Source organism: Podarcis bocagei (assembly GCF_964188305.1).
Source record: "Podarcis bocagei genome assembly, chromosome: 11".
Classification (NCBI taxonomy): Eukaryota; Metazoa; Chordata; class Lepidosauria; order Squamata; family Lacertidae; genus Podarcis; species Podarcis bocagei.
The window spans coordinates 51,175,892-51,247,980 of NC_138136.1; the positions used below are offsets into that span (position 1 = coordinate 51,175,892).

The 72,089-nt window shown below is 44.2% G+C and overlaps 1 protein-coding gene across 1 annotated transcript; it reads right to left on the minus strand.

Annotated features, from left to right (window-relative positions):
- Nucleotides 1-379: 379 nt before the first annotated feature.
- On the minus strand, nucleotides 380-41,021 carry ST8SIA3 (ST8 alpha-N-acetyl-neuraminide alpha-2,8-sialyltransferase 3). Its single transcript, XM_081213095.1, has 5 exons — nucleotides 40,903-41,021; nucleotides 27,615-27,795; nucleotides 24,013-24,135; nucleotides 4,787-5,344; nucleotides 380-2,622 (listed from the first exon to the last, which is right to left on the minus strand). The coding sequence occupies exons 1-5, from the start codon at nucleotides 40,961-40,963 to the stop codon at nucleotides 2,340-2,342; spliced, it is 1,206 nt and encodes a 401-aa protein (XP_081069221.1). The 5' UTR covers nucleotides 40,964-41,021; the 3' UTR covers nucleotides 380-2,339.
- Between the last annotated feature and the right edge of the window lie 31,068 nt (nucleotides 41,022-72,089).

Sequence of the window (72,089 nt, forward strand, 5' to 3'; positions counted from 1 at the left end):
CTGAAATCACTATTTATTTATTTCCTTTTGAAAAAGCAAGTTCTGCAGGATTATGGTATACGTTGCAAGTTTTATTGTTTCTGACACTTAAATTTTGGAAAGTGGAAGGACTTGAAAGATGGTCCATCCCATTCCACCCCCCAGAAGACCCATGCTTGATTAATCATACATATTTTAGTTGACTACTCTGATCAATCTATTGCTTTAAATCTGCAAAAATCTTCAGATGGGCAAAATAATTTTGAAGCAAAATCATCGTTTTTGCTGTTGTTGTATGTTTGTCTCTTTTAAAAGAGGAATTATCTCCTGCATGAGAACAAAGGAGGGGGTGCGTGTGCCTGTTTTATGACGGTACTTTTAATGCTTGTGTTAAAGTTTGTTTTAAAAACAGAAAAAAACCACCCTTGCTGCTTGACTAAACTGGGAGAGTTTTTTAAAAGGTAATTTAAAACTGTTTAATAAATGAGTCTAGCTAAGGAATTTTCAACACTGCAAAATCCGGGGAGTAATGTCTTCGCAAAGAGGCAGTCAAAGAGAGTTGAAACTTCTCCAGGTGCCAGTTTTGACATAACTACCAACTGTAAACAACAGAAAGTTAAGTAACTGATTCGACCCTAAGGGACAATGCCAAAAATGTATAGTTAGGGAAGACCCTCAAACTCCCAACAATACACCCACACCCACACACACCCACACACCCACACCCACACCATGATGTAGCTTGGGGTTTAAACTCCTGGAAAGCAGTGCATTATAGCAACAGTGAAGTTTAGAAGTGAAGTAGATTTCTAGAGGGAAATAAAAATCCAACATTCCCAGCCCTGGTGTGAAAACAATGGCATTCCTCTATTAGTCATGTCAGAACAAATACTTGGGCGATATTAGACAAGGAGAGATGGAGACCTTAGTCTGGAACTCTCATGAATCCTCTCAATTTACAGCAGGGATGGGGACACTCTGGGACACGAGGTGAGGTGTTGCCACTGCCCTCCCCCCCCCCCCCCGTGAAGACCAGGACGGGACATGGCAGGGCACCATGTTGACAGCAACAGAGCTTTCTCATCCCTGATCCAAGAACTTCAAACTCATCAGAAACTATGGCTCAAACTTGTCTGTAGCTTTTCTCACTAGTCTCAACACAGCCTAGCATTTTAGCATTGCGTTCGTGGTCTGTTCAAAACTGTAGAGCAGTTACGGACAATATCTTCAGCCTCAGGGGCCAGACTGTCCCAGACTGAGTTCTTTGATGAACGAACTCCTATGGAGTCATGCCTGTGCTCTTTGGCTGGGGAGAGGCTGCGACCTCCTTGGTTGGTTGGTTGGTTGGTTCGGTAGCCCCCTTGGTTGAATAAATTGGCCTAGGACAGGATGTGGCAATTCTTGCTTTCACATATGCCCTTTGAGATATGACTGGGAGCTACAGAAGTTTCTGTATTGCCACAGAGACTTCTGGTGGCATACTCTTTCTTTACAAAGGGCATTTGCTAAATCTCTCTCACTTGAGAAGCACACTGTGAAGGGAGAAGTGTTTCGTTTAACACTGGGAGTGGCACAGGTCAAGTCAGAGACTGCCTGGCCCTCTCCAGAGCTGCTCTACTTAGCCATAGTGGTTGGGACAAGCTTGAGTGGGAGGGAAATAGGAGTCCACAAAAGACTGTGACAAGGGTCAAATGCATCCCTTGGGTATCCAAAGGCCCATCTCTGCATGCCTGCAAGGAAAGTATATTTCACTCCCTATTGGGCTTGTTATGCTAACGAAAGATCTTTGGAATAATGCAATGGCCACTTACAGTGATATATTCCCATTGACCTTAAAGGAGTTAATACTGGTGCAAATGGTCATTCGGTCAGAACATTCAGGAGCGGTCCTCAAACTGTTTTTCAGCTACTAAGAGGAGTTGTGCAAGTTAGCCAAGAAAACAAGCCAAGAATCTTAATAAGCAAACACAGGTGTTTTAACATTCAACGTTTTGAGACATTTTGCGGAATGTGAAAAATACATGACTATGAAAATACTTTAAAGAGAACCATCTTGGCAGCATAACCAGCAATGCAAAACTTTCTGCTGTAAACAGCTTTGACTTTCCTACTGCACAAATAGAATAAATCCTTCTGCATTGCTAAATATGCTAAAGACACCCTCCAATGCTTGAAAAGATGGCAATCAAAGGGTGCTTTCAGAGCATCTCTGAATCAAAGGAAATCCCTGCCCATAAATTCTTTTTTTTCTTCTCCACTTAGAATTCTGTTTTGAAAAAAACGGTGAATTCATTTTGGGCACTTTTTTTTTTTTACTTAAAAAACAACGACAATCATTTGGCACTTCAAGTGTTAAATCCTTAGGCACACTGGGACAAAGTCAGCTTTGCTAGACCTTCGCCGTGAATTCGAAAGAGTTGCTGGAATTCGGCAGGGAGCTGGTGGGACTCTTGCCACTTGGTCGTAAACTTTGTTCCTTTTTTATCATAGTAATGGTACGGAAGGTCTTCCCGGTTGTTTGGATTAAATCCAAAAGGCCAGAACCCGTATAGGTGGATTTCGTCACAAATTGCAGATGCCAGCGTGTACATGAGAATACCTGTACTGAGCCGTTTAGGTGCCAAGTGCTTGTTTTTCCAGTACCTGCGAAATAAAAAGAAAACATGACATGGGAAACGGATTTTATATATATATATATATATATTGAATGGAAATGTTCTGGAAATGCATAATAATGTCATTTTGAAATCCCTTTTAGGGCAACACCTTTACTGGGCCAACCACGACATCGAAAAACAATGTGTAAGCTTTTGTGCAGGCATAGGCAAACTCGGCCCTCCAGATGTTTTGGGACTACAACTCCCATCACTCCGACCACTGGCCCTGTTAGCTAGGGATGATGGGAGTTGTAGTCCCAAAACATCTGGAGGGCCGAGTTTGCCTAAGCCTGCTTTTGTGAGTGCTCTAGTGATGAATCTCATCTCTGAAAAGACGAAAAGATTAGCTGTTCTTGACTGTTCTCATCTTTTCAGAGACGAGGAGTCAGCTGCTGCTGTACTTCTTGTTCCTAACAGGCACTTGGTGCAACGTGATATCTATGGCACAAGAAAAACAGGGGAAAGAGCACCTTAAATGAACAAAATCTCCTCCCCTCCAAAGGGGAGAGACTCAGCTGATACCTGGGGCAAAGGAAATCTTTATTATAGCTCCATGTGTCTCAGAGCCCAAGGATTGCTCCTTCAGGAGCTCAAACTCTGCCCATACATTTGCATCTGAACTGCACAAAACGTAAGAGAGTGTTTGAAAAGAAGTTCACAGAAAGATGACGTGTGTGCCAGTACTAAATGGAAACCTTGGCCAACCAAGGCCGTCATGTACTGATAGCTCTTGTCTTCTGTGCTTCTTTTCAAAGATTACTGGTAAGCTTAAGGGCCTTCCTTCACCTTTTGGGATAACCCTGATATGTGCACAGCAACTTAAAGTGCATTACCCAGTGCTGGCTACTTTAATATGTTCCATATTAAAACCGTGGCCAGATGCAGACTTCATGGCTTGAATATAAGCCACACGACTGCTCTGTTTCCCACTTAGCCTGATGGATCTCGACAATATAAGAGCTTGTTCAGTATTCTGTGATATTTTGGTTGGCCCAATTAAGGGGCTGCCCCAAGAGGGACTATTTCTCATGGGCCAACGTGGCTATCTAGACTTCTGTTTTGACTGATAATGATAGGATCTGGATGCCTTGGAGTGTGGCAGCTTTCCTATGTTTCCCCAATGATCATTCCCTGATACTGTAAATAATGGTCAAGTCTTAGCTTCTGGGGGAGCTCAGCGTACATGGCTAAGCTTCCCTCTAGATCTGGGATGGGGTGCCTGTGGTCTGATAGAGGTTGCTGGATTCCAACACCCGTCAGCTCCAGCCAGCGTAGCTAATGGACAGGGATGATGGAAGTTGTAGTTCAGCAACATCTAAAGATCTGTAGGTTCCTCTCTGCCCCAGCTGCACCTTGGCTATTCCTGATCCTAAGTCTGGTTGTCTTTCCCCCCATCTTGTTTAGATATGTTTTTTAGCTCCTGGTGGCAATTTCTATTTACTCTACACTTCTCTACTCACACCACCACAAGTTCCCGAGAGTTTGTGGACCTTGTTCATTTACCCAGCAACCTAAACCGGCAAAGACCTTACAATCTTATCTTAATAAGAATTTGATTAGCTACAACGGTTCACAAATGTTGAGTGCGAATGAGCAAACGTACGGCTTCCAGGAGCAAAGATGGCAGCTGCCGCACTCCTTCCCTGCCCCTACCACAGGGGTTAAGTCATGGTTTGTCTTAGTGCTACACCCGAACCTGGGCTCATGGTTTGTCAAACTCGAGGCAAACCATTATCTGTAACCAAGGTTTGTTCTTGGGTTTACCACTCATGGTTTGTTGGGGGGGGATAAGCTACAAGCCAGGGTTTGCACATAGCAATAAGCCAAACCATGGCTTAGCTTGGGGTAGCAGCAAGACCAGAGGATCAAAGTGCCCTTGATCTGCTCTCCAGCAACCTGCATGTTGGCTTGTGCTACTGTAAGTAATGGCTTGGCTTAGCATTATGTAGTTACTGGGCCACTGTATCATGATTTCTTCTTTGTTATTTTTTTTTTTTTTGCTAAAGAAAAGTAGGCTACAAATTTAATGAACACATTTATAAACAACCCACTGCCTTTCTTTAAAATCCCTCGATTCTTGACTGCTGCTCCTTAACTGTGCTGCAAACCACAACGAAAGCAAACAACATAAAGGAGTGAGTTAAATGCACCTGTTGAGATGTTGCATGATATTTCCTGGCCAAGCCAGCTGGACTTTTAGCTGCCCACGATGCTCGATAAAGAAGTCAACCAGTGTTCTTGTAATAGTTGCTGAAGTATGGAAGAAAAAGGCTGGGATCCAGAGAATGGCGCCGTCAAGCTTCTTCAGGCTTAGGAAAAAGTTATTTCGATCTTGAATGGTCAACAGGTTGTTGTAGTACTTCTCCAGAATGCTGGGGTTGAAGGTGGTGAGATTGGTTTTCCTCCCGACATCCTTCTGGAATGCCTCAGTCGGGGCAAAATTGCAACGGAAAACAAAATCATATTTATCTATTTCTTGCCCGCACTGACTTCCCACAAGGATGCCGCTATTTCCGACGACAGCACAAATATTGTAGTGCTTGTTCTGAATAGGAGAGACATCTGGAAGCAGCAAGCGGAAGCTGTTGCTAATGGAGAAGACATATTTGTGGCTGGAGTAATCGTAATGCATCAGCTGCCCAATCCGAACCATATTCTTCGTCAAGGAGAAGTTTTTGATCACGTCAACATGCTGAAGAATTTCTCGCCTAGAACAATAAAAGAACATGCATTTCAGGAACATGATGGTTCTTCCTTCTTATGTTGAATTGTTATCTTTGCCTTGAGGAAACAGGAAGGAAGGGGCTAATTTCACAATTATGTAATTGAAGGAGCACCTTCCTCCATTCCAGCCAACCTGTTTTTTTGAACTGCTTGTGGTGCCCATGGAGAATATGGCACCTTTCACCAAAAGAAGCAGGGCCTTCTCAGTGGTGACACCCTGGCTATGGAATTCCCTCCCTGTAAAGATCAGATTATCTCCACACTATATTTATTCAGGAGGCAGCTTCCAACCTATTTGTTTCAGCAGACTTTGGGAGCATAACAGGGGTGATACTACTGAGGATTATTCCATTTTGCTTCGTAGTCTGCTTTTGTTTTTAATACTATATTTTAATTTTAACCTGTCATTTGAAGAAGGGCAGGGAATAATACTAATATTTACAACAGGGATGCAGAGCTATTGGCCATCCAGAAGTTGCTAAGACTGCAACTCCCATGATCCTTGGCCATTTTCTATGCTGGGGTTGATGGGAGTTGAAGTCCAACAGTACTAGGAAGACCAAAGGTCGTCGCTCCTGATTTACCAAGAACAGAGTACATTTGGGCTTGGTTCAGACAATACTCTCCATTATTATAGCTGCTCACCCCACAGGCTTCTGTACATGCTTATAAAATCTAATGCACACATGCCCAAATTGCACAGTCAATATCAGCGCCCCCCCCATCTGAAAATCGCATAATCTGGGCCTACATTAACTTACCTTCCCTATGACTATCAGGCAGTAAGTAGTGTAATGGCAGATTCATGAATACAGGCTCCCTTCATGATAGACAGAGGCATGTCTCCTCACAGCCACCCTCCCCTCTACGATTATAGAACCTTCTTGATTACACAACACTTATATAATAATTATAATTAGGGATGCATTGCAGTAATCAATGCAGATCTCCATGTGTTTCCTTTCAGCTAGATCTACTATTTTCTGTGCACATGCATGGGCAAATGATTTGGACTACTCCAATAGCTTCTTTCAGAGTGATTAAAGTTGCGTTCTCCTTGAATTCCCATTGCACGTAACAGAACCGCTTCAAGGGTTTCTCTCTCCCCTTAAAATCAAGTGGTCTAAACGTTTTGTGAAATAAAAGGCATTCATTTCACTCATTTATTTGTATTAGCGGGGTAATTAAAATAATAATAATATTCACCTACTGAGAATTTGTTCTGTGGCATGAAATTAATCCTGAGTCAGAAAGGGAATAAAAGGGTAGGTCTTTGCTGCTTTTGCTTTTATTTGTTTATTAAATTTCTATACTGCCTTTCATCCGAGGATCACAGGGCTGTTTACAATATGAGAACACAAAAACACATAACCCACTAACAAACAAAAAAATACCCTACCACAGTTTAAAAGACAGGGGAATGTTTTTGCCTGGCACCTAAAGGAGTCAGACAAGTCTCCCTGGAGAAAGCATTCCACAAAGAGAACCTCTCATGGAGGAGGCACATGAAACAGGGCTTCAGAGTATGATCACATTTTGGATGGGTAGTCACAGCTACCCTAAAATCTTGGACTCCCATGAACTCTTAACTCGTGATTTACGAAATCGTAAATGAACTTGTATCTGCGGGACTGCCTCTCCTGGTATGCCCCGCAGAGGGCCTTAAGGTACATGAATAATCATAGTTTAGAGGTCCCGGGCCCTAAGGAAGTCAGATTATCCTCCACCAGGGCCAGGGCCTTCTCAGTGATGGCTCCGACCTGGTGGAATGCTCTGTCTCATGAGACCAAAGCCCTGCAGGATTTAACTTCCTTCTACAGGGCCTGTAAGACAGAGCTATTCTGCCTGGCTTTCAATTATTTGAACTTAGCCTGATCTTTTATCCCCCTTCCTTCCCCCTCTCCCCTTTTTTATGAAGATTGCCCGCTCTGGGATCCCACAGCTAATTCTCCCCTGGCCTCCTTGCTGGCCCAAATAGGACTAATTTAGCCAGCTAGCCCTGGTGATCATCTAATGTTTATTGGATGGATTTCCCCCCTAAATTGATTTTTGAATTCCTAATTTATTGTTATTCATGTTTTATACTGTATTTTATGCTGCTTTTGTTGCATCAATTAAGTGTTTTAAATTTGTTGTTAGCCGCCCTGAGCCCAGTTTTCTGAACCGGGAAGGGCGGGGTATAAATAAAAAATTATTATTATTATTAACACTTGTCTACCCGGCAAGATTTCAAAAAAATAACTTCATAATGAATCAGGAATTCCCTTCAGAACAAACAAGGAAGTTCTTCTCCACAAACTGAATCAAGAGAGAAAAACTACAGCAGCCGCAGCCACCACCCCACCTTTCTGAGCCTGAGGGCGCATTTGGAAATCTAAGGAACTGCTGAGGGCACTACAAAATACCTACTTCATAGAAGAAAAACTGGTGATGCCCCCTTTCCAAACACCAGGCAAAACATCTGCATGCCCACCAAACAAATGAAACACAGATAAAACAAACGAACAGCCCCCCACCCAAAAACATACAGACTGCCCAAGAAACCTCCTTAAAAATAATTGGGAGTGGCAGGGGGCCCTGACGGGCACCAAGGGGGTATTTGAAAACACTATGATGTTGATGGACGCCACATTGGGGAAAACTCTAGGCAAAGAAGACCCCCAAAGGGGAAGTTCATTCTCCATTTCCATCCCAAAGCTACAATTGTCAAGAGTGGTTTGAAAACCAACCCCTCTTCCCAGGGAACTCTGGGAATTGTAGCTCTGGAAGGTGAACAGAGGTCTACTATCAACTCTCAGCACCCTTAGTGAACTACAGCTCCCAGAATCCTATGGGCCCAAACAACAACTGTTTGAATGTATGGTGTGAATGTGGCCTGGTTGAGTCTCCATTCTTAATGCTTAATCAACCAAGTACATTAAGCTAAGAAGTACATAATATCCTTAACAATATGAGTATGCCTGAACTTATAAACCTATTAACCATACTTAAGGAACATTGACTATTGATTGTACATTACTTAACTGCCACACACCTATCCAATTAACATATCACACCATATCTAATATCCAGGTGTATCTAAAAACCCCCACTCCTGTTGCAGGTTGATTCAATACAGTGGTATCTCGCGTTAAGTTCGTTCCGGAGGTCTGTTCTTAACCTGAAACTGTTCTTAACCTGAAGCACCACTTTAGCTAATGGGGCCTCCTGCTGCTGCCACGCGATTTCTGTTCTTATCCTGAAGCAAAGTTCTTAACCCGAGGTACTATTTCTGGGTTAGCGGAGTCTGTAACCTGAAGCATATGTAACCTGAGGTACCACTGTAGAGGATTATTAATCTGGCGTATCAATAGAAACCATCAGTATGCCAAAGTACCGACCATCTATTATGTACAGCCCATAACTTGATACGGAACCTCATTTTGTTCTGTGACCTTATTTAGTCACACGCTTCCCTCTCGGATGCTATGATTAATAGAGTAATTAAGGCCTGTAGCACACTTATATCATAACTAGTTTTCCTGGCAAATGCCACCCTGTGCAACATCATGGTGTTCTCAGATCCCATCTTGGTGCCCAAGGGTTTGGGTTAGCTATGGGAAGGTAGAAGCTCATTCTTCTATTGCACCTTGGAAAAGTTTGGGGACAGTATTGGCCGAAATGGGCCCTTATCGCCATCTCTGATGCTCTTTGTCAAATCTCCTCACAACCCCCACACTGACTCTGCATCCATTTCCTAAAATTTCGCCAAAGTATTAGCATAACTGGCAACCACAATGACAGTCAACAAGGAGACTCTTCATCAGAATGAGTTCTGTCATCCTTCCTTTAGAACATTTTATGCTATCTTTGGAGAACCAAGCTCCGTAAGATCTATAATGCACAACTGCCTAGGATGTAAGTGGAAGCACACTTGGGCTTAGGGTTGCCATATTTCAAAAAGTGAAAATCTGGACACAAAAGCTTTTTAATTTTTTTAAAATCTCCAAATAAAATGACATTTTAAACCTTTTTTTTTTTTTAAAGGAAAACCGCCAATAAATCAACACTTCCGATATGGGCTTCCATGCGCCTGGGTTGTCCCTGACATTTTAACCAGGTTATGAAACTTCTGCCCAGAGATCACCAGGGGGTCTGGACTGAGTGTCCATCAATATGCAGATGATACCAGCTCTACCTCTCTTTCATATCAGAACCAGTGAAGGCGGTGAACGTCCTGTGCGAGTGCCTGGAGGCGGTTGGAGAATGGATGGCAGCTAATGGATTGAGGTTGAATCCTGACAAGACAGAAGTACTGTTTTGGGGGGACAACGGGCAGGTGTGGGGGACTCCCTGGTCCTGCATGGGACAACTGTGCCCCTGAAGGACCAGGTGCGCAGCCTGGGAGTCATTTTGGACTCACAGCTGTCCATGGAGGCGCAGGTCACTTCTTCACGCAGGCTGAGACCCTACCTGCCCGTGGACTGTCTCGCCAGAGTGGTGCATGCTCTAGTTATCTCCCGCTTGGACTACTGCAATGTGCTCTACGTGGGGCTACCTTTGAAGGTGACCTGGAAACTACAACTAATCCAGAATGCAGCAGCTAGACTGGTGACTGGGGGCGGCCGCCGAGACCACATAACACCGGTTTTGAAAGACCTACATTGGCTCCCAGTACGTTTCCGAGTACAATTCAAAGTGTTGGTGCTGACCTTTAAAGCCCTAAACAGCCTCGGCCCAGTGTACCTGAAAGAGTGCCTCCACCCCCATCGTTCTGCCCGGACACTGAGGTCCAGCGCCGAGGGCCTTCTGGCAGTTCCCTCACTGCAAGAAGTGAGGTTACAGGGAACCAGGCAAAGGGCCTTCTCGGTAGTGGTGCCTACCCTGTGGAACGTCCTCCCACCAGATGTCAAGGAAATGAACAACTCTCTGACTTTTAAAAGACATCTGAAGGTGGCCCTGTTTAGGGAAGTTTTTATTGTTTAATGCTGTGTTGTGTTTTTAATATTCAGTTGGAAGCTGCCCAGAGTAGCTGGGGAAACCCAGCCAAATGGGCGGGGTATAATTATTATTATTATTATTATTCAACCTTTGGGTTCCCAGTTGTTTTTTTTGGGGGGGGGCCCTACAACTCCCAACATTCTCAGCTAGCTTAGCCAGTATTCAAGATGATGGGAGCTGCAGTTCAACAGCATCCGGGGACCGGAGGTTGAATAACACTGCTTCACGATGGGAGTCCTCAACCTGAAGAGCTATTCAGGTCTGGTTTAAAGATAGATAATGATAAGAAAGAAGAGAAGGAGCCTTGAAGTTAACTATCAACAGTGAGTACCTGGACAGCAGTCAGATCTGGCAGACAGGTCAACTGGTCACAGTCTTTCCCACAACAATACTATATTTCTAATTAAATTATAGTCACTGGGTTGTGTTTAACTAAGTTTGTCTCAGAGTAAACCCACTGAAATTAATGAGGACTAAGCTAGGTCCATTGATTTTAACAGGTCTACTCTGAGTAACATTCAGCTGACAACCACCAATTATTTCTAAAATTGAATCTAAATTAGCATATACAAAGTAAATGCAAATCTGCACCCTCCTTTTCCTCCACTTTTCCCCCCTGGGTGTGTATGTGTGTGCTGCACTTCCACTTCCCCGGCGATGTGCCTAGAATGGGCACAAGCTTCCAACGAAGACATTGGGCATTCGCAAACTGGGCTCTAAAGCCTTTCCAATCTCAGATTCATTTGCGAAAGTGAATTAGTTTTAGGACGTCTAGTGGATTAAACCAATCAACCCTATTCCTGTGGATTAATTCTGAAATGGGTGTGTGTGTGTGTGTCCACTTATCATCAAAATTAAACATACGGCTAGCACGTTTAATTAACTAAGTAACACTTAAATTTATGGAACTTGCTACCAGAGGATGTGCTGATGGCCACTAGCTTTACACAGATTTAGAAGAGGATTAGAGGGATCTATCATTAGGCATGAAGGATATCTGGAACCTTTATTTTTTAGGGGCAGCACGACACTAAACACCAGTCCACGTGGGGCATCAGTGGGAGACGGCTAAGGCCTTCAGACCCCACTCATTGGCTTTCTGAAGACATCTGCTTACTTGGCCAACCATGGGAAGCAGGATGGTGGGCTAGAGATGGACCTTTCATCTGATATAGCAGGGCTCTTACATCACCACCATCATCATAATTTATATACCGCCCTATATCTGCAGGTCTCAGGGCGGGTACAACTATAACAATAACAAATCCCTCTGTCTTGAGTGTTAATTTCCATATGATGGGGTGTACGACTACACACCGTTTCTCACAGCCTGTAGGAGTTTCAGATGCTGTAATGCAGGTTATGGCTATGGTTTTCCCAGTAGTGATGCATGGAAGTGAGAGCTGGACCATAAAGAAGGCTGATCGCTGAAGAATTGATGCTTTTGAATTATGGTGCTGGAGGAGACTCTTGAGAGTCCCACGGACTGCAAGAAGATCAAACCTCTCCATTCTGAAGGAAATCAGCCCTGAGTGCTCACTGGAAGGACAGATCCTGAAGCTGAGACTCCAATACTTTGGCCACCTCATGAGAAGAGAAGACTCCCTGGAAAAGACCCTGATGTTGGGAAAGATGGAGGGCACAAGGAGAAGGGGACGACAGAGGACAAGATGGTTGGACAGTGTTCTCGAAGCTACCAGCATGAGCTTGACTAAATTGCGGGAGGCAGTGGAAGACAGGAGTGCCTGGCGTGCTCTGGTCCATGGGGTCACGAAGAGTCGGACACGACTAAACGACTAAACAACAACAACAACAATGCATGTTTGGGGAACTGCTGGCTCTCCAGATGGAAACCACAATTCCCATTACCACTGGCCATTGCTGGGGCTGATGGGAGTTGCAGTTCAGCAACGTCTGGGGAGCCAAAGCTTCTCCATACTTCTGGCGATGGCACAGCCGTGAGAGCATTGGATGGGTTCCACTGCACTTCCACCAAGATGCTTGCTGCTTTGCTGCTCCCCTTCTCGATAACTGACAGTGATGCACAGCAATGGGAAACCAGATCAACCAAGAAGTCCCTCTCACCACACCGCTACGGCTTGCAAAGTGCTTACGTACTTTGCTGGCATAACTTTATTAATTATAGCAAAGGGACAGAAAATGTCATTCCTGGGTTCCTCCAGAGTATAATATTTGGAAGCCACTAGTTTAGTTGATAGTATTAAGGGATTCTTTGGGATGGGAATCCAAGGGGAGTATTAGAGCTTTGTTTATCCATAGTCCTACAAAGGCATGTGGTTTTGGAATCACAAGTATCGCCTTTGTATGGTTTTAGTTTTGTTTTAAATGTATTTGGTGTTTTGTGTTTTTAACATTTTTTAATTACAGTGGTACCTCCGTTCTCAAACTTAATCCGTTCCGGAAGTCTGTTCCAAAACCAAAGCGTTCCAAAAGCAAGGCATGCTTTCCCATAGAAAGCAATGCAAAACAAATTAATCCATTCCAGACTTTTAAAAACAATCCCTAAAACAGCAATTTAACGTGAATTTTACTATCTAATGAGACCACTGATCCATAAAATGAAAGCAATATTCAATGTACTGTACTATAAAATAAGTAAGACAGTATTGTAGATGATAAAATTCAAAATTTAATTTTTTTCTTCCCTGCACTGATGATAGTCATTGTTTGGATGGGGGGGGGGGGCTTTTATCCATTTCTGCAGTCACACAATCAATTAATCAGAAGCTGAACTGGGTTCCACACAGTCACAAAAACAAATTAACCGAAAAAGCCTCAAAAACAAAAACGCAAAATAAATAGCAAAAACAAAAGCGCCAAACTTAATCTGTTCCGGAAGTCCGTTTGACTTCCGAAATGTTCCAAAACCAAGGCACAGCTTCTGATTGATGCAGGCACCCAAGAAACAATAGCCAACAACCGCATCGGATGTTTGCTTCCAAAAATCATTTGAAAACCAGAACACTAAATTTCATGTTTTCAGAGTTTGAGAACCAAGGTGTTTGAGAACCAAGGTGTTTGAGAACCAAGGTACCACTGTATTATTAGTGTACATCACACTGACAAAGTTGTTAAGGAGACAATTAATAAATCAATGATGACGACGAGGAGGAAAACAATGGAAGAGGAATAAAGTGAATATCATAAATGGATCTGTTATTTGTGGGGATGTGCTTTCATTCCATTACCACTTCTAACACTGCTGCTTTAAAGAAAATTGGATGCTTTGTGTAATGTAATATATACACATGTGTGTATTTTAGTTTTTATTATGGGATATATGCGAGCGTGATTTAATAGAGTGGTATTCAAATAGGGTTTACACAGAGTAGACCTACTGAAATTAATGAACGTGCCTAAGTTCGGCCCATTCATTTCAATGGATCTACTCTGCATAAGACTTATCTGTAAGCTGCTTTGGAGGAATGTGGGCTAGGATTTCTATTTATAAATTAAGATAAATAATTCACCAGTATCAGATACTTTCCATCCTGTGCTAAGAAGCAACAGAAATACTGTCGGTCTGAGCCCTTCTTCAAAAACAATGGGCTGGATCCAGACTTTGCCTTCCGCAAAGGAAGGCTGCTTCTGTCCATGGAAGGCTATTGATCCCATTGGCAAAGTTTGAGAAGCAACTTCGGCCGACTTCTCCCCTTGTTGTCAGGAGTGAACTCTAGATCCAACCTAATATCTGTAGACCAGGTGGGTGGGGAACCATTTTCAGTCTGAACCACCTTCCAGGGGCCACATGAGAGTGATAAAGGCAAAAGTGAGTGGAGAAATGTGCACTAGGCTAGTTTGTGTGGGATGGGTTTTAATGGGTAGGAGAGGATATGTTAATAGCAATTTATCCCTCCAGCTGCCAACATGTGTACATTAAACAGAGTTTTTAAATCCCATTATTGGCAGTGAAATTGGAAGCATAGGAACTGGGCTGCAAAGACTCACTTTGTAAGCTGGCTTCCCCCTTCTTAGCCTGCATAACAATGAACCAGGCAACAATGTGTAAAGTTACATATAAAAGTAAGATTTACTTTATAATCGTGCATTGGTTCACAGAAACAGCAGCAGTAAAAACTATGCAAGCAAAATACTTATATTTACAGTATAACCAATCTCAGACAATCAGGCACAGGGCATGATTGCCCGCATGGCTGGTTGGAGAGCGAGAGAGAGAGAGGAACAGGAAGTACTATATGCTCCTTCCTCTCCAGGAGATGATGGGAAATGACATCACACAGAGCCCTCTCTACCAACTGCATTTCTATGGTCTGAGTATCTGACTCTCAGCAATATACAGTGGTACCTTGATTCTCAAACTTAATCTGTTCTGGGAGTCTGTTCAACTCCCGAAATGGTTCAAAAACCAAGGCACAGCTTCCGATTGGTTGCAGGAGCTTCCTGCACTCAAGCAGAAGCCGCGTCAGACGTTTGGCTTCCAAAAAACGTTTGCAAACCAGAACACTTACTTCTGGGTTTGTGGCGTTCGGGAGCCAAGCCATTCGCGAACCAAGGTACCACTGTAGCTCTGTGGACTTAGCCTCTTCTAAAAGATGTCTGTTTAAAAGACATCTGAAGGCAGCCCTGTTTAGGGAAGTTTTTAATATTTAATACTGTATTGTTTTTAACACTCGATTGGGAGCTACCCAGAGTGGCTGGGGAAACTCAGCCAGATGGGTGGGGTATAAATAATAAATTATTATTATTATTCTTATGCTAACTAGCAAGAATATGTATTTGTTAGGTTTGTCTGCTAATCTCCCACTACATAAACTCACACACCCTTTTTTCCTTCCTCCATACGGGCAGCTACTCCTGCCAACTTAGCAGTTCGAAAGCACGTCAAAGTGGAAGTAGATAAATAGGTACCGCTCCAGTGGGAAGGTAAACAATGTTTCCGTGTGCTGCTCTGGTTTGCCAGAAGCGGCTTAGTCATGCTGGCCACATGACCCAGAAGCTGTACACCAGCTCCCTCGGCCAATAAAGCAAGATGAGCTCCACAACCCCAGAGTCGGCCACGACTGGATCTAATGGTCAGGGGTCCCTTTACAGGCAGCCAAGAAGCATTGTCAGGGCTTAAGGACATGGTCCAGTCAGGCAAAAACACTAAAGGAGTGTGTGAAGCAGCTTCGGTGAGGGGGTGTGACCTGGGAAGAGTCCTGGAGGCCAGACAGAGAGGTCTGGAGAGCCACATCTTGCCTCTGGGCCTGAGGTTACCTGACTTCTGCTCTAGACCTCATGAAGAAGGTGCTGCAAAGACTCTCTTTCACTGTCTCATATAATGAAAAAGCTTCCAGGATTAGAGACTTTTTTATTTTAAGAAATGCATTTCAGCAAAGAAAGAAAGAAAAAAGGTTTCTTAAAAATTGTGCCCAGTGTAATTGAACGTAATTGAGACTCTGACCACTAACGCTTGTCAACCTCTACTAGACCACAAAGATAATGCATTTTGGTTTGGGACTGCTACCTGATTGCAATACAGTTTATATAAGTCTTTCAAAGGGAAATAAACTGTGAAGGTATCTTATATTATTACCTTGCAGGGGGAAGGAAAGAGCTTTGCAAAGAAACATTACTGCGCATTCCCTGTATCATCAGCACAGAACTCTCAAGTCATCCTTAAATGTCATTAACGATAATGCGCTCAAAGTTTTGAAGTGAGTGCTTCCAGTATCCTCATTTGGCATCTCGAAGCAACATTCAGCTGTCTCCCCTTTGCAGACACACAGCTTCTTAATATTCTATTTGGGGAATCATTAGGTCAATTTGCAAATATTAAAATTTCTCCTAAAGCGAATAAGGCTAATAAAAATACCATTATGGTTTCCATTTACTCATCATCAAGAGAAAACTAAACAACCTGGTCTATTTCATTACTTATTTGCTACCGGCATATGCTGCTCTTCCTTCAAAGAGGAATACTACTGAAAACAGCATTCTTCTGTTGAGTTCATCCCATCTTCCCTGGAAAGTTTAACATCTCTTACCCATCTGGTAATGGCATCACGTTGGAATTTGCCCCGCCTCTTCCAGCCACCAATGAAATCATTTATTTACTTATTTCATTTATTGACCACCTTTCATCAGAGACCACAAGGTGGCTTACAACATTCTAAAAACCAAACAGTATCTTCCTATATACATAAAAATGTAAGTCTGTCGTCACGCTGCAGTTTGCATGGCTGCTGATAGGTGGCCATGATAATTTCAGCGAGATGACAGAATGGCAGGCAAATAAGGGAGCAAGCATTGCATGGGGGAAAATGTTCTGTGAAGCACCTTGCTCCAATAATAATAATAATAATAATAATAATAATAATAATAATAATAATAATAATAATATTTATTTATATCCCGCCCTCCCCAGCCGAAGCCGGACTCAGAGCGGCTAACAACAATAAAAGTAACACAGCATTCAAAAATCAATTCATTTTAAAATATTATGAAAATGATTTACAGGTGGTACTTTCTATCACCTTTGGTGGACGTGCCCGAAGATTAAGGCTTTCTGGGAAATGATATATAATGAAATGAAAAAGGTACTTAAATGTACGTTCCCTAAGAAACCAGAGGCCTTTCTCTTGGGCATTGTCGGCCAATTGGTGTCAAAGAAAGACAGAACTTTCTTTATGTATGCTACAACAGCAGCAAGAATACTTATCGCAAAGTATTGGAAGACACAAGATCTACCCACCCTGGAAGAATGGCAGATGAAAGTGATGGACTACATGACAATGGCTGAGATGACTGGCAGAATCCGCGATCAGGGAAAGGAGACGGCGGAAGAAGAATGGAAGAAATTTAAAATCTATCTTAAGGACTATTATAAACTTGATGAATGTTAGAATGTCGAGGTTTTGAGAAAGAAAGGGTTACAGCGATATAAGATTAGACTGAAGGAAAGATTAAGAGGACAGAGGCTTGACAGAAATATTTAGAAGCTGCTAAAAAACTTTGGACATTGGGATGCAGAAAGGGGAGGTATGGGGGAGTCTGAGAAACAAGGTTCATGAAAAAAAGGTTATGAAACTATACGTGTTTGTATGTCTTCTTATATGTTTGTATTGTTTTAAAAATTTTGTAAAACCAAATAAAAAAAATTTCATAAAAAAACAAAAAAAAATCAATTCATTTTAAAATCAATTCAAAATCAAATTCATGGCAACCATTGGGCTAGAGTTCTGTGAGGATTACCAAAGGAGGGGGTCAGACTGTGCCTTGGCCAAAGCCCTGGTGGAACAGCTCTGTCTTGCAGGCCCTGCGGAAAGATCTCAGGTCCTGCAGGGCCCTAGTCTCTTGTGACAGAGTGTTCCACCAGTTTGTGGCCACAGCCGAAAAAGCCCTGGCTATGGTTGAGGCCAGCCTAACCTTCCTGTGTCCCGGGACCTCCAAGATGTTTTTGTTTGAAGACCGTAAGGTCCTCCATGGGACATACCAGGAAAGGCGGCCCTGTAGGTACAAGGGTCCAATGCCGTATAGGGCTTTAAAAACAGCTGGAGCATGATATAATGGAGGCACTTCAGAAACTGCTCTCTAAAGCTGGGGCTTGGAGCAGGCTGTGCGGGGATAGTGGAGGGGGTGGGTCAGGTGTGGGGAAAGTAGGGTTGGCAAAGTGGTTTGCAGGCTGTACGCCGAGAGCCTTCTAATTCCTTGATCCAGCAAGTTGTAAAACTTAAGCAAGAATTCAAATTTCTGGAATAGCTAGGTTAGCTTCCTGGTGAGTGGTGACAGCCTAGGTAATGGACTATCAAGGGTACAAAGGAAGTGGCTCTATGCCAGACGGGTGGGCCCCCTTCCTCAACTTGCTGGTAGTTGGAAAAAGCAAAGGCCAGAGCTTAGTTGTGTGTGTAAGCTAGAAACTGGAGGAAAAAGCAGGCTGAATCCTGTGAGGGAGAGGCATGCCTGATTTCTGCTTGCATCCAAGGCTATGGCTATGGCTGAAACAAGATCCCATTGGGATGTTAAATGCAGTGAACTCCTCCATTGTAGGCTCAGGCTGTATATATGTGTAAATAAACCATGTATCACAAAGACATCACAGTCTCCATTGTCCTTCATTCCAAAGGAAACATAAACCCTGGGTAAGCGCCTGGAATTCTGCACCGTTCAGAGACTGGCGTGGTGTGCAACTGTATGTTCAAATTTTCAAACCAAAACTATTTTCCAAATCGCGATAAGCAGCATAGAAGCCAGTTACACAAACTCATTGCATAGCAATTAGGCTGACCCCAAAGATCAATATTTATACTACCTCCTGCCCTCTAGCTGGCAAGTCTCCTGCTTCATTTAATAATAATAATAATAATTATACCCCGCCCATCTGTCTGGGTTTCCCCAGCCACTCTGGACGGCTTCCAACAAAATACCATATTTTTCGCTGTATAACACGCACCAGACCATAAGACGCACCTAGTTTTTGGAGGAGGAAAACAAGAAAAAAAATATTCTGAATCTCAGAAGCCAGAACAACAAGAAGGATCGCTGCGCAGCGATCCTGTTCTGGCTTCTGGGATAGCTGCGCAGCCTGCATTCGCTCCATAAGACGCACACACATTTCCCCTTACTTTTTAGGAGGGAAAAAGTGAGTCTTATAGAGCAAAAAATACGGTATTTAAAATACAATAAAACAACCTATGCACTCCACAGTGATGGTGAAGGTACTCAGGAGCAACTGAGTCAAAGGCTTTGCACATCTTGCCATTCCACAATCTAGGCACAGAGCCTTTCCCCTGAAAAGCACTTATGTTTGCAACACATTGGGGAATCTGGAAACCAGCTTGTTGGTAAGTTTCCCTTGCGTATACCGGCTTTGCCTTCCTACTGGCGTCTCACTTAGGCAGATCTCACTTTGCTCTGTTCTGATGGCCCTCAGAGCAACCAACAGACTTGCTGGCCTGAAATGTTTAAAGCTTAATAAGATCTAGAACTTGCTTATCTGACAGAAAATTGCCTTGGATTTGCCAGCGCGACAGTATATATAGAAAGTTGAAGAAAGGTTCCATGGAAATAATGCAGCATATTCTTGACCCCATTGACAAGAAGAGTCTGCAATCAAATTGAAACTGAATAGACTCTTGCCCACTTAATGAAATTTCGTATTGTGCCTTGTACATTGCCTGCCTTACAAAGGTACATCAAAACGGAAGCCGAGCTGATGACACTCCAAACCCAAAGCTGTTGTGCTTCCTTTTGCCATCCCTATTTTAAAAGCCATGTAATCCAACTTCTAGCCTCTTCTCCCTGCAGGATCAAATAAACTATAATCCAATCAACGGTCAACATACCTACATTGACCTCAGAGCACCGTGCCTTATTCCATCTTATTTTATTTTACTTGACGCTAGATGTCCACTCCCATAGAAGAAAGCTCTTGGATTTGAAAGCATGCAACACATTTGAACAGCCTGTTGGTTGAGCAAATTATGTGATTCCAGGTTATTCTATGTTGCTTGCTGGGCTCATGCGGTTGTTAAGCACCGGATCCCTCTGAAACAAGGTTAAGGGATCAATAGCGAGCTGTAACGCTGCAGATATCTCCTGCAGCCCCCTTTTCAGTCTGCACAAATCCTCCCCTCTGGCCTTAACCAGTTAAGAAATCCATCTGCAGCAACTGTGAACAAAGTCCTGTTAACCATAATTTGGTTACTGGTGTGGCGTTTGCCCGTGTGTGACATCATACTGGGTTCATAAGGAAAGGGTTAACTAATTGTAAAATGACTAACCAATGGGAACCCAAGGGGAGGAGTTAAGAGTTAGGGTGTTTGAGAAGTCAGTCTGGAGTTAGAAGAGACAGAGAGGATAAGTCTGTGGGTTGGGCTAGTCTGATGTGAGAGAGTGAGATAATTTGTTAAGAGGAGTCAGTCAAACAGTTGAGATAATCAGTCAGAAGGTATTAGGAAGGTATAGAAACTAAAGTTAATAAACTGACAGGAATATTATCTGAGAAACCATAAACTTGTTAATGTTTGTAAAATAAACTTGTTTATTTGCTTCAGTTTTAACAACTGTCTGGACTCAGTGTTTTACCCAAGAGTAACGGGTTGGTGGCAGCGGGGAAGCGAGCACAGTGGTGGAACAGGGATAAATAGACCGTTAAACGTCCAGGGACCCTGTGTGATCGCCACACTGGTTACACTGGAAATCTGGTCTGGCATTAACTGGGGTTAAGGTCTGTGCCAATGTAATTCTTAATAGAGCAATGCTACAGAGAAGTGGGTAGGAGGAAGAGTCCTTGGTAGACCCTTACTAAATCCTGCTGGGCTTGTGTTGGCCATACTGGAAGGTTTCCCCCTCTGCCCTTCAATCCACTGGTTTCCAGGGGAGGGAAAATAACTGTGCCTGCTCCAGGACTGGCACAGTTTGTCTCCCTTGTTGGGGGCATGTCAAGGGAACAGGAGGGCTTGGGATCCTGTGGATCCGAGGCCTCTTCTGATCCACCCCTGATATACCCACAAGACACACCCCTTTTCAGCCCCTCACAACAAAACTTTCCACAGTTGCAATAAAGACGGCTTTGAGGGGAGGTCTTCTTTGCCCAAAGATCTCCACACTTTCTACCCTGACAGAGGGTGGTCCAGGGGATCCACCCATCCACCGGCTACTCCAGGAAAGAGACCTCTTCACATAAGGTAAGCTAGTTAAGATATGGGGTTTTCTCCCACAAGATGCACTGATGAAACACCGTCTTGCTTGCAGGCTTTTGTCAGGAGAAGGTCAGCAACAAAACACCTGGCGTCAGTGAAGTTAACTCTTTATTCAAAAAAACCAAAAATAGTGCATGTCTAGTGGTCACAGGAACTCTTCCCAGTAGGTCTTGCCCCAAAGAGGCAGTTGTGAGGACTGAATGTCCCACTGTTCTCTAAGGATCCTCTCTTGGTTCCTTCTCCAGCAACCTGAGGTGCCTTCACCTTGTCTCTCTTTGCTCTGCCCTCTTCATTCCTCTGTATGTTCTGGGAGACCAGTGGGGAGAGGAACTGGTCACAACAGGAGGGGGAGACTCCCTGGCGTCTTCAGCAGCCTGCCCCCACTCCTCTCCAGCCTCCACTTCTGCCTCTGATTCTGGACTGCTCTCTGCCCCAGCTTCTTCCTGCTCACTAAACCCTGTTGCCTCTTCAGCTTCCGACACCTCCCCCTGCCAGCCTGCTCCCTCTTCTTCCTCTGACCACTCATCATCGCCCCAACACTGATCCCCTGGCTCTGAGTCCTCTTCCCTGGGGGGTTCCTTGGGGGAGTTCCCCAGCTAGTGCCTCCTACCACTCCTCTGTATCCACCAGCCCATCTATAGCCATCTGGATGGATACTGTGAGAATAGGATGCTAGACAAGATGGGCATTTGGACTGATCCTGCAGAGCTTTTCTTATGTTCCTACATAGGAGTTTGGAGGAGGAAGCATGCAGCTTTGTGTACACACACACACACACACACACACACACACACATATATTGCCCTTCAATAATATTCCCAATATTATTTACAAGAATGAATAAAATAAAATATAACTGCAAACATAACATCATAAACTGATCTCATAGCTGCCTCTCCCAATTACTTAACTGCGGATTGAGCCTACATTCTGCCTGCACTGGCCCATTCAGTTGGTCCAATATATTTGTAGTTTTTTGGGTTTTTTAACACTGCAGCACAGCTGTATCATCCCAGTCTATATTTCAGACAGAACAGGTAGCTATTAGACAACAGTGTCCGCTTTGGTAAAACTCGGAACAAACTTGGAACAAAACTAATAAAAGACAGCAGGAATAAACAGCATTTTCATTATTTTGTTTTATCATGCAATAACCGGGTGCAGGAGTTGTGTGCTCTTGGCATAGAGGAAAGATAGTTTAGATAGGATCACAAGAAGCTGCCTTATACAGAGTCAGACCATTGGCATATCTAGCTCAGTATTGTCTACAATGACTGGCAGTAGCTCTCCAGGATTCAGACAGAGGTATTTCCCAACCTGAAGATGCCAGGGATTGAACCTTGAGACCTTCTGTATGCAAAGCAGATGCTCTACAACTGAGCAAGGTCATTCCCAATAATGTGAGGGCTCTGCCTGCTAAGAATTCTGAAGGTTCCTGGGCCAAAAGATAAGAGAAAGTTGGGGTGGAGACCCATTTCCTATACACTGGAAAGGATACCTTTCTTCATCAATGGTTATCTCCTCTGCCTCTCTCCTTTTAACCCCTCTAAGCTCCTTGGGGAAATTAGTGGACAGAGAGAAGTAAGGAGAGGCAAACTATGAATGGATATAGTGATGTGGGTTTTTGCAAAAATTTAATATGGGAAAACGTTTGTGGAAATGTTTCCTGTGGATATTAAGCTAACTTGCACAGGGTAATTTGTACCTGACAGTTTTCTGATGTGCGAGCAAGTGATTTAATTTAGGATGTTATTCCCCCCCCCCAATTTAGTAAACAAAGCCACCACCCTCAAAAAAGTACCCCATGTTAATTTTTGTCCCAATTCCCCACAAAAATTTGAAGGGAAGAAATAAGGCACGGCTTAAATTATGTATTATTTGAATACTTGTAAAAATTGCAAAGACAAGATCATGTGCTTCTCTTACATCATTTAAAACTAAGGGACCAACCCGAAGTTATTGAAAACTGTTGACGCACTAATAAATGTTAGAAACCCAAAGAACTGTGCACGATATACGCTGACTCACATACTCGCTGGGGATAATCACCGGACAAATATTAATTACATCTTTGAAACTGCCGAGCTTGCTTAATATTCTATTCGCATCTGGAATCCATTCATTGATACTAATGAATTTCGGGAAGGGAAAATTTCCCACAGAAAAAGAAAGCCCTGGGAAATTTTATACCCCACATCGCTGGAGGGAGCAAGCAGTCAGATCCTGCAGTGCGCAATTGATTTCTATCCTCCTTCAACTTTCTCTGTTGACTTCAGAATTCTCAGCAAGCAGAGTTTTGTTGTGGTCTCACATTGAGAGTGTAACGGGGGTCAGAGTGACAAGAAGATGGCATGGTGGGGAGTTGGTGCTTACCTGACCTCCTGGCAGGTGAGTTGTCGCTGCTTACTGGGAGGGCTGGGGTGAGGCTGCGACAAGCCTGGTGCAATGCAAACGCCCTGGCTGTGCCAATCTGATGCACCTGCTGGCGTGTATGTACCATGCTGCCCTTTCTGCAGCCATGGCACTCTCCCTCCCAGCAAGCAGTATAGACTCATTTGCTGGGACTGGAGGTCAGGTAAGCACCTCTTCACCACCACGCTACCTGCCACTGGAGCCAGGATTGCCAGGAGGCCATGGAGGTGAGAAAGAAGTAGAATACAACTTTCACATACTGATCAGAAACAAGTCACATCTTCAGTGACAGGTCTGTGGTAAAAACATGCCTTCTCAAAATAGGAAGGGCTTAGCGTTTATTGGTATAAGCACTGTTTTCAAACATTTGGGAAAAGCAGAAGTTCTGATTTTGAACACAGAAGCCCATCTCAAAGCACTGCTCGTTCATTCATAGATCACTGTTATGGCTGGTTGATCTTTAAAACTCCCAAGAGCACACACTACGTGTTGCCAAATAATTAGTTAAATAACAACTGCGATTGCTTTGTTTTTTTAAAGAAACATGACAGCATGCTTTTGGCTTGATGGCTTAGGTTTGTCTCGTTCTCACTCACCTTTGCTGCAAAAATGCCGTTCTGTTGAATGTCCATTTGGGAGCCTTATCCTGCAACTCATGGTTCAAGGCGTTTGGATTGGGTACAAAGGAAGGGTCAAGGAACTTCAGTGCAAACTGGGACCTGAAAGGGGTCACATATCCACACCGTCAGTGAATTCACTCAAAGCATGAAGGAGTAAATTAACTATTCTATTACAGTCTAGAATGAAGTGCAAAGCAGTCTTCAAGGACACCCCACCATCAAATAGACAAGATATGTTCTGTGACACATTACACTTGCAATCTAAACATGCTCGGTTGTACGTATCTCACCAAATCCCAGTCCAGATGAGAACCTGGAGAAAGGGCAAGTTGTTCATTCTCCCTGACATGCTATTCATACGTGTGCTGGGAGACGCTTCCCCCACAGGAAGAGGGTTCGAAAGCATTGCTGCTGTTGCCCAAAGTGATGGATCTATTAGATCCTGCTACATATGTAATCTTGCACTTAATATGTTGTGGGGAGGAAAATATGCTATGGAATGCTACAGGCAAGCTAGAGACCTGAAACTATGCTTGCTACCACTTTTAATCATCTTCCTTTAGACTCTTTTTGGCCTTCTCCTTGTCCCCAGGAATTCATGTGCTTCATGCTCTCCTATTTCTCTACTGCTTCTTCTGCCCCACCTATTATTATTATTATTATTATTATTATTATTATTATTATTTGCCTTCAAAACAACAATCTCAAGCTGATGCACATGAAAGATAATTAAAAAGCAATAAACAGCAAATACATCTAAAAAAAACCTAAAACCAAACAAAGTAAAGGCCCATTTATCCAGCTGGAAAAGCCTGTCAGAACAAAAAGGTCTCCGGCTGTTTCCAGAAAGTGGTTGTCTGTCATATCATGGCAGCAAATGCTATTCCACAGAAGAGAGGAAGCCACATGCAAAAAGCCCTACTCCCGGGAACTGCAGAGCAGATTTCTGAGATCTTTAGAACCTGTAAGAGAAACTCCCCTGCAGACTGGCCCTTCTTCCTCTCTGTACTTTTGCTAAGTTTTTAACTTTTTGAAAGTACGGTTGTAACCCCCCCCCCCATTTTTCTGTTTATCTTTTGCAAACCGCTGTGAGGTGGCTTTTTCTACACTCAGGCAGTGTATAAATTTTATGGAATTAAAAAAAGAGGGGGGAAAATCCATTGATGAAAATGCTTGGAACCTGTGTGTAGATCATTGTTTGTGTGTTCTCACCTGAACGTACTTTAGGAAGCTACCTCATACTAAGCCAGACCACTGATCTATCTAACTCAGTATTATCTACGCTGATTGATTGTTGCTTTCCAGGGTTGTTCAGATGGAAGTATCTTCCATTCTCTACTTGGAGAAGCCAGGGATTTAACAAAGCAGCTACTCTACCAATGAGCTAGAGTCCTTCCTAAGCATTTTGCTGCATGCATACAGGGAGTCATAGAATTGAAAGGGACCCTAAGGGTCATCTAGGCCAACCCCCTGCAATGCAGGAATTTCAACATGCAGTCCCCCACCCAATTTGAAACCATACCGGACCCTGCTTAGCTTTGCAAATGTGCCAGTGTGTACATTCTTCTCACCTGATGGGCTGTACATCATACTTTCTATCTACATGTGACTAGAACAAATGTAACATGTAAAGCAGGGGTGAGGAGCCTATAGTGCCCTCCAGATTTGGTTGGACATCAGCTCCCATCACTCATGCTAGCTGGGGCTAATGGGAGTTGGAATCCAACAGCAGATTCTCGATCCCTGATGTAAAGCATCTTTTAGGCTGCAACTCTAAACAACAGTAAGTCCCACTGAACTCAGGAAGACTTAACTCTGAGAAGACATGTATCTGATTTTGCTGTTAGCCTCTAATTTCCCCCAATACTTCAAATTTTCTAATGATTAAAAGCCAGCCTACACATTAGTCTAGACAGCAGACGATGCCACCAGAAGCAGCCTCAGCATTATGGTTACATAACACTATATTTATTAAAGTGGCAGCATGGAGAAGACAACATACAAAAGCCATTTCTAGTGGGGCCCATACACAGAATATGGATTAAGGTATCCAGCTGCCTTGTACTGAGTCGAAACCTCTGGGCCATTTAGCCCAGTTCTGCTCCCTCTGGTAGGCAGCACCTACGCACAAAAGTAGAAAACAAACAGAATGGTCCGCCCTTTGAAATGTTGTGATCTGAGAGTTCTCCTTAATTAGAAGCAGAGGGTGGACGGGCACCAAACAGGGACGCTGCAGGATTTCCTGCATCAGCACGAGGTCGGACTAGATGGCATTTGAGGTCCCTTCCAAACGCTGATTTTGACCCCCCCCCATTCTGAACAGCCAGAGCCGTTAGCACCTGGGCGGTTCATTAGCGGAGAGTAAGCTTTGAAGGGAGTGAAGGCTCAGGGGCGCAGAACGGGAGCGGATGCAAATTCAGGACCATGGACAGCGACCTCCGAAAGATACAAGCTCGGAGCCTCAAGTTTCCATTCACTTTTAAAACTCTTCTTACTCTGAGAGGGAGGAGGCCATTTCAAGCAACGCCCCCCCACCAGAAGCATTTGTGTGGGCGCTGGGAAGGGGCTTATTTTTTGCAAAGAGCCTATGCAACGCCACGTCTGCACAGCGTGGGGCATTTCCCGGCCTCTCGACCAGCAGAGGAGGAGGAGGAAGACCCAGCGAATCGTCTCCACGACTTCCGCCTCACGCCTGCCTGGAAAATCCACCTTCCTCCTGCAATTCCCCTCCCCTAATTCTCCGGGCCCGATCTCTGCGCGCAGAGAAGAGGGTGCCTCTAATCTGCCGGCGCTAAAACGGGGAGTAAATCTGCGCTTCTTTGGGATGGTGGGGAGCGCAGCGCTTCCAAGCATTTTTTTTTTTAAAAAAATGCATTTTAAAATAAAATTAAGAAAGCCACAATCACACAAAGGACTCCCCTCCCCACTTCCATCACCAGACCTGCGGGGCAGCGCAGAACACGGGGTGGGGATGGGGGAAGACAAGGAATGGTGGAATGGAGCGATCGGAGACCCTTCCTAGCCCCCCTGCGCGTTTAAAGAGCGTTGTGCATCTGTCAACCCGCCCCCAAAACGGTGGGGAAGCCGCGCCGATGTCTTCCCCCATCCCCAGCCGGGGAAAGAGGGCGCCTGCGCCATCAGCTCGCCCCATGATGGAATATACATGAACCGGGCAGGGAGCCACCATGATTCTCGTCAGAGACCCGCATCATATTTTATCTATATCTATAGGAGCCGGGGATCCTCACCTCCCACCTTCCTCTGGCCACTGAGGCAACCCCCCCCCCACACACCTCGGCACGATCTGATCGATTTTTAAAAGGGAGGGGTGGGGGCTTGGTTTACTGCTGGCACAAAAAGCGAAGAGGTGGGGAATGGGGGTGTCCCGGAGCGTTGATCCAATAATGATCATAATAATAGTAATATCTGCCCCCCCCGCGCGCAACACACACCCTTCCCTCCTCTATCCCTTCCTCTCCAGCATGCATACCCTCCACCCAGCTCCCTTGCTCTTTCCTCCCCTGGAAGATGATATATGTACATTTAAATATATACATATATGTATTTCAAGCACTCACCTAAATCCAGTGTGGAACATGTACATTCGTGGCACTCCCGTGTTGGCGTATTTGGGAGTGGTGAAGATATTGTCTTTTTTCAGAGACACGTAGCTGATGAAGGACAAAATCAGCAGAGCTACGCTGAGCATCACCAGACCCAGAACACTAACCACCCGGACCATCTTGCAGCTTCTCATGCCTGGGGGCGGAGAAGGTGGGGGGGTGAAAGAGAGAACACACACACACACACACCCCCACACACACGGAGCTGAAAGAGCTACATTGGAGTTAACACACCCAGAAATCAGGGATGGAGCTTGTATGTGTGTGGGGGGTGGGGGGAGAGCGGTGTGGCTAAGGAGCGGGGGAGGGAAAACATACACAAAACACTCCAAAGGATTAATTCAAAGCGCACGCACACACACAGGGGAGCTAAGCGCTGAGAGGATGAAGAATTAAAAAATAATAATACAAAAAAAAATGGAGGGTATGAGCTCTGCAGCGTTGTAATGGCAGCGGATGGGGGTGGGTTAAAAAAAAAAAAAGGTGGATCCTGCCGGAAATTATAGAAAGCTGCCTGATCCTGCCTGCTTCCTTTGTGCAGGAAGCTGTGGATCCTATTGCCTTAAATAGGTGTCCCATTCAAAAGCACTCAGGGGGTGGCAAACACACATCCTGGAATATTCTGGAGATTTGCCCTCTGAACATAAGGAAAACGCCTTGCATTGAGTTGAACCATCCCAGTTCAGTTCAGTATGGTCTACTCTGCCCAGTGTTTCAGACAGGGGTTTCCCAGGCCTGCCTGGAGAGAGGGGACTGGATCTGGGAACTTGTGCATGCTAGGCAGGCGTTGTACCACTGAATTGTGGTTCTGGGTCTGACTGAGATGGGGTAGCACCTGTTTTCCTGCCTAAATGCCATCGGCACAATAGAAGATGCTCCAGACTCCAATATCCGCCCCTTAAAAACATCACTGCCTACAGACGGACATGAGTTGGTGGTTTGGAGCTGGTACAGCAGAGAACTTTGTGGCGAGGAAAGCCTTTGGGAGGCGGTTTGGAGCTGAGACAACCGAGAGCTTTGTGGTCAGTGAGCACAGCCTTCCACCTCTGGGCCTGAATCCCAGAACACACATGGGGCAGCTGTGAAAATGAGTGGACACTTTCAGGTACAGTATGCAGTGGCAAGGCTTAGCACAGAAATGAGGAAGCTAAGGCTCGCCAGATGTTGATGGACTACAACTCCCATCATCCCTGACATTTGCTGGGATGATGGGAATTGGGAGTCCAACAACATCTGGAAGGCCACACCCTTCCTTTAGCCTTTTACAGTTTCAGGGGGTTGGACTCAATGGCTTTGGGTCCCTTCCAACTCTCAGTTTCTATGATTCAGGTGTTGTTTATTTTTTTTTTAAAAGGGCCTGTTATCAAGGGAAGTGCAGGTGATGCTTCATTTTTATTTTATTTTAAAGAGAGCTGTCAAGAGTTTCCCCCAATATGAGACCCGTGCCATCTACCTTGAAAGGAAAACCAGGAAGGATACCCAACTCTGGTTATTGGCAACTCACTGAGTCCAAGCCAAGGGCATGTAAAGCCCTAAACAATTTGGGACCCAAGTACCAAAACCCAGCCAGATGGGTGGGGTAGAAATGATAAATAATAATAATAATAATAATAATAATAATAATAATAATAATAATAATAATAATAATTAGCATGACAGGGCATTCTCTGTGTTGGCACCCCACTTATGGAACTTCCCCCCCAGATGAAATTTGGTTCAGCCCTGCAGAAATATTTACCGGTAAGTGAAGGTGAAAGACCTTTTAAACTGGTTTATGTGTTTGGATTACAAGTGGAAATGATTTTTTTGCAATATTTTTGTAGATATTTGTTGCTGCTTAAAGAGCTGGTATGTGAAGTTGCTGGTATTCTAACAAAAATATGTAACAATAGAACATGTGGACCTCCAGTGAAGCTGAATGTTGGAAGATTCAGAAGAGATTTTTAAAAAAAACATAGTACCTCTTCATGCATTGCGTAGTTTTGTATGTATTGTGGTATTTTATGCATTGTTACTTGCAGTTATTTTTACTGATCATAGTTTAGTAATTATTTATTGTAACTGTTAAGAGTGAATTTCTGTTTAATTACTATTGGCTGATGTTTTGAGAGTTAATTTTATTATATTCTAATAGATTATTGAATATTACTTTTATCTGGTATAAGTTGTTCCATTTTAAAGTTATGTTTTATTATGACTTTTTGTATTGGGTCAGTTTACTATATAAATGTGTGCTTTCTTTGTTGCATATTTTGTTGCTGTAAACCGCCATGTGCATGGTAATTTAGAGTGGCGGATTACAAATTAATAGGGAAGCGAAATGAAATGAAATAGCTGCCTGGACCACATAACACCAGTCCTGAGAGATCTGCATTGGCTCCCAGTACATTTCCGAGCACAATTCAAAGTGTTGGTGCTGACCTTTAAAGCCCTAAACAGCCTCAGTCCTGTATACCTGAAGGAGCGTCTCCACCCCCATCATTCTGCCCGGACACTGAGGTCCAGCGCCGAGGGCCTTCTGGCGGTTCCCTCATTGTGAGAAGTGAGGTTACAGGGAACCAGACAGAGGGCCTTCTCGGTAGTGGCGCCCGCCCTGTGGAACGCCCTCCCATCAGATGTGAAGGAAATAAGCAGCTATCTTATCTTTAAAAGACATCTGAAGGCAGCCCTGTTTATTTAATGCTGTATTGTTTTTAACACTCGATTGGGAGCTGCCCAGAGTGGCTGGGGAAACTCAGCCAGATGGGTGGGGTATAAATAATAAATTATTATTATTATTATTATTATTATTATTATTATTATTATTACTCCCAAAGGAGGCACTGATGGCCACCAACCTGGAAGGACTGGACCCATTCATAGAGGAGAAGGCTGCTAGCCAGGATGATTATGTTCTGCCTCCATGGCTGGAAGTAGTAATGTTTCTGAATACAAGTTGCTGGAAACCACAGGAGGGAAGAGGGCTCTTGTCTTTGGGTTCTGTTCCAGGGTATCCCACAGGCATCTGGTTGATCACTGTGATAACAGGATGAACTAGATGTGCCACTTACCCTATCCACTTTATCCACACCAAAAGGACCCAGAATGTTATATACTAAAGTATAGTTGTATATAAGTTACAAGAACTTAGACACACTTGGACAATGTAGGACACACCTTCTTGAACTGTAGGTATGGAATGTGTGTTTCAAAACAAATTCTCATTCGTCTTATCTAGGTTGGCCCTTGAAGTCTGCACATCATCACTGTTTGCTAATAGACTCCAATGTATTGCATTTGCAGCCCGGAAAAGTACAAATATAGACCTGATTCCAAACAACCTTATCGATTTTAAAATTATGCATAGGTTGTAAGATGACCAAGAGGTATCTTAGTACAGTACAGTGATGAGCACAGCTTTTTGACCTCCTTGGCAGGTCCTGGCTGTCAGAGGTACAAGCCGGAGCTGACTAGATGAATCAAATTAGACCCTGTCTGTTGGAGTCACATACCATCCATGCATAATTTTCCAAACAGATGCATGTCAGGATTTGTCTTGTAGTTTGGCCTAGATTCTCACTGTAGTCTATATGCAAGTCTTAAGATATGGCTGAAAGCCATATGATGCAACAGTTATGCAGAAGCTAAGAAGGGTCTGGATGAGAGACCAGCTGAAGGTCTCATGTGATCTGCATTTAGAATCATGGAAGAAAGCAATAATATAGCTATAATTTTTTAAAAATGAAATAAAGCTTAGAATAATTGTTCCTAAGAGAGAAAGTCTCCTCAGAGCCCTGTTTGCCATCTTAATGAGATGTGTGTGTTGATTGTTGTGGTGGCTGTTGAAAACCAAATAATTTGATTATTGCTCCTAAGGAAGGAGGTTTTTTTAAAACAGCAGCAACAACAGCAACAACAACTCATAAATAAAAGTGTAGTCTTTACAATCAATCAATCAATCAATCAATCAATCAATCAATCAGTAAACCAGTCAATCAATTCAGTCAGTCAATCTCACAAAAGTTACGAGCCTGCTAAAAGGCTAAACTGGGAGATGACTCTGCAGTCAGCATGCAAATGCAAGCTATTAGTCTCTTAGATGGCTAGTAAAAATTAAATAAAATTGCTTTCTTCCAAATGGACTGGTGGAAGAAGGGAAAGTGGCCTTCCTCTACCAAGGGGACAAGTGGAATTGGGGAAGGGCCACAGCTCAGTGGTACAGCATCTGCTTTGCATGCATTAGGTCCCTGGTTCAATTCCCGGCATCTCCAAGTCAGGCTGAGAAAGTCTGAAATCCTGGAGAGATGCTGTAGGTCAATAAAGACAACATGGGAACAAGACGGGCCAATGACTTGATTCTGTAAAAGGCACCTCCCTATGTTCCTAAGGAGGGTGGAGTGGTCCATTCTCCCTCTGCTAGCCCCTTCCTTTGCAGTTAGTGCTGAAATCAAGCAAGCTAGTGGAAGAGGGTTGGAGCATCATCTGCCAGCTTGTTTGCACATCTCTGCATAGAAATCCACCCACTCACCTGTGGCTACCTGGATAATTGTTAGATAAGAGGCTAAATCAGTCACCAAACTTTATTATCTTAGCCACGGCCATAACAAAGGAACTATACACCAGGAAGATAAATATGTGGCTAAAAGCAAGGTTAAAACTCCAAATCAGATCCAAAGTCCAAGCCAGAAAATACCCAATGGACAGACCTATCCTACGGATTAAAATTAGTCTGGCAGTTATTCGCTCTTCCTAGGGAATTCTGTAGATTCCAGAAGAGTTTCTGCATTAGTCTGATCTGACAAAAAGAGCCAAATGCTATTACCATTCAGACACAACCTTGCACGAAACAGAGGCCACTGTGTCAGGTGCATTGGATGAAATGGGCTCTGGCCTCCCAGAGTTTATGCCACAAGAACCATGTGCTCATCTCCAAGGTGCCACTAGGGTTAGGGACATCTAATATTGAATTTATTTATTTGTCAAAATTTCTAAGCCCATCAACATTAAGGAAAAAAAAATGGTGGTGAACAGCATGCAGCCAACAGGCTTCACAGAGACGGAACACCAGATGATACCACCAACTCCAGGGCCCGGCCCTGTCGGTGAGGAATTACAGAACGACTGCAATCTACTCTAATTACTGTGAGCTGCTTCACCCCTTAGTTTCCCTTCTCCTCCTTTCTTCTGAGTCCTGGCAAAGCACGAGAAACGAGACTGTTGTTGCTTTTGAGGCAGAGGTGGTGGCGAGGAAACTATCTCAGCCCACTTTGTGCTAGTTCAGCTGAACTCTTGTGGCCGGCCACTCTATTTGCCTGCCTCCCCCTGGCTCAGAGGAAATTCCCTGTTAGCGAGCCTGCCCACTATACCTAGCTCCATTTGTTTGTCACTGAGAGCCACTAAGCCTTCAGAGATACCCAGAACAAATGTGCAATAAACCCACCATGGTGCTAACTAGAGCCCAAGAGAGGAAGCAGAACAATAAAGAAACAGCCCCGCTTCTCCTACAAAAGACCATCCTAGACTACTGCCATCCAGTGGTAACTAGCCATATAGGTACTGAAGATACCCTAAGGGCTAACCCCACTGGCCCTGCCTAAGAGTCACTAAATCTTGCAACCTTAAGCAGCATTAATGACCATAACCAACAAACAGAAGGTTGGCAAAACTCCTCTGACCATGAACAGTTGGGTAACTGGTCTCCTGACCCAGCACTAGTATGTGAAAATTCTTATATTACACACGTGGATCATAACAACATGCAGTTCATCACAAACTCTACCCCTAATCAACAGGCTCAGTCCACAGCCAAAGGAACTCATAGGGCAGAGCGAGAAAGATTTGCAGATTTGTATGGCTACCTCCGAGACCATTGTCTCCTTAATGCCCAAACTAGCGGGGGAAAATTTCAGAGCTTGGACTGCTTAAGAAAGGAACTATCTGGCATCAAGGCTAACATGCTTGTCTTGTTAGGGCTAATTGAGCTGGGGGATCCTAACAACAGTCCCCCCACCTCTCCTGGCACAACCCAATAAACCTAACCAAGACTGCACCAATAACAAATCTGCTAATTTAAACAATAATTCAAACAATCCCGAGATCCTAACCAATATGCCCTTTAACAAAGAATGGGATTCAAAGAGACAGGCAGATGCCCTTTTACAAGTCTGGGCAAGAAAGGATTTGCCCCCTCCAAATCAAATAGCTACAGAAGACTACCAGAAGAACTGGTTGGAAAATTCCCACCTCACTTTATCCAACCCTGACTTGCTGGTCATTGATGACTGGCAAAATGCTCCAGAGGGGGAAACAGATAAAACAGATGAAGCTGATCTAGCAAGACCAGCCTGGATCTAAGGCCAAACTGCAAGCAAAGAAACAGTGACCCAACTTTAAACAATCTTATCCCCAAAGTGTCATTTAAGTGGGGTAACCACTTCCTAGGAAAAAAAATCCTCAATTTACATATAGACCACAACAATCCTGCCAACAGGCACCAATTGATAGACACCCTGTACCAGGTTCTCATCAAATAAGGTACCGGCCAAGTGGTCTCACACATAACGATAGCACCAATAGGAATACAGCGCCCCCATACATAACTGTGGCGATCACACAGGGCCCCCAGACGTTTCACGGTCTATTGACCCTGTGCCACCACTGCAGTTGCTTTGTTCGCTGCCACCACCCCGCTTTTCACGGGGACACACGGAGTCCAGACAGTTGTTAACATAAACAAATAATCAAGTTTATTTTTAAGTGCAGGAATAAGCGTATGGTTTCGGTTTATTTTTCTCTTGTCAGGTTCTTAAATCTTAGTTCCTACCACTTCAAACTGAATTATTCCCAACTATCTATCTAACTCCACCTAACAATTCCTCTCACTCACTCACAATACAACTCAACCAACCCACTGCGTATTCCACCCTCTTCCTTCTCCCACACCCAAGCCTCAACTCCCAACCCTCAACTGTCTTTTCAAAACCTCCCACTCTATCTTTTATTCATTCTCACTGGCCAATCACCTCACACACATTTTAACCCTTTCCTTGACACATCCTAGGGGCAAACGCCACAATAACCTACCCCAATAACATCCTCGCACGTAGGGAGAGACATGGGCGACAAGAAAAACCTCTCCCCAGAGATGATACCCTTATTCCAGCATCACACCCAAAACCCTACGACAAGATCTCTCACCCTAGATGTGGGTGTGTGTGAGTGGTTCACCAAGCAACGGATACTGCTTGCATTGGAAACCCTAACCTCAATTTGGCAAATGAAGGCATCTGGTAGTTGAGTCATGGCTCTGGCAGGATCTAATTGGACCCGCCAACAATAGAAATCATAGAATCGTAGTCTTGGAGGCCTTATATAGAAATGGTAGAACAGGAGAGGACAGAGTAGTGAGGGTTATGCTTTATTTCCTTTACTGCACACTGTATAAGCCTGCTAGGGAAGAGATTTCACCCCTTATCCAGAATTTCTTATTGGCCTACTTATAAAAAATGTTGAGAGCTGGGAAGATCAACTCTTTTATGCGTGGATGAAGAATTAAGATACAATTGTGACAGAGGGCTATATGCATATGGTTTTGTATTTTATTGCTTTTTTAAAAAAAATAATATTTCCCTCCCCTTCTCTTTCTTTCCCTTCCGTTGATCTTTCTTTTCTCTTTACTGCCGTGCCCTTTATTATTATTTTTTAGATTACCGAACTTTTCCATGCACAAGACGAGTTTTTTTTACTCTAAAATAATGTTAAAAAATGGGGGTCGTCTTAGGGGACGGACGAGAGATAGGTTGTGTCCGCGAGTAGGAGTTTGTCAGCAGTGATATTGTGGGTGACTTTTGGCTGCTGCTGCGGTAATAGGGTGGTGATTGGTTGCCGTGGCAAGGTTTGCTGTGGATTGGCTGCTGCTTTGGCAATTAGGCGTGCGACTGCTGTTGGTGAGCGGGCAGACGCATGTTGGCTAGTGCGACGCGAGAGCGGTTGTCAGCCTGTGTCAGTCTGGTTAGTGATTTTCGGCACTCCCCCTCCCCAAAAAAAGCTCAACCACTCTGGGCCATCTCCCCCCATTTTCTTAAATTTGAGTCCCCCAAAATAGGGGTTGTCTTATACATGGGGGCGTGTTATACACGGAAAAATACAATAGTTTTATTGCCTCTTATGTTGAAAACTTTCAATAAAATTAATTATTTTAAAAAACCATGAAATTCATACCGCCACCAAGCAGATGTAAGAGATTAGAGTGTTCTGTTGGTTTCTGTTGCTGGAAAAGTTTCCTGGAGCCAAAGTTGTGGGCTGTTATGTGGAATCTTACATGTAATAGCGCTATTTTATTATCCCTCTGTATTGTTTATAGTTATTGATGTGTATGACTGATTGCTATGCCCGATGTGGCTAAGGCAATAAAGTTTTGTCAATTGATTGATTGATAGGGGCCACTTTGATTTTTATATAAAAACTCCCTTTTCCCATTACTAGAAACGACACTGCCTGCTTTTACAGCAAGAGCCACAAAAATGCCTTCAGCTACCTGCGAGAGGTCCCGCACCTTGTAGTTGCTGGAGTTCAAGTGAAAGTTATGAATGAATCAGATGTGGTTTATCACAAGTCAAGTAGAAAACATGAAAAGACTTGACATAGGATTTGTGGCTCAGCCAAAGTAGCTTTAATTGATCTGGGGCTGTGTCTTCTGCCTTGCCTACAATGTTTCCGTGTTTGCAATGGCCCACAAGCTGCAATGGCTTTCCCCTCAAATTGAGGACCCAATGAGGGAATGGCAGATAAGACATGGATGGCACATGTTTCCTCCCATGTTCAAATTATGTGGCCAGGAAGAAGGAAATGGGCCAAGCCGAGGTATTAGCAAAACTGTCCATTTTCAGTGCACTCCGAAACACCAGCAAATCATATTGCTCTCACACTTCCTTTCTTGACAATCTGTAAAACAGCTTCCCAGCTGAGATTAACCGTAAGTGACTTCTGATGTTAGATGAATTGTCTTCCTTGTAGATCCACCAGGAGCAAGGCATTGCCAAAATGTTCAACTCTGCTGTGACAGTTTGAACATTGGAGGACAACCTTTTCAAGGGCATTTGACAATAGACGCAATCTAGTTTGCTGTTCTGCACCAAGCCTTTTCTCTTGCAATTGCCATTCCTCGTTTGTTCACTTTTTACAGGTGATCCTCATGACAACGTAGTTATGAAACTGTTGCATCACACTGTTTTCCGCCTTCTTCCTCCTGTGTTTTTCAGACCCTGATTATTTTTGTTGTTGTTTTTTTCTTTGCAGATGCTCTAAAATGCAACTGTAGCAATCACAACATGTTGGGCTCAGAGGATGAAACAATCTGAGAAACAATTAATGTTGCCAGTGGAAATACCATTGCAATACATAACAACAAAAGCATGAAAACACATATAAAAACACATTAAATAAACAATAATAAACAGGAGAATGGGAATTTTGAGTTTGTTCAGTGGTTTTTTTGAGCTACAGTCTCTTATGTATTATTATTGCAATATATTAGTTCATTTTGTATGTTTTCATGCCTCACTGTTGTTATGTACACACAGATCCTGCTATCTGCCAGCTGGCTCTGCAAAAAGTTACTTATCCAAACATAAAGAATTGTGCCCAAACCCTGCTACACACTCCACAGATTCTGAAATCTGAACATCCAGAGTTTTTCCACTTCCTGACTTCCTTGTGCTTTGCATTTTTGGGCAGAAACCATGCAGACAAGAAGAGAGTGAGACTGGACAAATCAGAGTGCAGGAGAGATATGTGGGGCAATTCAGTTTTTCCTGTTTCTCTCTTTTGCTGGCTGTAGCCATTGCGGGAAGAAACCACGGAGAGAAGGACTGTGCGGAGAGACTGGGCAAATCCCTGATGAGAAATGTATCCATAGGAATCCACGGAAATTCTAGGCTCGTTATGTGAACGCTTGCCTAACAAACGACTTCTAGACAATGCATTGTATTTGGTAAGCAGCACTTGTGTGTATTGTATTGCTATTTCCATTAATCTTAATTATTTCTTATATTTTTTACAAGTTTCATTTTCTCTTTTTGTGTCTGTGTGTGTAGCTGGGGACCCTTTCCTTTGTGTTTGTGGGTTTTTAAAAACTGTTCTTTTAATATTTTTTAAATATTTTGTTGGGAGCCACCCAGAGTAGCTAGGACAACCCAGTGAGCTGGGTGGCATATTATTAGTATTCTGATTATTCTAATCATTATTCTAATTATTCTAATCATTATTGTTCTAATTATTCTTATTATTATGCAGAGTTGAGGAACCTTTGGCCCTCCAGATCTGGTCCTCTTTATTTGTTTGTTTTTTCATAGTCACTAGACTCTATGATTTAACCATGCTGGCATCCTTTTAGACTTATAGAATCATAGAATTATAGAGTTGGAAGGGAACCCGGAGGACATCTATTCCAACCCTCTGCAACGCAGGAATCCCAACTAAAGCATCCATGATAGACTGATAGATTGCTATCCAGATAATAATAATAATTTATACCCCGCCCATCTGGTTGGGTTTCCCCAGCCACTCTGGGCGGGTTCCAACAAAATATTAAAATACAGTAATCCAGTAATAACCAGAGCATGCACCACTCTGGCAAGACAGTCTGCGGGCAGGTAGGGTCTCAGCCTGTGTACCAGATGGAGCTGGTAGACAGCTGCCCTGGATACAGATTTGACCTGTGCCTCCATGCACAGCTGTGAGTTCAAAATGACTCCCAGGCTGCGCACCTGGTCCTTCAGGGGCACAGTTACCCCATTCAAGACCAGGGAATCCCCCACACCAACCCGCTCCCTGTCCCCCCAAAACAGTACTTCTGTCTTGTCAGGATTCAACCTCAATCTGTTAGTCGCCATTCATCCTCCAACCGCCTCCAGGCATTCACACAGGACCTTCACTGCCTTCACTGGTTCCGATTTGAAAGAGAGGTAGAGCTGGGTATCATCCGCATACTGAAGGACACCCAGCTCAAACCCCCTGATAATCTCCCCCCGGGGCATCATGTAGATGTTAAAAAGCATGGGGGAGAGGACGGAACCCTGAGGCACCCCACAAGTGAGAGCCCAGGGGTCTGAACACTCATCCCCCACCACTACTTTCTGGACACGGCCCAGATGACAGATGGTGTTAAGACTCCAACTGTTAGCCAACATGTCCAATAGCCAGGTGTCAGGGCTGCTTCCAGATCCTAGCTCACAGAGGATCACGTTAGCCAGCGTTCACTTTATAAAAGTCTTTATTGAGTTACAGTTTCCAATTTCAAACTGCCGCAGGCAGCCCTACGTCTTATCAGCTAGACCGGCGAAGCTCCGTCTGAGTCCCCGCCTCCTGTACACCAACTTAATAACCTCGCCTTACTCCACCTTTTCCGCCTTCCCCTCCTTCTCTGGGTCCCTCTGCCCCCTGTGGTCTCTTCCTTCCTGGATTCTTCTGACGCTGACCCCCCGGACCCTTCTGTCTCCTTGCAGCGGGCTTTAGGACCTGGCTCCCTTTCCGGGCTGCTTACTCTGCCGCCTTCCTGTGCATTTGAACTTGGCGCGCGCGCCCAACCTCCCACTTTCCGCTTGACCGTTCCTTCGCTCCCCGATGGGGGTGTGGCCACTCCTGACTCATGCCCTCCCCCCTGCGGCGAGTCGCCGGATCCCGATACCTGGCGCCCTTCCTCCTCACTGCGCTCTGTTGGGGACGTTGGCCCCGATTTCCAACTGCTGCTCTCTGAACCCCCTTTTGTCCCTTTTTCCTGGGGTGTCCCCTTGATCTCCCCCCTCGCTCTGGCCACTGGCGCTCCTTTCTGTGAATCTTCTGATTCACTGGAAAGACTCGGAGATCTCGGGTCATCGTCATCGCTCATCTTTCCTTCGGACTCCTCCCCCTCGCTCTCTGTTTCCTCCCTTGCCCTCGCCTCTGCTCCTGAACCCCTGACACCAGGGATGATGGAAGTTGTAGTCTGGCAGCATCTGAAAGGCCAGGAGCAATGTTATACAGTGGTACCTTGGGTTACAAACGCTTCGGGTTACAAACACTTCAGGTTACAGACTCCACTAACCCAGAAGTAGTAAAGTTAAGAACTTTACCTGAGGATGAGAACAGAAATCGTGTGGCGGCAGCAGGAGGCCCCATTAGCTAAAGTGGTACCTCAGGTTAAGAACAGTTTCAGGTTAAGAACGGACCACCGGAACGAATTAAGTTTGTAACCAGAGGCACCACTACTGTACAGTTTTCAGGACAACAATTTATGGCTACCTGTGTTAGAACGTGTTGTCACTGTGAAAACCCCTCCAAGTTAGGCCACCGCTGGTGAACACTCTTCATGTTATTTAATTTTTTGAAATAGTCCCTGGACTATATTGAAGGAATACAGAAGAAAAGAGTGGTTCTGAGCATGTGCAGAAAGCTGTGGGGCTTTGCAGCATGGACTGGGGGGCGGGTACTTTGAGGACTAGTCTGCCTGAGCTAAGAGATGGCATGGGACATTTTTAAAGGATCCCTTTTCACTGGCGGCGATGGTAAACTCAAAGGGGCCATTTCATGTCTTGTACAGGGTGAGTCTTTTAATTTTAATTCATTCCGGAGGTCCGTACTTAACCTGAAACTGTTCTTAACCTGAATCACCATTTTAGCTAGTGGGGCCTCCTGCTGCTGCTGCGCCGCCAGAGCACAATTTCTGTTCTCATCCTGAAGCAAAGTTCTTAACCTGAAGCACTATTTCTGGGTTAGCGGAGTCTGTAACCTGAAGCGTATGTAACCTGAAGCGTATGTAACCCGAGGTACCACTGTACTCTGTATCCACGGGGCCTCTTTTAAAGGACTCACCCTGTACAAAGAGGCACCTTTTTAACACCAATTTGAAAAAATGCATGTTTACTTCCAAACAAAAAAATGTCGCGATACACGCGTATCTTAAAACAAAACGCTTACTGCTATTCCAAGGGGCTATAGAAATTTCTGTCCTATAGCATTTTCATCGTAGGTACTGTATCTGATTTCAAATGATTTACACACACACTGTTCAGATTTTATATAGTTTAAAGTCACTTTGAGGCACGTTTTAGGGTGTTTTTTTGTTCTTGTTTTAAGAAAGCGAGGCCTAAATGCTGGAAACAATAAAATAATCGCGATAGATGTCCAGAATTCTGAGGAAGAACGTTCAAGCACAAAACCCCTCAGACATAAATAAACCTATGGCATTCCTCTAAACCTATAAATTAAGGTTAGGCTATTTACTCACACATCCAGCTTTCTGGGGCCTTCGAATTTAGTTGTGGAAATGGCTCCATCTGCTCTTGCATAAAGGCCTCTCTCCTGGGGAATTGTTCCCTCTAGTGCAGTTAATCTGCAACCCTGATGCACAGAAGAAGGTCAGCATGGACTAAGGAACTCTGGGAATTGTAGTTCTTAAAACCCACAAGAAGGTACAGCACTCCCTGTTGCGCAAACAAGAAGTCCTAGTCCTTCACTAAGGCAATACAGTGGTACCTCGGGTTACATATGCTTCAGGTTACAAGCGCTTCAGGTTACAGACTCTGCTAACCCAGAAATAGTACCTCGGGTTAAGAACTTTGCTTCAGGATGAGAACAGAAACTGCGCGGCGGCAGCGGGAGGCCCCATTAGCTAAAGTGGTGCTTCAGGTTAAGAACGGACCTCCAGAACGAATGAAGTACTTAACCTGAGGTACCACTCTACTGTACTGCACATTCAATGCAGAGATCTCTATTGAGTGTGCCAAGCAACATGGACATAGCCAGGATTTTTTTGGGGGGTGGGGGCAGGACACCCCTCCTGTTACCATCCTCTGTCTGGCTCTGTCCAGCAGATTCAGAATGAAATGTCTCAAAGACAGTTGTTTTAAATTACTTTCTTTTGACCCCAAGTGCTCAGGGGGAAAAAATCTGTCAAAACATTTCAAATGTTCTGATTATTTCCACTTTTAGTAAAGTGTTTTTATTTACAGTGGTACCTCGGGTTAAGAACTTAATTCGTTCTGGAGGTCTGTTCTTAACCTGAAGCTCGTTCTTAACCTGAGGTTCCACTTTAGCTAATGGGGCCTCCTGCTGCCACCACACTGCCGCTGCACAATTTCTGTTCTCATCCTGAAGCAAAGTTCTTAACCCGAGGTAATATTTCTGGTTTAGTGGAGTCTGTAACCTGAAGCGTCTGTAACCCGAGGTACCACTGTGTTTACTTGGTTGAGGGTGGGGGGTGCTGCTGCCTCCTTTGCCCCCCTGGCTACGCCCATGTCAAGCAAACCTCTGGAAAACCTGGATTTCAACTGCCCTTTCCCAGCAACCAAATGTTTAACTTCTAGTATTTAAACAACAACAACACACCTTAAAGTTAACATTTTTTTTTTAAAAAAAGAACTAGTAAAATCCAGAAGTCAACCGCTGAAAAAACAAAGAAGTTGAAAAGTTAGCAGTCTCTCTGTTGTTGTTGTTTTAAAAAAACTAGTCAGTTCCCATGACTGCTGGTGCATTACATACTCCCCAACATTTCTCTGATGAAAATAGGGACATCCTATTCCATACCCCACAATATTTCTCTTATGAAAATAGAGATGTCCAGTGCTATTTTTCTAGGAAAAAGAGGTGCCAGAACTCACAATGAACACACCTCCTTTGTTCTCTTATCATGGCAATGGCACCCACCTGAGAGGTGCTGGAACTGAATTCATAATAATAATAATGATAATTGGTTGGACAATGTTCTTGAAGCGACAAACATGAGTCTGACCAAGCTGCGGGAGGCAGTGGAAGACAGGAGTGCCTGGCGTGCTCTGGTCCATGGGGTCACGAAGAGTCGGACACGACTAAATGACTAAACAACAACGATGATGATGATGATAATAATAATAATAATAATAATAATAATAATAATAATAATAATAATAATAATAATTTATTTATACCCCGCCCATCTGGCTGGGTTTCCCCAGCCACTCTGGGCGGCTTCCAACCAAATATTAAAAACAATACAGCATCAGACATTAAAAACTTCCCTAAACAGGGCCACCTTCAGTTGTCTTTTAAAAGTAAAATAGTTGTTTATTGCCTTGACATCTGCTGGGAGGGCGTTCCAAAGGGCAGGTGCCACTACCGAGAAGGCCCTCTGGCTGGTTCCCTGTAACCTCACTTCTCACAGCGAGGGAACCGCCAGAAGGCCCTCGGCGCTGGACCTCAGTGTCTGGGCTGAATGGTGGAGGTGGAGACACTCCTTCAGGTATACAGAACAAAGGCCTTTCAGGGCTTTAAAGGTGAGCACCAACACTCTGAATTGTGCTCGGAAAAGTTCTGGCGAGTTCTGTCTGGGGAAAAATAAGCCATGGGGACATCCTATTTCATACCCTCCAACATTTCTCTGATGAAAATAGGGATGTCCTAAGGAAGAGTGGGACATTCCAGGATCAAATCAGAAACTGGGATGTCTTCTGTAAATCTGGGACTGTCCATGGAAAATAGGGTCTGGGTGGTAAAATACAAACACTGTGCCTCCCACCCCTCTGAGAAAGCAAGTGTTTGCCAACCCTGAACAAACCCACCCCCGAAGTTGCTGAGCAATTAGCGCATTTTTGAGCTTCTGATACTCATCTGCAGAATCTCTTCTGAAAAATCCTTTATTGTGTGATTACAGTTGCATATTGCCCCCCCCAAACCATTAACAGAAAAACATCCCCCTGCAACAACAGTCTTGAAAGAGGCATCCTCACCTGTGCCAGTGTGAAAGGATAGTGCCTCTTCTAAGATGATGCTCTGCAGTTTTTATTTTATATAATTATATGATATTTATATAGTATTAATGCTTATATATTTATTATATTTTATAACTACTTCTATATTTCCTATTATTTAGCAATTCGAAATGTAACTTTGCATAGGTATTTATTTCTTTAACTATCCAGGAAAGATCTGCTGTTGCTTTTTAACCAACCAAAAGTTTTTAAATGGTTTAAACCAGGGGTCAGCAAACTTTTTCAGCACGGGGCCAGTCCACTGTCCCTCAGACTTTGTGGGGGGGCTGGACTATATTTTGAAGGGAAAAAAATGAACGAATTCCCAAGCCCCACAAATAACCCAGAGATGCATTTTAAATAAAAGGGCACATTCTACTCATGTAAAAACACGCTGATTCCTGGACTGTCCACAGGCCAGATATAGAAGGTGATTGGGCCAGATCCGGCCCCCGGGCCTTAGTTCGCCTACCCATGGTTTAAACTAACCAATTGGAATTGATTAAAGCTTTCTGTCTGCAAACCTGGACTGATCCTCCAATCAACAGGCACTGCAGCCCATCCTGGCTTTCTGATTGGAGCTGTTGTGCATGTTTGCCAGAAGCCTAACTCAATCACAAGGGATGGGAAAATGCTGGGGTGGAGAACCGTTTTGGCTCCATGGGCCAGGTCCTTATTAGAAGCAGCTTCATGGGCCAAATCTGACCTGGTGGGCAGTGCTCCCCATTTTGCAGACTTTCTCCAGTTTGCAAACTGCTTCCCAAAACAGAACTATTTCCCCTCTTGCTTACATCAGCCCTCTGCACTCTCCCTTCTGTCTTGCTAACTACCCATAGCCCAGGGTGGGGCTCTACCCCTCTGCATCTAGTAGACAACCTTTGCCTTGTTGACAGATTTCTTAATGGACACCATCCTGTCTTGCATTCTCTTAATGGCCCATGTCTTCAGGTGATTACTTCATCAGCCAGCAAGCCTGGCTTCTTCTTCTTTTAACATGGTTTATATTTTAACATGCTAAATTCAATGTCTGGCACACCAGAATTAGAAGCGGGAGTCCAGGTACCCCACAAACTGATAGTGCTGGGATATTATTTTAATATGGAGGAGAGGGTAAAATGCAACCTTCCACCTGCACTTTGAGGTCCAGGAACAATTTTCTCCCTTGAGATGTTGTGCGAATGAGGCCATAGCTGTACAGTAACTTTGAATGTTCACACTTCCAGGGGTTTGCCCCCCTCCTCCCAAAGTTTGCAGGTACAAAAGGTGTGAAGTGCCCCACTAAAGCAGCCCCCAAGTCCAGGTGAATGTCCTGTGCATTGGGGAAGCAGGTGGGGAAACCCATGTTGTAGAAAGAAACAAAGAATAGGGTGTTTTTGGCTTCACATTCTTTAGAGATAGCAGGATGTCAGTAGCCCCCAAGAGAGGGTGGAAGTAAATGAATCATTGCTCGAAACTGAAGGATATCATCCGTGCTGAATGGTGAAAAGGAGTCCCAAACAGTATCTTCATTGATTTTTCTATAATTGACAAAGAAGCTTGGTTTGCCTTAGGGCTTCTAAACTAAAGATATGGGGAGACCCCTGTCCAGGAAGCTGCTTTTTGCCACAACCAGTGCAAAATTGCACCTCAATTAGTTGTCTTTTTTTTTTAATGCAGTCATGCTCCGGACAAGTGTCTGGTTTGATAAGCCTTCCATTCCTGTGGTTCATTAAAGAGAATCAAGCAGCCCTCATTGTTAGGTAGCATTGCTGAAGAATTCACAGCCAACGGAGAACTGGGCATTCATTTATGGATATGTTATTTCAGTGACAAACTTGCTTGCACAAACACATGAGTAATAATGGGTAGTGGAGTGTACCTTTAAGAAGTTAAGAATGATCTATAAGGTTAAGGACAGACAAAAGAAAGCAATTCTTTGCACTATGGAATCTGCTCCCACAATATGTAGCGATGACCACCAACTTGGATGGCTTTAAAAGACGATTCAAAACATTCATGGAATAGAAGACTAATCAATGACCACCAGCCTTGTTGACTATGTTTTCTCTCCACTGTTGGAAATAGATAGCATGCCTCTGAAGAGTTGGGAATCACAAGTGTGGAGAGCACTGTTGCACCCAGGTTCCACTTTCGGTGTTCCCACAGGTTGGCCACTGTGAGAACAGGATGCTGGACCTAATGGGCCAATGGCCTGATCCAGCAGGACTTTTTTATGCCCTTACGTTAGCCTACTCTGATATATTATTGGGCTGGATTCCTCATATACTGTACAGAACAACTTCGGTACCATGAAGACAGGACCCTGGAGAAGACGTCTAGGGTCCCACTTAATAAAAGGAGCAGAGCAGGCTTGCTGGAGGTGTTTTTGATGCTTACAAACACTCCCCACCTCCTCCATTTTTAGGCCAGGATATGCAGACATGTCATTTCATTCTGCATAAAAAGGTAAAGGGACCCCTGGCCATTAGGTCCAGTCATGACCGACTCAGGGGTTGCAGCACTCATGTCGCTTTATTGGCCGAGGGAGCTGGCGTACAGCTTCCGGGTCAGGTGGCCAGCAGGACTAAGCCACTTCTGGTGAACCAGAGAAACGCACGGAAACGCCATTTACCTTCCCACCGGAGCGGTACCTATTTATCTACTTGCACTTTGACGTGCTTTTGAACTGCTAGGTGGGCAGGAGTTGGGACCGAGCAACGGGAGCTCACCCCATCACGGGGATTCGAACCGCCAACCTTCTGATCGGCAAGTCCTAGGCTCTGTGGTTTAACCCACAGCGCCACCCGCGTCCCTTCTCATTCTGCATACTTCTTCTTAAACTCTGATGATTCCACCTGGCTTTGATAGTTTCATTATATCTACTCGCTTCTAAAGCCTGCTGATTTTATCGGTGTTTTCTTATGATTATCTTATATTGGTTTATGTAAACTGCTTAGTGATTTTTAATTGGTCTGCAAATCTTGTTAAATAAAGTATCATTACCTTTTGAAATAACAGAGCAATTCTAAACCCCTGATCCACCACACTGGAGAGGGTTTAAATGAGACAGAGATCTCTGTCCATCCAGCAAACCTGATGTGGAACTCTTGACTGTGCCCACTTAAGCCACGGGCAAAGTGGCAGTAGCTGGTGCATAACAAACAGGGTATCTGAGAGTGTGGACAGGGCAGCATGGGAGTGGATCTGTGCCAGCTAAGGAGCCATTGACTCTTTAGCTGGTTCAGTTCCCGAGGACTTGCTGCCACAGTCCTGATCCAGGCTCTCTGCTGTGACAGTCTGGAGTTGGCACATACCCGAAATGCAGAATTTTCCTGCCCGCACCTAAATGTATGGGTGTGAGTGTGGAGATGCCCCAACTCTACGATTAAAAACACAGAATATCAAACACATACACACACACACCCCAGGGCCAGATTTAGGTTTGATGAGGCCCTAAGCTATTGAAGGTGGGGCCCTTTACATGCCCAGCTGTCCTTTATTAACAACAAATTGTCGCTGTTTTTTGTGCGCTGAAGATGGTAATTTATGGACCTAATAGGTATCTAAAGCCATTTGTACATGCAGAATGTAGGCGCCCTATATATAGAAATGAGCACACCAGTGATATTTTAGGGAGCAGCCTAGCAGGCGGGGCCCATTACAGTGGTACCTCGGGTTAAGTACTTAATTCGTTCTGGAGATCCGTTCTTAACCTAAAACTGTTCTTAACCTGAAGCACCACTTTAGCTAATGGGACCTCCCACTGCCGCCGCGCGGCTGGAGCACGATTTCTGTTCTCATCCTGAAGCAAAGTTCTTAACCCCAGGTACTATTTCTGGGTTAGCGGAGTCTGTAACCTGAAGCGTATGTAACCTGAGGTACCACTGTACTTACATCATAGGAGCCTACACAGCACAAAACACTGTTGCTGTATGTAGGTTTTATTTTATTTGTTTTTTATCTTTTATTTTGGAAATGTACATCCAGGTTTTTCCCTTTAATTTTTTTTGCCCCCCCCCCAAGAGAGTGGGGCCCTAAGCTATAGCTTGTTTAGCTTATACGTAAATCTGGCACTGATACACACGCTTTTATGAGAGCTCCTTGAAAACCAACCACAAGAATGCTCTGGAAACGGGGAAGAAATCTACAATTCCCCCCATCCTTTAACCAGCCTAATGGAGAGCTCATAAGGTTGCTAATCTCAGCTCATGATCCCGGGTGCATGGAGAGCTGTAACTTCAATTTGTTTTAATGATTGTAAGGACAGAAGGAGGGGCAGGGTGAGTGGAACGCAAAAGAAAGAAGGAAAGAAAGAAAGAAAAGTGATGTTTTGAACATCCTCCAAAGACTTAAGGCTTGACTGGCTGGCTGGGGATAGGTGAGTCCCTCAGGAACATCTTCAAAAGTAGTTGACACCAAATGGTTGCCCTTTCAAATTACTTTGAATCCCTAGTCATACTCACAAATCAGGCTGCTTAAAGGCTGTTAAATAGACAGATTTTCCCACAGCCTATTCAATGCATTAGTAGAAGTACAATGGAGGCTTAATTCAGTGTTTAGCATTGAAACAAACTTACTTCGTGGTACTTTGCCTGCAGACAGACAGGTCATGTATCCACAGCAGCGACCAGAGGAGAAATGACCACTGGTAGGAGTGCAGAGAGAAAAACGACATGATGCACTTGCAGCAGCACAACTGGATGCGTTCCTCTGCCCCAGCTGCAACAAAACATGTCTCTCCCTTATTGGTCTCTAGAGGCACAGCAGGTGCTGTAACTCTCCAATGGTTTGACTTCACCTCCTCCATTGTCTTCTGAGAGGTGTCACCTTCAACTCCATGGGTTCCTCCATGAGTGTGGGGGAAGAGGAACTGCACAAGGACCCTCAACCACCTTAATCCTGCCTTGCTTAGGTGTACACCAAAGATGTTTCATGGATAGATGTGAAAATGTCTTGGTAAAGGTAACTTTGTCAATGGGTGCACATGTCATAAGTGGTCTGTGGCTTTCCTGTTCATAAAATCATAGAACAATAGCATTGGAAAGGACCCAAAAGGCTCAGCTAGTCTCTGCAATGCAGGAATCACAGCTGAAGAATCCCTGAAAAAGCAATGCATTCTCTCCCTCCCCTTTCTTCAATACTAACATAGGTTGTCCATTCAGGGCCTAATTATTGCTTGCTTATACATACCCACCTCTTTCTGTGGACAAACGCCGGCTCCCTTGGCCTGGAAGCGAGATGAGCACCGCAACCCCATTTGCCTTTGATAGGACTTAACCATCCAGGGGTCCTCTACCTTTTACCTTTTTTACCCTATTCAGCTTGCCTTTTGGAAGCCTGATTCTGGCATCCCCAGCTTCTGAATTGAGGTGTGTGGCCACCACAGGCAAGACCCTGTTACATGCGAGAACCATGACCACAATCTCAAGTGTAATTTTCTGCTTCCATTTGAAAATGACACCAAAGTTGCTGAAATTAAAATAGCTTCTTTCCAGATTTTCTGATTGCAAAATTCTTTCAAAACAGAATTTCTCTCTCATATGTTTGTGCGCTCCTGGGTGTGTTAAATTTGCCTATTGGGTTAGGAGATCTGGAGGTGATGAAACTACCAAATCACATCTCCTCACCCCCCGCACTTGTTTCAGTGATGGATATATTAAAACCCTAATAGGTGCAGAAACTCGGTTATATCCACAAAAGGTGGCAATTTCTCTGTACTGCATTCCCTCCAGTGTAAATTCTAAAACACAAGCTGACTTCAACTGGTGCAGATCACATTGGGAGACTTCTTCCGGGAGTTCCATTGTGCTGTGTGTGTCTCTCCCCCCACCTTACCCCCCCCATTTAAAATAAATTGCATGGGCATCTCAATGACTGCACAGGTCATATCAGATCTTTTGCACCGAGGAAGGCCCCAGGTGGCCCAAATATTGTCTGCCTCACCAAGTTAATGAAGAGCAAAGCAAAGACATGTCTGGGTTTCTTTTCTTTCGGTCTGGGGTGATATTTGCTGCTTCTGCTGCTGCTGCTTTTTCCCTATCAGTTGGTATTGTTTTGGAACATTATTCTGTTGCATGATTCCACTGCACTGAGCTTAAGGTTGGTTCGGAAAAATAAATCTGAATTCTATAAGTTAAAGGGGGGGGGGAGGGCATTTCATAGAATAGAATAAAATACCTGCAAAAATCATTTTATTTGCCTTCTATTGCCCATCCTCTCATGCTCATTCATGTGTGTACAGCCAGATCATTTATGGATAAACAAAACACTAGCTCTCTGAACCATCCACAAAGTGCAACACTGTAGAAATGCTATACTGTACAGTGAATAAGTTTTGCCAGCCCCATCTGGTTCACCAGCTACAGCCATTCATGGACAGAGATAGCTGGACCACTATAGTCCATGTGTTGGTAACCTCGAAGATGGATTATTGCAATGCGCTCTTTGTGGGGCTGCCTTTGATCCTGGTTGAGAAGTTCCAGCAGACGCAGAATGCAGTGGCCAGACTGATGATGGGGGCACATAGCCGACAACATGTGACACCATCTTTAAAACATCTGCACTGACTGAGGAGATTTCACCCCTCCCATACCCAAGAATCTCCTGATGATCTCCTGATGGTCTCTGCTGACTCTCCAGAGAAGAGGAGGCGTGTCCTGCCTATCTACTTATTCTGCCCAGCAACATATCTGTGAGTGTGAGAGAGAGTCAGTCAGTCAGTCAGTGTATCGGAGAGAGTGAGAGTGTTAGAGATCCTAGAGATAAGATTGCTGCTAAGAGCAGCTGCAGACTCTCAGTGTAGCATTGATTTATGCTTAGAATATTCAGCTCTGTATATAGTTTTGTATCATAGTTGTAGTTATAGAATAAAAGGAAGATATTCTACAGAGCTGCTCTCCGAGTGGTTTATACTCTGCAAGACTCTGCAAAACTCTGCTGCGCAACGACTGTATTATTGAGACAGTGAATCCGGTGCTCTCAGCTCTAAGCTGTGAGTCCACAGCACTGTGACCTGTTCCTGTGAGAAAGGAGGTCTCTGGCGGTGCTACCCAGCTCACCTAGCCCAGTCGGGGTTGAGGTGCATGAGTCCAGTTGGTGCACTGGCTCTAGGGCGATGCTGACACTGACTACTACTACTACCATCTACTACTATCACTTGTAAAAAAAATTTACAAAGCCCTGAGCAACTTTGGTCCATGGAACCTGAAGCCTTATATCCCAGTTTGATCACTGAGATCATCTGCAGAAACACCATTGGTCATTCTTCAAATTGGCAAGGCTCATTTGACAACAACAGGAAACTGGCCAATACATCAGGCACCTTTTGTTTCAGCTTTCAAACACTTGCTGAAAACTTTTCTAGAGAATATAACTCTTCACAGTGGTTATCTGATTTCTGGTTTTAATTTGTCTTTGTGTGATTTTCGTTGTATGGTTTTACTTACTATTGTTGGAAACTGCTCTGGGCTTGTTGTTTTTAAATGACTAAAGGTAAAGGTAAAGGGACCCCTGACCATTAGGTCCAGTTGTAACCGACTCTGGGGTTGCGACGCTCATCTCGCTTTATTGGCCGAGGGAGCCGGCGTACAGCTTCCGGGTCATGTGGCCAGCAGGACTAAGCCGCTTCTGGCGAACCAGAGCAGCGCACGGAAACGCCGTTTACCTTCCCGCTGGAGCGGTACCTATTTATCTACTTGCACTTTGACATGCTTTCAAAGTGCTAGGTTGGCAGGAGCTGGGACCGAGCAACGGGAGCTCACCCCGTCGCGGGGATTCGAACCACCGACCTTCTGATTGGCAAGTCCTAGGCTCTGTGGTTTAACCCACAGCGCCACCCACGTCCCTTGACTAGCAGTATATAAATATTTTTGTAAATAAAAAAGTCATTCTGTTCCACATTGACATAGCAGCTGATCTGTGTTTGCCACAAAGGAATCACACCTTTTTTGTCTTATAAGCACTTAAACAACAAAAGGTATTAAAATGCAAGCTGGACAGGATGCAAGTCCTCTTTCGTAAACAGCTTTCCAGGTCATGTGGCCAGCATGACTAAACTGCTTCTGGTGCAATGGAACACCGTGAGGAAAACCAGAGTCCAAGGAAACACCATTTACCTTCCCACTGCAGCGGTACCTATTTATCTACTTGCACTGGCGTACTTTCAAACTGCTAGGTTGGCAGGAGCTGGGATAGAGCAATGGGAGCTCACCCTGTTGCAGGGATTCAAACCGCCGACCTTCTGATCGGCAAGCCCAAAAGGCTCAGTGGTTTAGACCACAGTGCCATCCGCATCAGTCCGCGAGCTGAATAGCTGGGCTGGTCTGCATGGGAGGAAGTTGTCCTTTAAATCCTAGGCAGTGTAAAACGATCTCAGTAGTTGCGTATCAGGCCAACACAGGTTGTAGGTCCACTAACCTGAATCATCAAAATACAAGTCAAAGGGGTGTGCTCTACGTTTTTCATAGCAAGATTAGACAGAAGGTCAGAACAAAGTTCTTGGGTATATACCAGGTGTGGGGAAGCTTGGCCTTCCAGATGTTGCTGAACTAAAACTCCCATCACCAACAACATCTGGAGAACCAAATGTGTCCATGCCTTGGATTTGCCACTATGTGGTAAGGATCATTGGAGGGGGGGGGGAGCAGCAATATTCCCCTCCCCCCATGGAGACAGAAATGCAGACATACACAGTACATAAAAGAAGCCATTCATGCTTATTCACTTTGAAGCTGGCCAGGATAGATCTTAAAAAACAAAACCAAAAAAACCAATTGAGCCAAGTGTACACTTAGGAAAAGTTCTCGTATTTTGACTTATTCATAAAAAAACAGGACAACCCTTTTAACTCCAGAGGAACGTTGTGCTTTGAAGATTTGCACCTACCAAAGCGAGCCCTTTTAGGACTAGATTTCCCTTTGATGCTCACGATAGAACCTCAAAGTAGCAATGCTTGAAATAGTGTGGCTTTAAAAAATATATATATAATGAAAAGAATGTCTTTAAAAATAGACACTTTTCTGTCTCTGCCAGGGTGTAAAGCTTTAGCAGTTTTATTCATCCTCCGATTTCTGCAGTTGTGATTGTGAACTTTGCTGCTTTTGTAAACTCAGCAAACATGCCTTCTCTTGGGGAGCAGGCAGTCCTCAATTAATGGCCTTCTCTCAAGAATCTTCAAGTCATTTGGTCTTGCAAAGCGTGGAGCAGCCTAAGTTGTACAGTGAACATGGAGCTGTGAGGATGATCACAAGCTTACTCAGAAGTAAGTTCCACTGGGCCACGTCCAACTAAATAGGTGGAGCTGCAGGAGCCAGCACAATAAGATCCAGTAGGGCAGGCACGTCTAACTCTCTAGAGACTGCGATCTACTCCCAGTATAATAAAACTGGCAGTGATCTACCCATTGTCATTGCCAAGAGCTGTTGAGCGTTTTTTAATCCCGTGATCGACCTGGAGCACCCTGGAGATCTACCTGTCAATCACGGTCAACCGGTTGAACATGTCTGCAGTAGGGGATAGGAAAGGTGAAGGTTACCCTCCCCACTTGCTGTTGTCCCCAAACTGCCCTGTCTTTCCTCCAGCCCACTGCACTGTTAATCACATTGCAAAAAGAAAAAAAAGGGGGAGAGCATTTTAATTGTATTCCTTTGGCAGTTAAACCTCCATCCCTGTATCAGTTAAACTTGCATGCTTTCTTTTTTTTTTTATTTTTTTTTTAAAAAGATTTTTATTGGTTTTACAAATTTTAAAAAACAGACAAACACTTAAGAAAACAAACATACACGTATAAATTCATAACATATTTTCATAAACCTCTTTTCTGGGACTTCCCCATACCCCCCCTTTCTGCATCCCAATGTCTATAATTTTATAGCAACTCCCAATTGTTACTTTCCAACCTCAGTCATCTTAGTCATCTCTATATTCTGACCTTATGTCACTGTATCCCTTTGTTCCTAAGAACCAAAACACTCTAACATTCATTGAGTTTATAATAGTCCTTAAGGTAACTTTTGAATTTTCTCCATTCTTCTTCCGCTGTCTCTTTTCCTTGGTCGCGGATTCTGCCTGTCATCTCAGCCAATGTCATATAGTCCATCACTTTCATCTGCCATTCTTCCAGAGTGGGTAGATCTTGTGTCTTCCAATGCTTTGCGATGAGTATTCTTGCTGCTGTTGTAGCGTACATGAAAAAAGCTCTATCCTTCTTTGCCACCAATTGGCCGACAATGCCCAAGAGAAAGGCCTCTGGTTTTTTAGGAAAGGTACATTTAAGTACCTTTTTCATTTCATTATAGATCATTTCCCAGAAAGCCTTTATCTTCGGGCATGTCCACCAAAGGTGGTAGAAGGTACCTTCAGTCTCTTTGCATTTCCAACATTTGTTATCGGGCAGATGATAAATTTTTGCCAGCTTGACTGGGGTCATGTACCACCTGTATACCATTTTCATAATGTTTTCCTTTAAGGCATTACATGCCGTAAATTTGATACCGGTGTTCCATAACCATTCCCAGTCATCTGACATGATGTTATGACCAACATCCTGTGCCCACTTAATCATGGCTGATTTGACTGTTTCCTCCTGTGTATTCCATTTCAGCAACAAGTTATACATTCTAGATAAATTCTTAGTACTAGGTTCTAACAATTCAGTTTCTAGTTTTGATTTTTCCATCTGGAAGCCAATTTTCCTGTCCTGTTTGAAAAATTCCACTATTTGATGGTATTGAAACCAATTTTGTACCTTATGCTTCAGTTTCTCATAACTTTGCAATTTCAACTTATCTCCATCCTGTTCCAAAATTTCCCAATACTTCGGCCATCCGACCTCCATATTGAGTTTCTTCACTGCCTTGGCCTCCACTGGTGAGACCCATCTAGGGGTTTTGTTTTCCAACAGATCTTTATATCTTCTCCAAACATTAAACAGTGCTTTTCTAACAATGTGATTCTTAAAGACGCTATTAACTTTGTCATACCATAGATATGCATGCCAACCAAAAGCATTGTTAAAACCTTCCAGATCTAAGATGTCTGTATTTTCGAGGAGCATCCATTCTTTCAGCCAGCAAAATGCTGCTGCCTCATAGTACAATTTCAAGTCCGGCAGGGCAAAACCCCCTCTTTCTTTAGCATCTGTCAATATTTTAAATTTAATTCTGGGCTTTTTGCCCTGCCAGACAAATTTCGAGATATCTTTCTGCCACCTCTTAAAACATTCCATCTTATCCAGGATCTGCAAGGTCTGGAACAAAAATAACATTCTAGGCAATACATTCATTTTGATCACAGCAATTCGGCCTAACATTGACAATTTCAGATTTGACCATATTTCTAGATCTTTTTTAATTTCCGACCAGCATTTTTCATAGTTGTCTTTATACAAATTCACATTTTTAGATGTCAAATAAACCCCTAGATATTTCACCTTCTTAACCAGTGTCAACCCTGTCTCCTCTTGAAACTTCTCCTTTTCTGCCTCTGTTAAGTTTTTTCCTAAGACTTTGGTTTTTTGTTTATTCAGCTTAAATCCAGCTACCTGGCCAAACTGTTGTATTATTTCTAAAACCTTTTTCGTACTAGTGTTTGGCTCTTGCAAAGTCAATACTAGGTCATCTGCAAACGCTCTTAGCTTGTAATGTTTAGCTCCGACCTGCACTCCCTTAACCTGCTGGTCTTCCCTTATCATATTCAGCAACACCTCCAGAACTGTGATAAAAAGTAATGGGGAAATTGGACACCCCTGTCGTGTTCCTTTTTCTATCTTAAGTTCCTCCGTCACTACATTATTTACAATCAATTTAGCTTTTTGTTCAGAGTATATTGCGGCCATACCATTCTCAAAACCTTGACCTACCCCCATCCCATGGAGATTCTTTATCATGAAGCTCCAAGAAATATTGTCAAAGGCTTTCTCCGCGTCCACAAAGATCAATACTGCTTTAGTGTTTATATTCACCTCTAGCTTTTCCAAAATATCTATCACATTCCTTACATTGTCTGCTAGGTGTCTTTTAGGGAGAAAGCCTGCTTGGTCCCCATGAATCTTCTCCATCAACACTCTTTTAAATCTTTTTGCCAAAATGTCTGCAAAGATTTTGTAATCCACATTAAGTAGTGATATTGGGCGGTAGTTCTTCAGTTGAGTCTTTTCAGTCTCTGTCTTTGGTATGAGTGAAATATATGCTTCTTTCCACGATTCAGGTGTCTTTTTTCCCTCAAGGATCTCATTGCAGACTTCTTTCAGTGGTTGAATCAGCCATTCCTTCAGCGATTTATAGTATCTTGAAGTCAATCCATCTGGTCCTGGGGACTTGCCCAGTTGCATATTCTGAATGGCAGCCTCTATCTCTTGTTCTGTTATTCTCTGGTTCAAATCCATCTTGTTTTGATGAGAGATTTTTTGTAATCCATATTTATCAAGGAATTTATCTATATCTTCTTCATTTTGCGGGCCTTGAGTATAAAGCTTTTTAAAATAACTCAGAAAGCAATTTCTAATTTCATTAGGTTTAGATATATTCTTTCCATCCACTTCTAAGCTTGTGACTGTATTTAGTTTCTGCCTTTTCTTCAGTTGCCAAGCCAGAAGTTTACCACATTTATTTGCTGATTCAAATGTCTTTTGCTTCATCTGCTTTATCTTCCATTCAATCTCCAAGTTCATCAGTTCCATATATTGTGATTGATATAACTTGATCTCTCTTAAAATCTCCTGGGACTTTGGTTTTACTCTTAGTTTTTTCTCTGCTTCTTTTATCTTTTCCAAAATCTTTTCTTTTTTCTCATTTTGTTTTTTCCTCATTATTGAGTTTTGTTGAATCAAGAAACCTCGCATCACCGCTTTGCTTGCGTCCCAGATCACTCTTTTCTCAACGTCAGCCCTCAAATTTATTTCAAAATAGTCTTTTAAGGTTTTTTGGGCCTTCATCAGGATTTCCTTGTCTCGAAAGAGGGCGTCATTCATTCTCCATCTAAATTGACCAGTTGTTGTTAGTTTCATTTCCATCTTCACGGCGTTATGGTCGGAGCAATAAACTTGCATGCTTTCCTGCATGAGTCAAACCTTTGATATGGCCTAAGGGGGGGGGGGCAAAAATCAAGGCTCTATCTGTCTTGACAGCCACCAGTTGCCCACCCTCTATTTAAGTGACCAATGGCTGTAATTACAGAGAAACAAAGGCTCCCTCTCAGCTGAAGGCTTTGCAATGTGTAGCAGTTCCTTCGATCCACTTATTTTGACTTCTCTAATGGCCTTAACAGCTTCATAATTTCGTGCCACAAAACAACCCAATTAAGGGCCATCCCATAAGGCATCTATTGTTTTCAGCTCACCATATTTCTGTACAGAGATGCAATCTGAGATGTGCGCGGGCCGGAAAAATGTATCGGAGAGAAATGCCAGTTTTTGTAGGAGTAGTAACGCTGCCCGCCGTCGGTTGCTTTTCTCACATTTTATATCACATTGCAGTAAAGGTTAATGATAATGAAATGGGGCCAGACAAGCAACATATGATAATGAATATGCTCACATAGAAAAACAAAAAATGCTAATGAGAAAACAAATGCTAGGAGGAAGATAATATAATGGGTCCTCATGGGTTACAGTACCTATAAGAGGAGTTCTGCCGAAAGACTGCAGGAGGCATAATCTTCTTCATTTGGGGTTTTTAAGCAGAGGCTGGATTTGAATTTGAATTTGAATTTCCTGCATTGCCAATGCACTGTGCTGACTTGATCATTAAAGATTTGGGCAGAAAACAACATCCGAGTTCTTTTTTTAATAACAATAATTTTTATTGGTTTTTCCAAATATTTTCCACCATGACATCAATTTTATAAATAAAACAAAGAAACATTTGCTATACAGTGGTACCTCGGGTTACATACGCTTCAGGTTACAGACTCCGCTAACCCAGAAATAATACCTCAGGTTAAGAACTTTGCTTCAGGATGAGAACAGAAATCGTGCGGCGGCAGCACGGCGGCAGCAGGAGCCCCATCAGCTAAAGTGGTGCTTCAGGTTAAGAACAGTTTCAGGTTAAGAATGGACCTCCGGAACTAATTAAGTACTTAACCCGAGGTACCACTGTATAAGCCTGGAACTTCCCTCATCCTCAAATAATGGTTTTCCAACTTAATCTTTAATATGCATTTTATTCTTATTAATACTACTATTAAATCATGATCTTAAATAAACAATTTGTAAATTGCATTTAGTAATAAATGATAATTTAAGACTACAAAACTTCTTGTAACCCTATTAGCGATGTCAGTTGTTTTTCAGGTGCAACATAAATCTATTCTAGTCTTTCAAGAAATTCTGGTCCTGCTGGTTCTGAATTTTCCCAATTTCGCCAATTTGACATAGTCCATTAATTTCATCTGCCACTCTTTCGATGGTATCTCTTCTTGCTTCTATCACTGGGCTAGTAATATTCTCGCTGCAGTTGTAGCATATAAAAATAATCCTGCCTGTGTATTTCTCTACCCACATTTCCTAATAGGAAGCCTCCTGGTTTGTTTTTTTACAAATGTATATTTCAACATTTCTTAAAGTTCATTATATATAATTTCCCAGCAGGCCTTCACTTCCCTACATACCCACCACATATGATAAAAGGTACCATCTTTTTCTTTACATTTCCAACATTGATTACTTGATCTGTACATTGTTGCTACTTTCACTGGCGTTATATACCACCTGTACATCATTTTCATTACATTTTCTTTAAGCAAACTGCATGCTGTAAAGTTTATTCCATCCTTCCATAATTTTTCCCTGTCTTCTAACATCCGATTACAGGTAGGTAGCCGTGTTGGTCTGCCACAGACAAATAAATAAATAAATAAAAATCCTTCCAGTAGCACCTTAGAGACCAACTAAGTTTGTTATTGGTATGAGCTTTCGTATGTATTTGAGTGTACAGTGGTGCCTCGCAAGACGAAAAGAATCCTTTCTGTGATTCTCTTCGTCTAGCGGTTTTTTCGTCTTGCGAAGCAAGCCCATTGAAGGATTAGCGGATTAGCGCTATTAGAGGTTTTTAGAGGCTTTTAGCGGCTTATCTGCTGATTGGATAAGCTGATAAGCGGCTTAGCGCTATTAGTGATATTAGTGGCTTATCTGCTGATCGGATCAGCTGATAAGCGGCTTAGCGCTATTAGCGGCTTTTAGCTGCTTTTAGCGGCTTATCTGCTGATCGGATCAGCTGATAAGCGGCTTAGCGGCTTAGAAAAAGGGGGGGGAACCCAGCAGGAACTCGCAAGACATTGTCGTCTTGCGAAGCAAGCCCATAGGAGATTCATTTTGCGAAGCACCTCCAAAACGGAAAACTCTTTCGTCTATTCAGTTTTCCGTCTTGCGAGGCATTCGTCTTGCGGGGCACCACTGTATCTGAAGAAGTGTGCATGCACACGAAAGCTCATACCAATAACAAACTTAGATCAACATCCTATCTGGCCCCATTAGTGGGAGGCCCCATTAGCTAAAGTGGTATCTCAGGTTAAGAACAGTTTCAGGTTAAGAACGGACCTCCAGAACGAATTAAGTTCTTAACCCAAGGTACCACTGTACTGGTACCTTATTTTCTACTGAAAAGAAGAGAGAGCATATTAGATCATGGGTAGGCAAACTAAGGCCCGGGAGCCAGAGCTGGCCCAAATGCCTTCTAAATCCGGCCCATGGATGGTCCAGGAATCAGTGTGTTTTTACATGAGTAGAATGTGTCCTTTTATTTAAAATGCATCTATCGGTTATTTGTGGGGCCTAGGAATTTGGTCACCCCCCCAAAAAAAAAATAGTCCAGCCCCCCACAAGGTCTGAGGGTCAGTGGACCAGCCCCCTGCTGAAAAAGTTTGCTGACCCCTGCTATAGCTCGTTCAGCTTATAGGTAAATCCGGCACTGCTCACCACACCAGCCTCTACTGCCCTCCAGAAGTTTTGCGTTTCAGTTTTCATCCTCTCCTGGAGCAGCTTACACATAACAACCAACAACAACAAAAAACCCTCTCCCTGCCTTCAGGCTTGCAATATAAAAAGACGTGACACCAAAGGAAAATGGATCAGGAGGGAGGAGGAAATAAACACACTCAGGTTCAAATTCTTAGATACACATGGTTCCAATGATCATCTGGAGTGGAAAAGTTCAAGGAGAGGAGGCACTAAAAGCTGCTGGTCTCTCAGCTAGGCAAATATGTAGACGGGCCCTGAATCCCTTTGCTTTCGCCTGCTGTACCTGGCTACTTCTGATAACTGACAGCTGATGGCTTCTTAGCAGAGCTGGTGATGGCCTTGCCTCACCCCTCTTCCCTCCTTTATGACAGCCTAATATAGCAGCTGTTGCCAGGTGACACAGTATATGGTTAAATAAATAGCGTTCCTCGCTCGCTTTCATCTCTTACATAGACAGGAAGTGGCCTCATAGAATCAGCACTGCCGACACTAACTGGCAGATGCTCTCTGGGGTTGCAGGCAAGGGTTATTCCGACCCAGCCCTACCTGGAGATGTCAGGAATTGAACCTGTGACCTTCTGCATGCGCATCAGGTGCCCTATCACAGAGCGACAACATTACTAAAGGCTGCTGCCTTCAGTAACGTAATGTAGCACTTTTAAAAAACCAGCTAACTGTACTGTGCCTTGGAAGGGCTTGCTCTGAAAGGGGGCCTATAAATAATGCAGGTAATAAACAAAGAACTGTGCTTAATATGGAGCATCTTAATAATTTTGCTTTAATGTGCCTTTTTCAGTAGTGGTCCAAATTTAGTCCTCTCTCTCTCTTTAGAACACACCCAATATAGTTGTACAGGCTTCACTTTCGAGATGGTTTAGAGAGGATGAAAACCTTGGGGTTGCAGGGGTAGAGAGGGACGCATCTGTTCTTTGGGTTTCTCAAATGTTGGCTGGCGGGGAGCAAATGCAAGATAAGCAGGAAGTCTGCGGTGAGAGGCGGTGGCTGCAAGTTTTGCGCAAGCGTTCCTGGTCAGGGCGTAGGGGGCAGACAGTTCCTTGTTTGCCAGTGGCTGCAGAAGCCCCAGAGCAGCAGCGCTGTCAAAAAGAGAGTCCTCCTGGGATGGAGCGAATGCAGAGGAAGGATTTTTCTGACTCTTTTGTTCCAAGAAAATGAAAAGCCCAGACAATGGATGTTAGGTGAATGGTCAAATCAAGTCGTATTTTTAGAACCTGCTCATCTATGCTCCGTTCTGGTGTCTTCTGGTGTCCTAAGGAAGGACAAAGCAATGTGTTAATGGGGATACATGAATCTTCCCTGTTCTCAGTCAACAAAAGCCAGCTTAAATACTACTGCTTTGTTGTTGTTTAGTCGTTTATTTGTGTCTGACTCTTCGTGACCCCATGGACCAGAGCACGCCAGCCACTTCTGTCTTCCACTGCCTCCCGCAGTTTGGTCAAACTCATGCTGGTAGCTTCGAGAACACTGTCCAACCATCTCGTCCTCTGTCGTCCCCTTCTCCTTGTGCCCTCAATCTTTCCCAACATCAGGGTCTTTTCCAGGGAGTCTTCTCTTCTCATGAGGTGGCCAAAGTATTGGAGCCTCAGCTTCATGATCTGTCCTTCCAGTGAGCACTCAGGGCTGATTTCCTTAAGAATGGAGAGGTTTGATCTTCTTGCAGTCCATGGGAGTCTCAAGAGTCTCCTCCAGCACCATAATTCAAAAGCATCAATTCTTCTGTGATCAGCTTTCTTTATGGTCCAGCTTTCACTTCCATACATCACTACTGGGAAAACCATAGCTTTTACTATATGGACCTTAATACTACTGCTACTACCTTTAAATGCTTCCAGTAGGTGTATTACTATGGTTTGAGGAACCTCAGGCATGGGGACCTGATGTGGCCCTCCAGACCCTTCTACCTGGCCTTCAAACCTCCCTGTAGGCCACGCCCCTCTCATTGGGCCACACCCCCCTCATTAGGCCACACCCCACAGGCTTTTTGGTTCAGATAAAAGGCAACTTAAGAAGTGACATCATAGAAGTTTGGATGGCATAGAGAAAGAGGATGGAGAAAAGCTTCTCTCTCTCATGAACGCTGGGACTGGTGGGCACCCAGGGAAGATGAATGTTAGAGGATTCGGGGCAGATAAAGTACCTCTTCTTGCAGCAGTTAAACAGCGATGGGCACCAACCTGGAGAGCCTTGAAAGAGGATTGGACAAATCTATGGAGAAGAGAGCTAATCATGGCTGCTAAGCTAAGGCTACCAGATTTTTTTCAAAGAATCCGGGGACACTTTTTTTTTTAAGAGAAAAAAAAGTTATTTAAAAAAGGTTATTTCAAAATAATAATTAAGAAGTAACATCTTCTCTTCTGTGGTCTCCTCTGTCACGCGGCCTTCCTCTGGGGCCCGGCCTGCTCTCTTAGAGTGCTAGCTGCCGTGGAGTAGGCTCGGGTCAGGCCTGGGCTCGGCCACGTGTCCTTGCTGGGAGTGGTGCTCTCCAACCTCTCCTCCTCAGTGGCGCGACGAGGTTGGGGCTCCCCTCTTTTTTCTCCTACTTTCTCTCTCTTCCTTCTCCTTCTCCTCTCCTCCTTCTCCCTGCATCGGCTCCGGGGTTTTCTAGGCCCTGGAGCACTGCTGGACAGTCGGTCAGGTGGCTGGGTGCTTTTGCTCCTAGCTTGATTTGGGTGGCGGGTGTGTGTGTGTGTCAGCGGTTCCCCCAGTTCATGCACCAGGCATCCCCGGTTCCCTTTGGCAGTTGCGGTGGCAGTGGCAGTCTCAGCAGCCCAGAGCCAGCCTGGTAGCACAGTTGGCTCTGGCTGGCTTCAGGAGCTGCTCGCTGCCATGGCACCCGCCATTTTGTCTCGCTGGAAGTCCCCATATGATGTGTCTTCTGCCGTTCAACCCATCACACAACATTCATTCCCTACTAATAAATCTACAACACTTAAAATATAAATCCGGGGACATTAAATGAAATCCAGGGACATTCTGGGGATGGATTTTGTCTGGGGACAGATTTGTAAATCCGGGGACTGTCCCCGGGAAACGGGGATGTCTGGTAACCATATGCTAAGCAAGATGGCTATGCTCTGCCCACATTGTTGGAGCAACAATGCTTCTGAAAACTAGTTACTGGAAACTGCAGGAGGAGACTTGGCTCTTGCTCTCAGATCCTGCCCACAGGCAACTGGTTGGCCACCATGAGAACAGGATGGGCCACTGGTATGATCCAGCCGAATTTTTGTTGCTCCTGTGAAACGGATGCTGTTGGAGAGACCTGCCCTGCTAACTTGTTTCTCCATGCTCATCTGGGAAAAGGCCATAGTTCAGTGTTGGAGCAACTACTTTGCATGCAGAAGGTTCAAGTTTCAACAACAACAATAAAAACAACAACAACTGGATTGCCCCAGTCACTTTAGGTGGCTCTCTTTGACATCTGATGAGAGGCATCTGCCTGGGTCCCTGTAACTTCACTTTTCACAATTAGGGAACCACTAGAATGCCTTCGGAGCGAGACCTCAGTGGATGATACAGGTGGAGACAGTTCTTCAAGTGCATAGGGCCAAGGCCATTTAGGGCTTTAAAGGTCAGCACTTTGAATTGAGCTGGGAAATGTACTGGGAGCCAGTATAGATCCTGGTGGCTGCTCCCAGTCACCAATCTAGCTGCTGCATTCTGGGTTAGTTGTAGTTTCCGAGTCACCTTCAAAGGTAGCCCCATTCTATGATTCCATCACCTGTGGGAGTGGGATGCATGAAGCAATATAAACCTCCAGCTTCAACTCTTTCAACATGGCACCACCTCAGAAATTTCCTATTCCTGAGTCAGCCTGAAAATGCATTGCATTTCGGCTTGACCTGTCAGCGGATGGCTTGTATGCATTTTCTGTTATGAAGTTTACACACACACACACACACACACACACACACACACACACTGATGAAAGGCTGGTGCAGGGGTGATTAGTGGCATACATTCAGCCAAGCCTCCTACAGATTACTTGTATTAAAGCCTAATCCTCCACATTCAAAGCCCCCCAAATCTCTTCATTTTTTTATGGAGCGATTATCACAGACTCTGGGATAATTGTGCAAAAATTAATCTCTGGGGGATGAGATCAATTTGGGGAGGAGGAGTGGAGCAGCAGCAAGGGATTTGGAAATCTTGGCCAAGCCAGCTCTTTCAAAGCCATGTTGTTCAGGTGCCTGCCTAGTTTTCCTTCCTTCCTGCCGTGCCCCTGCTCTGCACTATCTGGGTCTGGGGCTGCCATGGGAAGCTGACCGGCAAACACAGAACTTTGTACAGAAGGGATTTTTGTATCTGATGTACATGTGCCAGTCAGCAGCTGCACATGCTAACACAACCATGGCAAATAGCAGCGGAGTGCAGATATAAACAGCCCGGTAAGACTGCAACGACAAACCTAGACAGCATCTTAAAAAGCAGAGACATCACCTTGCTAACAAAGGTCCGTATAGTTAAAGCTATGGTTTTCCCAGTAGTGATGTATGGAAGTGAGAGCTGGACCATAAAGAAGGCTTTTCGCTGAAGAATTGATGCTTTTGAATTCTGGTGCTGGAGGAGACTCTTGAGAGTCCCATGGACTGCAAGAAGATCAAACCTATCCATTCTGAAGGAAATCAGCCCTGAGTGCTCACTGGAAGGACAGATCATGAAGCTGAGGCTCCAATACTTTGGCCACCTCATGAGAAGAGAAGACTCCCTGGAAAATACCCTGATGTTGGGAAGGATTGAGGGCACAAGGAGAAGGGGACGGCAGAGGACGAGATGGTTGGACAGTGTTCTCGAAGCTACCAGCATGAGTTTGACCAAACTGCGGGAGGCAGTGGAAGACAGGAGGGCCTGGCGTGCTCTGGTCCATGGGGTCACGAAGAGTCGGACACGACTAAATGACTAAACAACAACTACAAGACTGCTGGTTGAAAGAATAAAGAAATTTAAGGTTTCTTGCTCGTGGCAAGCAGAGCCATTCTGGATTCCATCATGTATGTGGTCAACATGGAGTCAAGAAGTTAACACTGACACTAACAAACTTGGAGAAGAAGCAGGGAGGAAGTAAAGTCTGAAGAGAAATAATCTACAGGAAGTTACTCAAAGAAGAATATGTTGCCATATCTCTGGAATTTCCTGGACATAGCCGGGATTTGGCTGTCTCAAACAGTGTCCGGGCCCTGTCGGAAGTCTATATTTTGGTGAAATTCCTTTAAAATACCTCAACAACTTTGCCCTCAAAAGCCCACCAACTTTTGTGTCCAGATTATTTTCACTTTTTGAAATATGGCAACCCTTGGAATAGGTTGCCTTCCTTTTACCCAGCTCCTGAACATAAGACAAGTCGTGCTGGATCAGGGCTTGTCTATTCCACAAACAGGATTTGAGCACAACAGCACCCTCTCCTCTTGCGGTTTCCAGCAGCTGTTTTTCAGAGGCATCGCTACCTCCAGGTGTGGCATAGCCATCTTGGCTAGCAGTCACGGATAGCTCTCTCCTCCATGAATGTCCCCAAGCCTCTTTTAAAGCCATCTCCATTGGTGGCCATCACTGCCACTGTGAGAGCGAATTCCATAGCCAGTCCACATCGCTCCTTTGGGCAGAGGTGAGGAACCTCTCCCATGTCAGTGGTGAGCAGGGCTAGAGGCAAAATTGGGTGAAGCGACAAATGCAAATGTCACTTTTGCACAGGAGGCTAATTCTTTTTTTAAAAAAATATGATTTTTATTAATTTTCCAATAAAAACAAATTTATAACATCATTAAACATCAAAAACTCGTCACACATCTTTTTTTCTTTTAGACTTCCATCAACATGTCTGATAATTTTTCGTAATTATCACAGGAGCCTAATTCAGGGGTCAGCAAACTTTTTCAGCAGGGGGCCGGTCCACTGTCCTGCAGACCTTGAGGGGGCCGGACTATATTTTGAAAAAAAGAAGAAAAAAGAATGAATTCCTATGCCCCACAAATAACCCAGAGATGCATTTTAAATAAAAGGACACATTCTACTCATGTAAAAACACGCTGATTCCTGGACCGTTCGTGGGCCAAATTGAGAAGGCGATTGGGCCGGATCCGGCCCCCAGGCCTTATTTTACCTACCCATGGGCTAGTTATTAGTAAATAACAACAAATTTATATGCCGCCAATATGACTGATGGGTTGCCCCATCCACTCTGGGTGGCTTCCAGCAAATTAAAACATTGAGCACAGTAAAACATCAAACCTTAAAAAGCTTCCCTATACAGGGCTGCCTTCAGATGTCTTCTAAAGGGAAAGTATTCTACAGGGAGGGTGCCATTACCGAGGAGGCCCTGTGCCTAGTTTCCTGTAACTGGACCTCAGTGTCCGGTCTGAACGATAGGGGTGGAGACATTCCTTCAGGTATGCCGGGCCAAGGGCTTTAAAGGTCAGCACCAACACTTTGAATTGTGCTCAGAAACATACACACATGCAGCCACCTCCCCCCTGCCCCCGGGGAAGAATTCCAGGACACGTTCCAGTCAGGCAAAAACACTTAAAACATGGTCAGTAAAGGCTGTGAGTGGGGACAGGGCATGGTTTGGAGACAGAAAGGCTTGTGTATGTGTGTGCATACCCTCCAACATTTCCCTGATGAAAATAGGGACATCCTATTTCATAACAATCGTGAACAGATCGTGAAGCTGAGGCTCCAATACTTTGGCCACCTCATGAGAAGAGAAGACTCCTTGGAAAAGACCCTGATGTTGGGAAAGATGGAGGGCACAAGGAGAAGGGGACGACAGAGGATGAGATGGTTGGATGGTGTTCTTGAAGTTACCAGCATGAGTTTGATCAAACTGTGGGAGGCAGTGGAGGACACAAGTGCCTGGCGTGCTCTGGTCCATGGGGTCACGAAGAGTCGGACACGACTAAACGACTAAACAACAACAACAACAAAGCAGTAGTATTTAAGCTGGCTTTTGTTGACTGAGAACAAGGAAGATTCATGTATCCCCATGACTAAACAACAACAAAGTTCATAACAATAATTTTACTATTTGTAGCCAGCCCACCTGACTGGGTTGCCCCAGCCATTCTGGGTGGCTTCCAACATATATAAAAACATAATAAAACATTGAAAATTAAAAACTTCCCTAGACAGAGCCTTCATATAGCTCGGGGGTCGGATAACTCCATACCCTCCAACATTTCTCCAATGAAAATAGGGACTTCCTAAGGGAAAGCGGAGGGGACGTGGGTGGCACTGTGGGTTAAACCACAAAGCCTAGGGCTTGCTGATCAGAAGGTCGGCGGTTCGAATCCCCGCGATGGGGTGAGCTCCCGTTGCTCAGTCCCTGCTCCTGCCAACCTAGCAGTTTGAAAGCACGTCAAAGTGCAAGTAGATAAATAGGTACCGCTCTGGCAGGAAGGTAAACGGCATTTCCGTGCGCTGCTCTGGTTCGCCAGAAGCGGCTTAGTCATGCTGGCCACATGACCTGGAAGCCTTACACCGGCTCCCTCGGCCAATAAAGCGAGATGAGCGCCGCAACCCCAGAGTCGGTCACGACTGGACCTAATGGTCAGGGGTCCCTTTACCTTTAAGGGAAAGTGGGACATTCTGGGATCCAATCAGAAACCGGGATGGCTTCTGTAAATCTGGGACACTGTGGACACTGTGTGTGTGTGTGTGTGTGTGTGTGTGTGTGTGTGAGAGAGAGAGAGAGAGAGAGAGAGAGACTGAGAGAGAGAGAGAGAGAGAGAGAGAGAGAGAGAGAGAGAGAGAGAGAGAGAGAATGAACCAGCTCTGTGTTACTTTTGCCTGAAGGGGAGGGAAATGGACTTGCTCCCTTACTGAGAAGCATTTACTTCTACAATGTGTGGCAGAGGATCTGTGCTACTACAGGGTACAAAGGCAGTGTCTTCTGCTGGCTAAGTTTCAGTCAATTTCATTCACCAAGCCTCTAATTGGGCTAGGAGCGCTTTGACCTCCATCCACTCTGCCAATAAAATCACTGTCCTTCATAGCAGGGGACAGATACTCTAGGAAGGCAGTGGATTATCCCTGTGGTGGCGGCATTAAGCAGCAGTGCCTCCTTCACAAGTACAAATTGCTTCCTCCCCTTCACATCCAGATAATTACAAGCAGGGCCAAAACATGGAAACTTTCAATGGCTTGAAGACTTAAGAAGTCAGGCCCGAACCGGCTAATTTCGAGGGGTTGTGGGGGAGGAGGAGGGGGGGGCGACGTTTAAAAGGACACAGAAGCTGTAACAAAAGAGCTAAGGCAGCCCTTTTGGAAAGAGAGGAGCCGGGCTAAAATGCAGGATTTAATAATGCATTTTTAAAAGCTCCTTCTGTGTTTTCTTTCTTTCTCCTCCCCCCCCCCCTCTTCCTCACACACAAAAGAGCTACATAAGAGGTGAGGTTGGAAGGGGGGGGGACTATGGAGAGAGAGATGTACAAATGAAAAGCTCAGGGGATTTGGGTTGTCAATCACACCCTGCGCGGGGGCAGCAGCATTTAGAAGTTAAGATTGCTTTACTAAAGGCCCATTATCGCTTTCATACAGTGGGTATTTACAAGAGGATAAATATTCTGGTATATATTATAAATGGAAGGTGGCAGGTCTTGGGGCTGGCGGCTTGCTGGTGGAGTGGGGGGGGGGGGGACAGAAGCCATGGGCAAGGCCTCTGTCAGTCGGAAGACAGCTCAGGCAGACCACCGTTGCTTAGCAACAAGTCAGCTGGAGAATTCTTTCTTCCTCTCTTTTCCCCTTTCTGTTTATTTCACATGGCTGGAACCTGTGATCAATGCCTTCCCCCCCACCCACCCAATCCTCACGCAAAACGCGACCTGTGCTCTGACAAAAATAAAAATAAAAATGGGAAGCTCAATAACTGCATACCTTCCAACATTTCTCTGACGAAAATAGGAATGTCCTATTCTATGATGATGATGATGTTGATACACACCCACAACCACCACGTATTATTCTGTGTATAAGACAAAGTTTTTTGCTACCCAAAAATAGTAAAAAAATTGGGTGTCGTCTTGTACATGGAACATGGGCATCTGGGGGAATTCTAAAAAATATTTATATATTTATTTAGGATTTCTTTTTTAAAATCATTAAGGTACTTATGTCACATATGTATACATTGTCATATTACTTTACAGGGCATATTATAATATAATTTCCAACTTGTATACAAAGTTTATATACCAAATTTATGCACCTAAAGAAAGAAAAAAGAAAGAAAAAAGAAAAAAAGAAAAGAAAAAAAGACATATTTTTAAAAAATATTTAAGCATATGTCCGGGATTTTGGCTTGGGCGGGCTGAGGCGGTCCCTCCTGCTACTGTGCCCCCTTTCTCCTCCCTCTCTGGACTGCATGCTGGCCACTGGCCTGCCTCCTGAAGCCCCTGCTGGCTTGACCACTGGATCAAGAGCAGCTGCTGCTGCCACCGAGACCTGCCTCAGCTACCTCTCCTTGCCCTTCTTTCCTTCTTTTCCTCTTCCCCACTCCAACTCCCACCCTGCCCCCAGCCCGCTCCCCACCTTCCTCAGCTGAGTTTGCTCAACGGCATGGCCTGCCTTCCCCCAGCTCTTCCTTGGCATCCTGCTTGGGAGCCTGCTTCCCCACTAAGGGGGAGCGTGTGGTGCCCCCCCCCCAAATCACTGCCTTTGCTTCTGCACCACGGTGCACTGCATGCAACTCCTGCTGGAAACTTTGAGGGTGATCACCCCCAAAAAAGATCAACAACTTGCCACCGCCAATCATCCAGATTTTCACTTCACTTCACTTTTATTTTATTTTATATTATTTTTTATTTTATTTTATTTGAGGGTTTCATTTTCTTAATTTTGGGTTCAAAAAAATAGGGGTGGTCTTATACATGGGGGTGTCTTATACATGGAAAAATACAGGATTTCCTATTTATACCCCCACCCATCTGATTTCAGCCACTCTGGGTAGCTTCCAGCACATATAAAAACATAATAAAACATCAAACATTAAAAAAACAACTTCCTTATATAGAGCTGCCTTCAGATGTCTTCTAAAGGTTGTATAGTTACTTATCTCCCTGGCTTAGGGTGGGTGGGTCACATAACTCAATACCCTCCAACATTTCTCCAATGAAAATAGAGGCATCCTGAGGAAAAGTGCGGCATTCTGGGATCAAATCAGAAACTGGGATGGCTTCTGCAAATCCAGGACTGTCCCTTGAAAATAGGGGCACTTGGAAGGTCTGGTAACTGTCAGGTTGCTCTTGACCAGGGGTAGGTAACCTAAGGGCCAGGGGCCGGATGGGGCCCAATCGCCTTCTCAATCCGGCCCACGGATGGTCCGGGAAGCAGCGTGTTTTTATATGAGTAGAATGTGTCCTTTTATTTAAAATGCATCTCTGAGTCATTTGTGGGGCCTGCCTGGTGTCTTTGCATGAGTAGAACATGTGCTTTTATTTAAAATGTATCTCTGGGTTATTTGTGGGGCACAGGAATTCGTTCATTTTTTTCTTCTTCAAAATATAGCCCGGCCCCCCACATGGTCTGAGGGATGGTGGACCTGAGGGACAGCTGAAAAAGGTTGCTGACCTCTGCTCTTGACTGTGACATTGCCACTGGGGTTTCTAAATTGGCAACTATAGTATAGCCCTTCGCTCTTCTCTTGATATTATCCCGAACCAGAGCATTCCCTAAGAGTGCAAAAACTGCCCAAGAGGCTCTTAGGGAAATAGGCTGAGCCAAAGCATCCATCCATATAGCCTAGTACTGTCTGCACTGACTGGCAGGCTGCTCCAGGGTTTCGGATGAAATGAACAGAGCCTTGGTAACAGAGACCAGACCTCCTGAAGACTCAGTTTGGCAGAAAACCCATCTTCCTACGTACATCCTGCTTAACCCAGACATGTCGGCCCACAATCAAAGTGGAGTTAATATCACTGCCATAAAAAATTATAGCACTCTGTATATTTTTGCAAATTAGTATTTCAGCCAGGGTTTCTTTCTTTCTCTCCCCCCCTTTTATTGTACCAGTTAGCGCCACGTTGAGATTAGAGTGTTAATGGCAGCAAGTCAAAGCAAACATTGTCGGTCAAGGAACTTTGGAACTAAGCCTCCTTATTGTTTCAACTGTCGCTTGTTTTGAGTAATTATTATAAATGTCTTTTATATGTAATCTATTATATGTAGAGGCTGTGTACCAGCAATCCCACACAGAAAGAAATCTACCTTTCCCCCTGATGTCTGGATAATGGCTAAGATTCCTAGGAGAGATTAGAGGTGAAATAGGCTCCTCTTTTATAACGAGTCTGATAAAATTTACAACATTATTAATGTGCTTTTGGTTGGTGTGGAGTAGCATGCATATTTTTAGCCTGTGTAATTTTATTGGATTAGGGGAACACCCAGAGCTGGGCAGAAGAAAACCTTGTAACACCCATTATCACACCTGAGATAACTGCCTGAATGCATTTCCCTACTCCCTTTCCTTGTCTGCTGTACATTATATTCATTGAGGACACATCTGCACTATATATTTAAAGCAGTATCATACCACTTTAAACAGCCATGGCTCTCCCAAGGAATGCTGGGAAATGCAGTTTGTTAAGGGTCCTGTGAGTTGCTAGGATACCTCTAGTCCCCTCGAAAACAGCAGTTTCCAGAATGGTTTAACAACCACCCCTCTTCCCAGGGAACTCTGGGAATTGTAGTTCTGTGGAGGCCAAACGTTTTACCCACTCTTGCTCTTAGTGTTGGCACTGGACTGGTTTATGAAGCAGGGAATGTCTGTAAACTGGCCATTATTCCATGTGCTACCTGTGTGCCTTTCCATACACAAAGGTCTTCAACAGGAGCCCTTATCTGAATGCCCCTGCCCTCTGAGCTATTGCAGACAGCTACAGAGAACAGGGTCTACACCGTGGTGACACTCCAAAGATAGAATGTGAAGACCATTTTAGTTCCCCAGGCTTTTCCATCTATAGTAGTAGTAATAATAGTAACAACAGCAGTAATACCCCACCCATCTGACTAGATTGCCCTAGTTACTCTCGGTGGCTTCCAACATAATAAAAACACAGCTTTGCTGCTTTGTGGGGCTTGGCAGCTTTCTGACAGCTTTTTCAAATTATGGGACCTCTTTGGCCATTTTTCCACGTCTGCCCAGGATAGGAGTTCCAGTTACTATGGGGCTGAGTAGGAATTTTGGCCTGACCGCAAAGTAGCTGAGCTGGGCAGGTTTCCCCATCAACTCTTTACTGGATTCGAGGGGTGTCCAGTCGGCCGCAGTGAAACAGGTTCATTTGGTTACGTGATTAATATGGCCACATTGTTTGTAGGACAGTGAGGGGAACGTTCTGATAAGATATGGGAACAGGCTGCCATACCTGTAAGTTATGGGAACAACTTTGGGCACCTTTGAAAGTAGAGGGAGTTTCAGAGGTCAGCTGCTCTGGGCTCTGGGTCTCTAAGCCTGGACGTGGAACATTCTTGAGGCTCACCTATTGTACCTGCCCAGAGTTGTGGCGCCCTACTCACCAAAAAGTGGATTTGGAATGGGCTGGGTTCAGCTCATCCAAGGTTGAGGTTAAAGTTAGTTTCCTGCACTTTTACAGTATTTTTCCATGTATAAGACTAGGTTTTAGTATTCAAAACTAAGGTAAAAATTTGTACATGGATAGTGCATTGCGGGGATGTGGGATTGGTTGCTGCCACGAATCAGAGATTGTTATTGGTGGCTGGTGTTGATAGGCTGTCGCTGAAACAATTGAACAG

Excerpts from the sequence above, each read along its gene's own strand:
- ST8SIA3 (XM_081213095.1), bottom strand. The coding sequence starts at position 40,963 with ATGCAAGAGCAGATGGAGCCATTTCCACAACTAAATTCGAAGGCCCCA. Across the intron at positions 5,345-24,012 it reads ACGGCATTTTTGCAGCAAAG|GCGAGAAATTCTTCAGCATG; the intron begins GTGAGTGAGAAC and ends TTATTGTTCTAG. Across the intron at positions 2,623-4,786 it reads ATCATGCAACATCTCAACAG|GTACTGGAAAAACAAGCACT; the intron begins GTGCATTTAACT and ends TTTATTTCGCAG.